The 72,089-nt window shown below is 39.9% G+C and overlaps 1 protein-coding gene across 3 annotated transcripts; it reads right to left on the bottom strand.

The window, feature by feature from the left end:
- Window positions 1-28,461: 28,461 nt before the first annotated feature.
- Window positions 28,462-70,435, bottom strand: gypc (glycophorin C (Gerbich blood group)). Of its 3 annotated transcripts, XM_051708668.1 has the most exons (6): window positions 70,186-70,435; window positions 67,050-67,103; window positions 58,478-58,835; window positions 57,183-57,349; window positions 33,050-33,088; window positions 28,462-29,524 (listed from the first exon to the last, which is right to left on the bottom strand). In XM_051708668.1, exons 4-6 carry the CDS (start codon window positions 57,256-57,258, stop codon window positions 29,328-29,330), a joined length of 312 nt encoding a protein of 103 aa, XP_051564628.1. In that variant the 5' UTR covers window positions 57,259-57,349; window positions 58,478-58,835; window positions 67,050-67,103; window positions 70,186-70,435; the 3' UTR covers window positions 28,462-29,327. The 3 variants fall into 3 exon arrangements, with proteins under 3 accessions (XP_051564628.1, XP_051564629.1, XP_051564627.1); XM_051708669.1 differs by lacking the exon at window positions 67,050-67,103; XM_051708667.1 differs by lacking the exons at window positions 58,478-58,835; window positions 67,050-67,103.
- Between the last annotated feature and the right edge of the window lie 1,654 nt (window positions 70,436-72,089).

Raw genomic sequence — 72,089 nt, 5'->3', positions numbered from 1 at the left:
TTAATTCTCCAAATTCTCACATATGGATGGATGTGTTTTGCCAATATGATTTTACATTATTATTTACAATTTGTATCGCATTTGATATCTTCAAAGAGAAAGTAACATAAATCACATATTTTTCTATTAACCAATCCTGCACTCTTTTACAAAAGGCAGCAATGTTAACATACAAATATGTATTCTCAGTAGAGGAATTACAGAACGCAAAACTCTTGGACATCCGAAGACATAAATTGACTATGGTCTATTAGGATTCAGTTAGAGGTCATGCAGACAATCATCCTGATGAAAAAGATATTAGAGGATTGCTGGGAACATGGAAACAACAAAGTCACAAATTTTGGTTGGACTGCTGGTAGAAAGGCTCAGGAAATGGGTCTGAGAAGTATGGAGATTAGCCCCACCATTTGGTCTGCAATACCCCCAAGGTTGTTTACAATGCCAAATGTAGATCTGCAGCTACAGGAAATAATCAATAATAAACCATGTGAGATTTCAAGGAGGTTGTGGTTAGACAATATATAAACCAGAAATAATTTTCAGTATTACAGATTTATACAGATGGATCAAAGGACCATATTTCTGGTCATATAGCATCAGCAATATCCATCCCAGAAACAAGGGTATCAGTATATCACTATAGACCATTTTGCAATATTCATCTGGTCAGTAGGCTACATAGTATATGACGCATTGTTGGAATAGCTAAAAGAAACGGGTTTATATAACATAATGTAATCTTGTTTTTTTTTGTTTTTTTTTCTTCTTATTTTCCTATTCTCGATGTTCCACACTCCAGTCCAATTGGTGGCGGTAAAATCGTCCAAAAAAAAAAAAAAAAAAAAAAAGAAGAAAAAGAAGACGCAAAACTGCGCGATGCGGCATAGAGATCCTTCAGCGACATTGAGATCAGACTTACTGGAGTTTCTGAAATGTTGCAGTGGCATTGCGGTTATTTCAGCTGGTTGCTCCCACGGGTGCAGCAGCTTTGAAAGCAGGATCGCCTATGCCGACGGTAAGATTTAAAAACACTCTCTACAGCCCAGACGAAAGGTTCATCTGCTGTGGACAACTGAAGGACAACATCAGAGCTACATCTGTAAAAATCACACCCTCCTCAGGGTCATGTTTTGCGTTCTTATTTATTTACATATGACCAAATCAGAGTCAATCATTAATTAAACTAATGCTCAAGCTTCACCAACAGTTTCATCATTCAGAACCATATTAAACTGCGTTGTTTGGTTTTTCTACCCAATTAGAACTGGCATTAATATTTTGAATGCATATGCAGATACTGCAACTCATCATGACAACATATGTGGACAGTGACATCTTAAAACACACCCTTGCATAGAAAATAACAGCATGTTTGTTTGTTTGTTTTTTACTCAAGGTTCAAATCCTTTTTTAACCTGAGGTATGGTTAAAACCAACTCCCGCTTCAAGGAAAACAGCAAAATCATTTCCATTGATGGCAACTTCGCTTCTGAAAAAGGAGCACTTGCACAAAAATAACCGTGAAATAAACCGTGAAATAAGATATGTGTGACTGCACGATCAAATAAAAGACCAGAAATGCAGTTTACAAAGCAGTTTTATGCATTTGATTCTCTCCTCTATAAATGCTGATCTTCAGGGGTGTTTTTCAGTGGATAAAAATCTTAGCAAATAAAGACAAAACCATGCTGTTATGTTCTTCCAATTGAAACCATCTGTTCTTCTGTCATAACAGACTTATGACAATCATAAATGGGCACATCTCTAAGTTAAAAGTCAGCTCTTAATATCTGGCTTGTTAGTTTGTGAGTTAAAAAGCTATTTTGTTTCTCTTATTATTAGGGATGCTGTACATGCCAGAGCCAGACACACACTATGTGGACAAAATGACGAAGGGAAAGCTCCTCTGGATAAAGCCTTCAATGGAAACTGCAGTCTGGAGATGTTCTACTTGAAGCCCAAAGCCAGTGATGGTAACTCTTACCGCCTGCAGTTTGATGTACCTCATGAGGCTGCTGCAGTACTCTGATGCTATTGAGCACCTCCTCTCCAGAAGAATCTCAAGGCATCAGGAAAGTTGTGTTTGGGGAGGAGATTTTGGTCAAAATAGTCTTTTGATTTAACAGTACAAAAGGATTGCAATATTTAATTTCCTAAAATAATTATTAATGGATGCTTATTTGGCACAGTTACAGAAGCTCAAACAATCAGTCAAGCTTTTATATATGCTTTAATTGCAGAAACAAGTTGTATGTTGTTATCCCATTCTAGCATTTCTGAGGGAGATTCTGAGGGAGATGAATCCAGAACGACTGCAAAATTGAATCAAGTAGGAAGACAATCTGTTTGTATGATTGAATTGTATGCCAGTTTTCATGCTAAAAATATCACCAGTGCTAAACTCTGCCTTTGACATTGGGAACACAACTGACCCTGGCACTCACTAGCACCCTTGTTTGGCTCGACAGTGGAAACGCAGCTATTGAATACATCTCTCTTGATATCACCTTTACCTCAAATGTACTAACAGTTCTTAGCATGCTGCTTTTATTGTGTACTCTTACCTGAGATTCTATACGTTAATCAATTCTTGGTTTACTTACCTTTTCCCCCATTCACTAGAGTGGAAGACAAGCAAAGGGTGGCCAATATGACCTGCATCCTCCAATATCTCCCAGAAATCACGATGGATGCTCATGAGTTTGATGCTGGCTACTTTGCTTTCAAATCGGAATGTGCCTTCCACTGGAACAGTGCCACTGAATGTAAACAAATGATAATTAGACAAATCTAATGGGCTGCATGCATGCAGATGTTTTGATTTGTTATACACTCAACTCTTTTTATTTGCTTGGGAAGAAATTTCCCAAAAGGAAAGCTATTGCTTTTAGTTAAGGCTTAATTTGGTTGATATGACTGTCCATATAATTTCTGAACCCTATTAACTCTATCAGAAGAAACCCTATTCACTCTATTTTCCTCTTATTGCGTTGGTTCAGTTGTGACCATCCATAAAAACTGCAAGCAAAGCAATGGGGTTTATACCTGATGATTTGGTAATTATAGATTCACCCTAAATCATGTTATTGTCAGTTAAATCTGTGTACATGTATTTACACGCTAGTGTACATGCAGGAGCCAAAATATTTGGACATTAGTTCCATTTCTAAGAACAACAAAGACAACATATGGATTCAAAGATTAGAATGCCTACTAGAAAATCTGTACAAATGCCTGCGAGTGATTGAGTGTTTTCACAGAGCAGGAATGTCACCTGAGGTCATTCAGTGATGTTGGTGTGGTTATGAAATCAGTAGACAGACTTCTGAAGTAGGTGCCAGTAGCATTTTGTATGGCCATTAGTGATGCTTTGCACTTTTATATTGCACTCATGAGAGAGGATTCAGTTATCTGCTCATCTGACCACCATCATTTCAGCCCTAGAACAGTAAACCATAGGGGTGTAAAGATTCATCAGTCTGGATTGATGCATCAATCCAATAAGCAATGATCCAATGTTATCGATACAACACGTAAATATCGATATAGACATTTTTTTAAGATGTACCTTTATGGGGCCTGGGTAGCTCAGCGAGTATCGATGCTGACTACCACCCCTGAAGTCGTGAGTTTGAATCCAGGGTGTGCTGAGTGACTCCAGTCAGGTCTCCTAAGCAAACAAATTGGCCCGGTTGCTAGGGAGGGTAGAGTCAAATGGGGTAACCTCCTCCTGGTCCTGATTAGTGGTTCTGGCTCTCAATGGGGCACGTGGTAATAGCATGAGCCTCCACATGTGGAGTCTCCAGTGTCATGCACAACGAGTCACTTGATAAGATGCACAGATTGACTGTCTCAGAAGCTGAGGCAACTGAGACTTGTCCTCCGGCACCCGGATTGAGGTGAGTAACAGTGCCACCACGAGGACATACTAAGTAGTGGGAATTGGGCATTCCAAATTGGGAGAAAAGGGGATAAAAAAAAAAAAAAAAGATGTAACTTTTATTATAATACCGTACGCATTTGCACGTCCGTGCGCATTTCCGTCAGGTGATGAAGCAACTTTATTACATTCATTTCACCTTGAGTGCTAAATAGGCTTTTCATTTGGGACACGGATGTGCGCAGAGTCTGCGAAGCCAAATTGCGCTCTGCTATCTGTGCGTGTGCATCCACCGAGCTTCTCGTGAAATGCGAGCTCCAGACCAGGTGACCGGATCAGTGCTGAGCGCATCAACCAGGCGCTCCTTAAAATGTGAGCTCTCGTGAGAAACGCAGAGCGGCTCACATGTGCGATTAATTCGGGCTTCCATCGATATCGTTGCGCATGCGACCCATTTGAACTTTACATGAGAATTTGCTATTTTGAAGCACCATGGAGCAGTTCAACCATCATGTGAAACGTCTTAACAACGCCGAAATTCTGAACAGCACAAAGGACAGAGAAATCACCTACTGCCCAGCACTAACATCAGTTATAAAACTTTACACATCAACACGCTTACTAACATTTATCCCAGTTAACTGTAACAGAATTTTTCCAATACAACTGTGGAAGTTTTAGCCAAGAAAACCACAGATGGCACAGATAGTTGGAAACAAGTCATGGGTATGTAAGTATTTTGAATTGGATTAAACTGAAAAATAATCAGTAATCAAACGAGTGATGATCACTTGTGTGTGACATTATTTTTAATATTATTATCTGTACCTTATTTTGTTGTGGATGTCCCAATGTGAATACTAAATTTGCACTTTTCAGAGAGCTCAATAAAAAAATATTAAAATTATATTTTGGTTGCATTTGAGGTTGCAATTTAATTGATTGTGTAAAATAGGCACATAATATCGGAATATCGATCACAGGGCCCTGAAACATATCCAATCGAAATCGTATCGTGGCACACTTTGAAGTATCGGCAAATATCGGATCACAGGCCAAGAGAGTCGAATTTTGTATTGTGATGAAACGTCCGATTTACACCCATAGTTAACCACATGTTACCTTAACCGACAGAACATGTGGAAGTGAAGCACAGGAGATTATACGTCTGCCCTTTTTCAGTATTTTATTTTAAAGGTATTTCTCAAAAGGTCATGGTAAAACGTGGACACTGCACACCAGGGCTTTAAAAAAATCTAATATGTGACATGAAAATTTGTCTCTTCAGCTCCAAGCAAAGAAATACGCTGAAGGTTATAATGAAGACGTTGGGGACAAAGGCATTTGGCTAAAGTGATAATCACCAGCGTCGCTGAAGGGAAGGACATCTGAATGAGAGACGGATTCCTCGTGATATTTAACACGTTAGTCCACGTCCTAAGGGGAAAGACTATATATATTCTGCTCTTCTGCAGCTGAAGATTTCATTGTACATTTCTAATAAAGGATTAATTGTATATGTAGAAAAACCTGGGTTTTGTGTCGTTGTTCTCGGGAGGAATCTTGTTTCGATCCTTAACCTAAAGGGTTTGTTCACCCAGAAGTTAAAATTCTGGCATCATTTACTCACCCTCATGTTGTTTCAAACCTGTATGACTTTCTTCCATGGAACACAAAAATATGTTAGGCAGAATGTTAGCCTCAGTCATTATTCACTTTCATTGCATCTTTTTTCTCCTGTGTGTGTGTGTGTGTGTGTCAGTGTAATACAGATCAATATTTAAGTCCTTTTTTTACTATTAATCTCCTTCACTTTCTTCTTTTGTTTTTGGTGATTCATATTCTTCGTGCGTCGCCACCTACTGGGCAGGGAGGAAAATTTATAGGAAAAAACAAAAAGGACTTCTCACCCACGCCTATCAAATTGCTTCTGGATGTGGATTTAACTACTGGAGTCGTATGGATTACTTTTATGCTGTCTCTATATGCTTTTTGGAGCTAAAGTTTTGTTCACCATTCACTTGCATTATATGGACCTACAGAGCTGAAATATTCTAAAAATCTTTGTTTGTGTTCAGAAGAAGAAATGGTCATACACATCTGGGATTGTAGAAGGGGAGCAAATGATGAAAGAATTTTCGTTTTTGGGTGAACTATCCCTTAAAGTTAGATACCACCGATTCATATTTAAACTAGAATAAGTCATTTATCTCTGAAATATGGGGAATTCTTCACAATAAAAATGACCATATTGTTATTAAATGAAACATTCACTTTGAAATAATTGCAAGAAGGGGGAAAAAAAAAATGGATGTGGTGTAGGACAGAGGTGGCATCTAACTGGGGAAGGAGAAACTGTCAGTTGAGTGACATGAGCTATCTGCTGATAGGATATTTCATTTCGTTTCATTGCGGCGAGACGGTGACTAATCACTCCAATTAAAAGGCATTTTTTAGAAACAGCATAATGCAAACTGGCCACAGCTCATTAGACATCTGAAACCTGCAGTTTCTCGTCACTCTGAGATGAGATGATATGTGTCTGCGGCGTGTTTGCGCTCCTGCTGCCGGTAAGTGAGCGGCCCACGGATCCAGAAATAGCGCTGCTGTACGCCGCTGCTCATTAATTCCTGAGCGCCTCTCATGTTACCATCATCTGGCCTTCACAGCTGTTTATTCACCAAACTCTCCAATGACGATGATATAAAACTGGCGGGTTAAAAAGCCCTGACCTTCAGATTCTTTCAGCTTTCATCTATATTTTCAAACCTTTGAGCCCTTCTATAAAAGGGAATCGTTCACCAAATATACAGTCATTCAGAGCTAATTAATATTTGGCAAATGTAGTCTGTTTTTCATTTTAAGCACAACATATTTGAATGGAGTAAATGGACAAGACCTAGAAAGTGAGCTGCACTAGATATAGGCTACAACAATACAGTAAGTACAAGTTTATTTCCTTTTAATTTTACTAATACCTTTACTAGTACTAAGATTACTTTAGGTGTCTTTCAGTTCGCTGGCATTTTTGTTTTGTTGTTCATTGTAATATTTGTCAGTTGGCGTTTCGGATGTTGTCAGTTGTTGATCATTGCACGTTATTTTTTTGTTGAGAACCACCAGAGGGCACTTTACCCATCTTAAAGAGTCCTTGTTGTTAGCATGCATTTGTTTTACACAAGCCTCATTAAATGCTACTTTTATTGCTTTTCTCAGATGAGGACTCCGTTGTACCTTGTGTTTTAAAGAGAATTGTTTTATGGCGTCTCATAGGGAAGACTTTTTCCTTCACTTGTTTCTTAGGCGTATCTTTCATTATAAGTAGTTATTTTGACAGCACTGTTTTAAATACATAAATATAGCACAGATCATAGTTGTTATTTTATGTGCTTGTTCTTTTAGGAGATGCAGCAGCGCAGGTCTGAAAAGTGCACAGTATCTACATAGTGCTCTATTTGAATTAAACTTAAGTAATGCATTGTCTAAATGAGTTCAAAGAGGTTGAATTAGGCCAGTTAACCCTTGTGCGACCTTAGGGACATTTTTGATTTTGATATTTCAACCTCAGTTCCTATAATACATCTATAATACACTGTGTACACAAAATAGTTACACTCAGGACCTTCAGGACAAAAATGTCCCCATTTAAACTCATTAAAACTGCAATATTTGACCCCAGTGCCATTAAAGCATAAAATCATGAATTCTATGGTATTATGCTTTCATTCCGGAGCCCTGGCTTCAAAATGTAAATTTTTAATATTTTCCCCCAGATGGCACCATTTTTTTCATGTTTAGCCTATGGAGCAAATACATGCTTCTTTACTATATTCTGTTTCCTGTATTATAGAGCACTGCAGGCCAATTGAATAAATGATGCAGCTAAAAGCGTGTGGGTGTGTTGGTATGGATGTCAGAGTGTGTTTTTTATGTGTATATTGAGAAATTTGTGTGTGTGTATGTGTGTGTGTAAAAACAACAGTGGCATTATGTAAACGAACTGGCATTTAAAGGGTTAAAATTCTGAAAATGAATGAATATTTGGTAGTTATGATCAGGACTGATGTTGGTTAAAAAATTTACAAAGAAAGTGGAAAATAATAATAATATATAATATTTTATTATGGCAGTTTTTTGACGTGGACATTTTTGTCCTCTAAGACCTCTGAATAACTTTTTTTTTTTTTTAATTGATGCAAAAGGCTTAATTCCTGCAAAGTGGTAGATTCTCAGTATTTAGTATTGCAGTGAATGAAGACAGTTTGAGTTGGCGGTTTTTGTTTGTGTTATCAGACAGCTTGTAGGGGTGGTCTGCTAAATGAGGAGGATGGAAAGTTAAACAAAGCTATTGTAGCTATTATCACAGTGCTGACAGACAATGGGCACACAGCAATGGCCCAAAGCAACGTGAATATCTGTCAGTAAAATGAACTTTGAATAACATTCATGACAAAATAAACAGAACCTATGAAATAATAGTGATAATGTGGACCTCTAAGGACATTCTATGTCAAATGCCTTCCAAAGCTGTGTATGATGTTTATGAGGTACAGCACAACTGATATCTATCGTGTTATTGTGTATAGCAACAACAACAACCTATGAAAGGAATATATCTGGTTCAGTACAAGTTAAGCTCAATCAACAGTATTTGTGGCACAATATTGATTACCACAAAAATGTATTTAGACTTGTCCCTCCTTTTCTTTAAAAAAAAAAAAAAAGGTAAAAATGTGGGTTACAGTGAGGTACTTACCAATGGAAGTGAATGGGGCCAAACCGTAAACATTAAAGGACTCCCTGTTTCAAAAGTATAGCCACAAGACATAAACAGTACGCATGTAAACATGATTTTAGTGTGATAAAATCGCTTACTAACCTTTTCTGTGTAAAGTTACAGTGCATTTAGAAAGTATTCAGACCCCTTCATTTTTTCACGTTTTGTTATGTTGCAGCCTTATGCTAAAATGCTTTAAATTTTTGTTTTTCACATAAATCTATGCTCCATACCCCATAATGATAAACAAAAAACAGATTTTTGATAACTTTGCAAATTTATTAAAAAGAAAAACTGAAATATCACATTGACATAAGTATTCAGACCCTTTGTTATGACACTTGAAATTTAGCTCAGGTGCATCCCATTTCTCTGGATCATCTTTGATATGTGTCTACACTTTGATTGGAGTCACTTGTAGCAAATTCAATTGATTAAACATGATTTGGAAAGGCACACACTTGTCTATATAAGGTCTCACAGCTGAAAATGCATATCAGAGCAAAAGCCAAGCCATGAGGTCAAAGGAACTGCCTGCAGAGCTCAGAGACAGGATTGTGTCAAGGCACAGATCTGGGGAAGTCTACAAAAAAATGTCAGCTGCATTGAAGGTTCCCAAGAGCACAGTGGCCTCCATAATTCTTAAATGGAAGAAGTTTGGAACAACCAGGACTCTTCCTAGAGCTGGCCACCTGGCCAAACTGAGCAATCAGGGAAGAAGGGCCTTGGTAAGAGAGGTGACCAAGAACCTGATGGTCACTCTGGTTGAGCTCCAGAGATCATGTGTGGAGATGGGAGAAACTTTCAGAAGGACAACCATCACTGCAACACTCCACTGATCTGGGCTTTATGGCAGAGTGGACAGGTGGAAGCCTCTCCTCAGTGCAAGACACAGGAAGCCTGCTTGGAATTAGCAAAAAAGCACCTAAAGGACTCGCAGACTGTGAGAAACAAGATTCTCTGGTCTGATGAAACGAGGATTTAACTGTCTGGTCTCAATTCCAAGTGTCATGTCTGGAGGAAACCAGGCACCGATCATCATCTGTGCAATACCATTCCAGCGGTGAAGCATGGTGGTGGTAGCATCATGCTGTGGGGGTGTTTTTAGCAGCAGAGACTGGGGAACTGGTCAGGGTTGAAGAAAAGCTGAATGCAGCAAAATTACAAAGATATCCTTAATGACAACTTGGTCCAGAGGACTCAGGACCTCAGACTGGGCCAAAGGTTCACCTTCCAAAAGGACAATGACCCTGAGCACACAGCCAAGACAACGCAAGGGTGGCTTAGGGACAGCTCTGTGAATGTCTTTGAGTGGCCCAGCCAGAGCCCGGACTTGAACCCAATCAAACATCTCTAGAGAGACCTGAAAATGGCTGTCCACCGACAGTCCCCATCCAACCTGACAGAGCTTGAGAGGATCTGCAGAGAAGAATGGCAGAAAATCCCCAAATCCAGGTGTGCAAAGCTTGTTGCATCATACCCAAAAAGACTTGAGGCTGTAATCACTGCCAAAGGTGCTTCAACTAAGTACTGAGTTAAGGGTCTGAATACTTGTGTCAATGTGATATTTCAGTTTTTTTCTTTTTAATAATTTGCAAAGTTATAAAAAATCTGTTTTTGCTTTGTCATGCATTATGGGTATAAAATGCTCTGGCAGAAAACCTGGGGCAACAATTTCACAGTCAGGCCATCAAGAGTGGGTCTCCATTTGACAACTCTGTTTATCTCAAGTGACTTTAATCATATTTCTTGTGTTAAATTAATCGTTAACATGCATGCAAGGGGAGAACATGATTTGCTGGATTAGATCACTCCTGTACTCTGTCGTACAGAGTGACCTTGGGTTATTTTTACAATTTCTGCCACTCACTCAATCTCAAGTGAAACAAGTGGAAAACTTCTGACTGATTTTATACTGTCTGTGTTTTCATTTTCTTATGTAGCCTAAAAAACAAAATTTAAGTTTTTGACTTCATTCAGGTTTTTGAGTACTGACACTTATCTACAAAACAGGTGCAGAATTAGTTGAAAACCAATATGCTGCAGCATATTTATTTATTTATTCAAAAGAACGGACCAGTGGCGTAGCCAAGAATAATACACCCAAAGTATTACATATTCTTTTTCTTCAAATATAGATTTATAAAATAGTTAAATGCATGAATTCTGATTTCTGAAAGTGTGAAAGAACTGTTTGAATATGCTGCCTTTCTGTTGCTAAGGAAACTTTGGAGAAAATAAATTTAGGTGAAAATTTGGCCCAGCCATGTTTACTGAGGCCACTCAAAAGTAATTTCCTGGCTATGCCCTTGGAACGGACCCTTTTCATAGACTGTTTATTTAGTAGCATAAATCAAGCAAATATTTTCATATATTAATTTTTTTCCCCCATGATTTAATGTAAAAGCATATTATTCGTTGTGTTACATACACTCACTTAGCACTTTATTAGAAACATTCTAATAGTTGATGTGAACATTAACTGAAGCTCCTGACCAGTATCTGCATCATTTTATGCATTGCACTGCTGCCAAACGACTGGCTTATTAGATAATCGCATGAATAAGTAGGTGTACAGGGGTTCCTAATAAAGTGCTCAGTTAGTGTATATTACCCTGGCACTAACTAATCACCACTGCTGCAATGGGGTTTCACAGCTGCTGATGGAGTGACAGAAAATTTGGCATCTTTCTCTCTTCTGACTATAAACCATCTCTTCTATCTGGAGAAAATGTGTGTTTGTGTGTGTACAAGTATGTACTTATACGTATGTATAAGTGACTGAAAAACTTTACAGTATGCTAATTCAAATTAGCAACTCATGACAACATACAAACTAGGATCTTAGTAATTGCTTTAATGGTCAGTCTCCTTTGATATGTTATCACCTTCAGATTAGTTAATTAGTTTTTTCATGTTTTAGGCATCTGATAAAGCAAAAGGACTACTTCTGTCAGTGAATATATATATATATATATATATATATATAAATCATTTGTCAAAAACAATTCATGTTGAGATTTCATGTCATATTATCAAGTCAAAAGTAAACTCAAATATTATGCCTGACTGAGATTTGAGAGATGTTCAGAGGTCACTACCAACACTGATATTTAAAATAAGTGCACATATTTTACCTTCTATTAACAAGTACTTGATTTAAAATACACTTTAATGGTCTTTAATCATATTTCCATATGCTAAGCAAACTGAGTGGGGAAAAAAGGGGGAAATTTCAAGAGGGAATCTTTGGAAATCCAGTTAATTTGTTCCCTGGCTAGAATTAAGCTCGGAGCCATCATAAATTACCACTTCATTAAGATTCAGAAGCCAAACAGATTTAAATATTCATGGATTCCCTCCTTTCTCTGATTAGATTTTAATTACATGATATTGTCTTAAACAAATGAGGGATGTCGACATAAAAGAGCTATTTGTTTTGTGGGATAATGAACACCTGAAAGGTAGAACTGCTTCAAAGAGTAGAAGCATTTACCAACCGAGACAAAAAGGCCCCTCAGAGCCCCATGTTTTTTCTTGTTTCTGTCAAAGAAAAAAGACGGAATGAAATAATAAATCCTGGCTCTCGGCTTCTATACCCAAAGCGTTCTGTTTCACACCTGGTCAACAACTTTCTTTTCTAGTTTGTTCTTTAGCTCACTCATTCCTCTTTCCTTTACACATTTGTTGAAAGTTCATAACCTCTATTGCATTTATTCAGAGTAGTGTGAAACATGACATATGTACATCACGCTTCATATTATGAATTGAGTAACACCCATCAGTTTTTAAGTTCTTCTCCCCAATAAGTATTCAGATATGCATGCAAATTTCTCCATTTAAAATTCAAGGCAAGAGAAACAAGATACACCTGTCATAATCAAGGTCAAGGTAGGAGGTAGACACTATGTTTGCTACAATGTTAAGTGCATTTATGCAACAATGTTTTCTGTATCAGGGCCACGTCCTCACAAATACGTTTTTGTCTCCACCAAAAACGGAAATAACTGCATACTTTGAAAAGCGATGACTTTAGGAAACTGAAATGTGGATGTGACCTCAATCAAAGTGATTCTTCACTTTTTTTTTTTTAAAGATAACAATGTCTGGAACACTGTGTCTGATTAAATATAAACAAAGCTCTGTATGATCATTAGTTCATATAGTGAAGCACCTATTCTTGGTGTTATTTCAGCTTGTTTTGTTCTGCTTTAATTTTAAACCAAAGGCATCCAAGACTAATGAAAGCTTAACAACTTCTGATTCTTTTGGTTTAATGCCATGCTTCACAATATCCAAATGTCACAAATAATTGCTGTTTTACAGCAGTATTTTCTTACTACCATGAACAACTTTCTTTCAGCTCTTCATTATAATGGTCTCATTAAATTCTCTTGCAGGCGAGAAACGTGTACAGTGCTACGAAGGCATATCAAAGCCACGGTGTTTGGCAGAGTGAGCACAACAATAGCGCTGTCAAAATACGTGAACAAACACTTTGCCATAAACTGCAAAGAGGGTGAATGAGCATGTAGCTTGTATAGAACAATATTTATAAAGTGCTCACACAGAGCTAAATGCCCAGGTTGCAGGCAGCATCTACCCATTATACCAAGACAAATACAGTAACACTTAAACAATACGATAAACAAACAAATCGCCTGCTCTTTTCCATAAGGAGGCTGTCTTGGCCTACCAGACTCTTAGAATAATAGACTGTGATGAGTGAAGATAAATCAGCTCATTCAGGTAATTGTGCCTTATGGGGATTTGCAGCCTCTGTGTAATGGCCCTCTTAAAACACACCGAAAAACATTACCATGACTCATCAGGTTTGGACCAGCTCGGCACACATCTTCTTTCTCAGAGCTTATCTTCTGCTTAAAAATATAACATGGTTTTACAGCACACAGGAATGCAATGTGTGCTTGAAGACACTAAAGCCTCTGATCCATGCAGAATGAGTCAAAAGTTTTTTTGGCTATATGTAGAGGTTGTACTGGATGTAAGTTTACAGATGTATTTCTGCAATTCTGCAAGGCAGGTTCTGTACAAACACTATGTCTAAATCATGAATCTAATCATTACTTTGATTGACACATATTTGTAGCTTTAATTATGAACGGGAAATAACTGAATGGCTGTTTATGTTATCTTATTTATTCTTATCATTACTTGGAGGTCTATTGAGAGACACTCTCAAACCCGACTGGTCACACTATGAATTCGGCGACAGTAGGTTGAAAGTTCTTTAGCTGAAATCGGTCTGTTTACTGAAATTCAAACTACTGCCCCCAGTGGCCAAAGCTGGAAGTGTTGTTGAACGTATGGGCACATGCAAGCTCCAGTTTCCGGGTGAAATGTCCACAGAGTCACGAAAAAGCGAGTTGTATAGTGATAAAATAAATGTAAATGTTAAAACACTCAACAGGAATGAATATTTTATTAATCATACACCCAAACCCCAATCCTAAACCAACCATAAGTGGATGTAAAAAAATGTAACCTTAGAGGGAAAGTGCAACCTTTAAATTGTGCTCATTGCTGGTTTCCATGGGACCATGGTCTCTAAGGCTGGTTGCACAGAACAGTAAAAGTTTTGAATGGTTGCAAAGATGTCTGATGGGAGATGTCACTTGTCAGAAACTTGGCAGAATGGGGTCGATGTCAGGGTACTGGAACATTCAGTAGTAACATGTTAAGTTCCTGTGTGATCATGTTGCTCCAAGATAAGATGTATGGCCATTCTCTCTTTAAAGGGATAGTTCACCCAAAAATGAAAATTTTATCACTGACTCACCCCCAGGTTGTTTCCGACCCGCATGACATTTATTCTTCCATGAAACACAAAAGATGATAGACAGAATGTTAGCCTCAGTCAGTCACCATTCACTTTCATTGTATGGAGAAAAGATCCAGTGAAAGTAAATTTCATGAAATAACATGGGTGATTAAAATTATGACATCATTTTTATTTTTGAGTGAACCAGCCCTAGAAAGACAGCTTCAGTACTTAGAATTATGTCATAAAAGTTCTGAACTTTGTGTAATGGGATATAGAACCAGAAATGTCTCCCATTTCCGCTTTGTAGTGGAAATCTGCTTTAGAACTTCCATTAGAGGTTCAATGATGCTCAGATCCAGTGATTGGGGAGAGGGTTGCATCTCAGCCTGGTGTCATGAAACCTCAAATACAGAAATATCATTTCTGAGGGAGCAGTGTTTGGAACATAGGATACATCTGATACTGTACAAACCTCATATTACTTTGCTGTTATACAACCACACAGAGCAATCATCAGATGTAATGACTGCCCACACCAGTACAGATCCCCCATCACATTTAACAGCAGACATCCTTTTTCCAGGCGTAAACCTGTCTGGATGCAGGAAACAGTGTGAGAGACTTAGTTACAAGCGATTTTCTTTTTCATAATGTGTTTACGTTATTCCATACATCCTCTGAACTGTCTAATGATCTGAGATGAGCTTGTTTCCTCGTGAGAGTCAACACTTTCCTAGAATGCTGACAGAATATGGAAATTAAATCAGGGTTTTAACACTGTGGCACTGTACCATTTGTTAGAGTGCCATTTAAGGACCATTGGCCATTTTGAAGTAATTCCTGTCTTAATATGTTTTTAAAGGCACTAAAAGACTGCCAGATAAGCACCATCACTAGCAGGGCAACATCACTGGTGTTATTTGCACACAAATATCTGCACACTGAAGATGATAGCAGATTGTTTCCGCTAGCAATGATCTGACATGCAGTTTTCAGTCATGTATTCATGTCATTCCAGGCTTGAAGAATACAAGCCTTCTGTCAGCTGAAAGTAAAAGAAAATGCACAGACCCAATATGTGTAGAAGAATCTTGTTTGAAATTTCTGCACCCCTATAGCATCAACAAATGGAATTGCAAAAATAACAATTGCTTTCAAACAGGTTTCCTAAACACTCTCCTGCCTGTTAAACAAACAGATAGTCCTGCCCCAAACTCATGCCATTGATTAACCAATTGCTATGTCAGTTTGGGCTGCATTCCCCAAAAGCATCATTAGCCAACTATAGTCGCAAGTTCCATCATTACTTAAAAAATAAAACAATGTTTTGATAGTGCCACAAAGTTCAAAATAAATCTATGCCCTCAAAACCATCTGGTGTAAGTAACCTTTAATGTCAAAATGAAATGCTTTGAGTTCATCTCAGTTTTCATTTGATCATCTTGAGTTAAAGAAGCAATAAATAAATAAATAAAAGAGTCAGATAAGCCTCTCTACACCCACATGGGTGAGTAAAGTCCTCTGACACAGGGGGAATCAGAGCACCTTGGCAGTGGATTTAAGCAAGTTCAGTGAATGGAGCCAGGTCACACTTTCCTGTGGAGCTGCAGAGGGCACCAAGGTTGCTCAGAATCACACTCATTTTCAAGATGAACAACCTTGTCCTCATGGTCTAAATATATCTGCTGAATTTCCAGCTGTGCAGACCAGTTCCCTCCCAGCCACCCCATCAAGGACAGATGTCAGCCTTCTGTGCCACAGGCCTGACCCTGCCAGTGACACTCACAGCTGGATGGAGTGAGCAGAACTGGTGCAGACTCTGCATTGCTGTGGCTTAAGAAGCTATGTTGTTTTGAGCATTATGCCATAAAGAAAAGAGTGCTTTATACACTGTAAAATGTAATAAATTGACTTTAAAAAAGTGAGGAAACTAATTGCCCTAAAAAATAAAGTAAATATACTTATTTGGCTCAAGTAAAATGGACTATTCCTAGTTCACTTTACTTGAGCCAAATAAGTGCATTTACTGCCAATTTACTTAGATGTTTTAAGGCAATCGGTTTACATGTCTACTAATAGATTTTACAGTGTTCAGGACAGGGAGTCATTGCAGAAATTCACATACAGTAATTCTAGGCATATAGTGTTCATTATGGCTTTACATGTATTCTGAACAAATGAAAGGATACATTTACCGACCAGATGAACACACCTTAATAGACAGAGTGTTACACTAATAATGGATTCGGACATGCCTTGTCTTCCTACCTTTGTTTACTGCTGCGAAGGCATACATTTTTAGGTTTTCTAAAACAGCCATGGTAAACTAAATTAAAACTCTTTATTTATTACAAGACAATTGTAATTTGTAGATTAGACACAGAGTTGACTTACCAATATCTAGATTTTATATTTGCAATCAAATAAACAAAACTCTACAGCTCTACGAGAGTAAAACAACATCTAACAAAATAAAGAAAATTCGGACAATATTAAAGTGAACATTTTGATCTTCCTCTTTGGAAGTACTTTTCTAGCTTATGACAAAGATGAATTGGGAAAACAAGTGCTTACAACGGGCCACTTAATTGAAGCTGTAGCTTTGATATACAACACATGTGAATTAAACATTCTGACAAGCTTTAAACTCAATCTGGGAGAATCTTGTGTTTTTATTCCCCTAGTCTTATGCCTAGTGTTATTTTAGTAGGTGGGTGGATTGAAAGCATCAAAATATGTTTCAAGAAAGCAATTTGTCTTTGGCAAGAGCCACTGTACTTTGTGTGATGAGAGATTGTAAATTCTCAAGTCATCAGAAATGTCACAGGGGAGCATTCTGCTTCCAAAGTGGAAAATAAATTCAGAGAAACTGATGAACTGAAGACTTATTTGTGTTTGCATGATGTAGCTGCAGTTTTCAGTTTAGAAGACTTTTTTAGTGTACAGCACATCCCCATCTTAAACAAAAATCCATTATTTATCCATGACTCATTCAGCAGAAACATTTGCAAAAGACATTTATATAATATCTAAAATATACACTCACTGGGCACTTTTTTAGGAACACCTGCTTATTCATGCGATTATCTAATCAGCCAATTGTGTGGCAGCAGTACAGTTCATAAAATTATGCAGATATGGGCCAGGAGCTTCAGTTAATGTTCACATCAACCATCAGAATGGGGAAAATAGTGATCTCATTGATTTCGACCGTGGCATGATTGTTGGTGCCAGACGGGCCGGTTTGAATATTTTTGTAAGTGGTGATCTCCTGGGATTTTAGAGTTTCCTTAGAATAGTGCCAAAAAAAAAAAAAAAAAAATTTAGTGTGCAGCAGTTCTGTGGACGGAAACACCTTGTTGAAGAGAGGTCAACGGAGAATGGCCAGACTGGTTCGAGTTGACAGAAAGGCTACAGTAACTCAGATAACCACTCTGTACAATTGCAGTGAACAGAATAGCATCTCTGAATGCACAACACATCGAACCTTGAGGAGGACGGGCTACAACAGCAGAAGACCAAGTTGGGCACTTAATTAGGATCATAGTGTTCATAATATCACTTATTAATGTTAGAGGTTTTCTGCATTTGTAACACATAACCATTATATGCCACTAATCTTAGGAAGAAATAAAGCCTTAAAACACAGATATATAGAGCAGAGGTGATCAGTCCTGCTCCAGGAGACAGCTGTCCTAACACACATCAACCTTATAGTGCAGGTGTTATGGTTCACTTGGAAATGTAAGGCAGGTGTGTTAAAGCATGAGAAGTGTCAGGTCTGCCTATACACCTTTGATTTTCACTTGTGCTGCTGTGAAATACAGTAACCAAAAAATATCCCATGGAACCAGATGTTGAAAGGCCAGCAAATGACATGCAGATTTATATTCCTCAATTTTATTCTTGTCATTCTTAAAACAGGATTTATACAGGACTGCATCAGAAAATATATTTGATTTGCTTTAAGTCTAAATTAACTAATTGGAATAACATAAAATGCTTTAAATCATTTTAAGTTTTAATTATACATTGCTGTTAATATTTTCAGTTTGTTTAAAGGTAAATTGTGTCATTTTGTCATTGTTAAACTACTTTCTCCTGTCCCAGCTTAATTTGCAGAGACATCTTTAAGTTATCCATGCTAATATCCCCCCAAAAGTGTAAACACTGTAGCTCTGTGGTGCTGTCAAAACATTGACACTGCAGCATTGACAGTTTGTTTTTGTTTTTATCAATGGCAGATGAAAGCTGTGTGAACACAATTTTTACTTTTGCAATTCTATTTGGTGGCGCTTAGAATTACACATTTCAGCTTTTTATTCTTGTGAGGGTTAGGGTTAGGGTTAGTTTTTCTCATTTTTTGTCCTCACAGTTCACTGTTTCTTGTCAAAAACTCAGTAAACTTGTTTGAAAAGTGGAATTTAAGTTTTCAGGTACAGTTAAAAAAGGATGAAAGGGATGACTGCATGAAAACTTAAAGTCTGAGAATTGTGAGAGGTGATAACCCTGCTGAAAAGACCAGCATTGTTGGTCACCAGCTTATGTTGTGTTTTGAGTGGTGGTTTCCTAACAAGGAATGGCGCCAAGGCACTGTGTGCAAGCGGTACACCCGGCCAGCTGCCCACACACTTACCTGTTCGTACCTGTCAACACATGGGATGAAACTGGCTCAACCCAGAGATTATAAAATCTCGCAAAGGTATTGGGTGTTGCCCAGCCCGCTGCTCTACAGATGTCTGTTAGAGAGGCTAGTGCCCAGGAGGAAGCCACACTCCTAGTGGAGTGTGCTCATAGTTCCAAAGGGGATGGCACGCCCTGGGCCTGGTATGCCAAAGCGATGGCATCCACGATCCAGTGGGCAATCCTCTGTTTGGAGACAGAGTTCCCTTTCCGCTGTCCCCCAAAACAGACAAAGAGCTGCTCAGAGCATCTAAAGCTCTCCGTGCGGTCCAAGTAGATATGCAAAGCACACATCAGACACAGCAACGACAAGGCTGGATCTTCCTGCTCCCAGGGCAGCGCTTGCAGGCACACCACCTGATCCCTAAAAGGGGTTGTGGGAACCTTGGGCACATAGCCCGGTCGGGGTCTCAAGACCACGTGAGAGTACGCTGGACCAAACTCCAGGCAGGTGTCACTGACAGAGAACGCCTGCAGGTCCCCAACCCTCTTGATAGATGTGAGCACAGTCAGGAGGGCTGTCTTCAACGAGAGAGCCTTTAACTCAACTGACTCTAGAGGCTCAAACGGGGCTCTCCGCAGGCCCAGCAGGACCACGGAGAGATCCCATGAGGGAATGAGGCACTGCCTCTCCTGCAGGAAGGAAAGCACCGACCCGACTGTGCATCTCTGGGGGTCTTCACCTCTGGAAGAACAACAATTCATGAACAAACGCCACTTCAAGGCATATAGCTGCCTCATAGAGGGAGCCCTGACCTGAGTGATAGTGTCTACCACTGCCAGTGGTAGGCCACTTAGGTCTTCCACATCCCGTCCAGGGGCCAGACGTGGAGATTCCAGAGGTCTGGTCGCAGGTGCCAGATGGTGTCCCGTCCCTGAGAGAGGAGGTCCTCCCTAAGGGGAACTCACCAGGGAGGGGCTGTCGCGAGGAGCGTGAGCTCTGAGAACCAAGTCTGGGTGGGCCAGTACGGTGCCACCAGGATGACCTGTTCCTCGTCCTTCCTGACCTTCCACAAAGTCTGTGCAAGCAGGCTCACTGGGAGGAACGCATACTTGCGCAGCCCCTGGGGCCAGCTGTGTGCAAGCACATATGTGCTGAGGGGAGCCTCGGCCAGGGAGTACCAGAATGGGCAGTGGGAGGATTCCCAGGAAGCAAACAGGTCTACTTGTGCTTTACTGAATCGACTCCAAATCAGCTGGACCACCTGGGGGTGGAGTCTCCACTCTCCCCTGAGCATCACCTGCTGTGACAGCGTGTCTGCTGCACGGTTGAGGTCGCCCAGGATGTGAGTGGCCCACAATGACTTCAGTCGCTGCTGACTCCAGAGGAGGAGATGGTGGGGGAGCTGCGACATGCGACGCGAGCGTAAACTGCCTTGGTGGTTTATATACGCTACAATCACCATGTTGTCTGTTGTCTGTCCGGACCAACGTAAACCTCCGCAGGGCCAGCAATACCACCAGCAACTCGAGGCAGTTGAAATGCCAATGTAGTTGCGGCCCTGTCCAGGAGCCCGCGGCTGCATGCCCATTGCACACGGCGCCCCAGCCTAACTTGGAGGCATCTATAGTAACAGTGACATGCCTGGACACTTGCTCTAAGGGAACCCCTGCCCGCAGAAATGCAAGGTCCGTCCAATAAGGCGGCAGATCAGATTGATAGCCACGCGATGCATGCCATGGCACCATGCCCATCTCGGAACCTGAGTCTGAAGCCAGTGCTGAAGCGGTCTCATATGCATCAACCTGAGTGGCGTAACTGTCGCTGAAGACGCCATATGCCACAGGAGCCTCTGTTTCAGTGGGACCGCTGTTCTCCACCTGAACGACTTCAGACAGTTCAGCACTGACTGTGCATGCTCGTTCGTGATGTGCACTATCATAGTGAGTCTAACTCCATCCCGAGAAAAGAGATGCCCACCTCCCTTAGCGGGGCAAAGGCTGCCTCTGTGACTTTCGTAAAGACGCAAGGCGACAGGGACAGACCGAAGGGGAGGACCTTGTACTGATACACCCAGCCCTCAAAAGTGAACCAAAGAAAGGGTCTGTGCCGAGGTAAAACCGAGACATGGAAGTATGCATCCTTCAGGTCTACTGCCGTGAACCAATCTTGATAATGTCAGCATCTTGAACGGGAATCTGTGCAGGGCCCGGTTCAGCACTCGCTGGTCCAAGATTGGCCGCAACCAACTGCCTTTCTTTGGCACGATGAAGTAGGGGCTGTAAAATCCCTTCTTCATCTCAGCTGGAAGGACAGGCTCTATCGCGTCCTTCTGTAGAAGGATCATGATTTACACATGCAGGGCAGCAGAGTTCTCGCCCCTCTCCGAGGTGAAATGGACACCGCTGAACCCGGGTGGGTGCCTGGTGAACTGAATCGCATAGCCGAGTCGGATCGTCCTGGCCAACCAGTGCGACGGGTTGGAGAGGGCTAGCCATGCCTTCAAACTCCGAGCAAGGGGCACCAAGGGGACGATCACCTTTGACGTACCTGCAAGTGGGGCCTCGCAGCGGGGAGGAGCAGGAACTGCCAGGTAGAGGAGCCTCGCGTCACAAACTCGTGGCTGTGCTGAGGGAAACTTCAAAGCACTTACATTGCTCCGCATACCTACTGTAGGACCGGCCAGTGATGGGGGAGGTGGCTGGGCACCCTCGCGGCTCTTCACAACTGCCTGACTGTGGGTGTGTGTGTGCCGCGGCCGGGTGCGCGAAGGCGGGGAGCCCGCGTTCGTAGAGCCCTGGCCGCGAATGTTCGATGTACGGCGATTGTGACAACGACGGCCATAAACACATAGTGTATGACCCAGGGAGTGAGGACGGCGCTCTTTTTTTGAAAATGTGGGTGCCGCAGCCCCCAGGCGAGCAGACAGGGTGCGGGGCCTTGAACCGTGCCGAGGCAGGATATGTTGAATGGCCTCTGTCTGCTTCTTGACCGCTGAGAACTGCTGAGCAAAGTCCTCAACGGTGTCGCCAAACAGGCCAGTCTGGGAGATGGGGCGTCGAGAAAGCGGACCTTGTCGGCATCCTTCATCTCAACCAGATTCAGCCATAGGTGGTGCTCCTCCGGGAAGAATGGAACCGGGGCGGGGCGGGGCGCGGCCGTGAGCAGCGCTCCAGACCCAGGAACTAGTCATCAAGCCGTGAGGGCTCAGGGCAGGGTGGAGGGTTCCACTCCAGCCTGACACTCGTGGCAGCCCGGGCAAGCGTGGCCATCAGCTCCGTGTCGGCCTCAGACTGGGCGAAGACACCCGAAGGTGGGAACCCAGTCGAGTCCTCCACGTCCGACTGTGCCAATGAATGTGCACAGAACAATGGCTAAAGGTTTGCACAGCATACAGAAATGATTTTAGTAATGAGATTTCACAGAATGAGTGCCATTTGAATCAATGAGTCTGCATCATGTGTCATGTACTTGGCGCCATCTCCTGTTGGCCATATGTAACAGTCACCATTCACCATCTCTGCCTAAATATGGATGATTTGTGCACCGATCTGAACCCAATCCAATTGGTTTAGCGTTCAATGATGCTACATAATTTTCAATGATGCTTCTCTTTTAAGATGGCGCCGCGGATGGCCGCCTCAGTGTGTTGCTCTTCAGTTCTTTTGTTGTTTTTGTTTGTTTGTCCTGTGTATATTTTTCCAGTCAGTTTTACCAGGGATGAACTGCTGAACATTCGGCAGCATATACCAGACAACCTTTTCCCAGTTTTTGAATATTCGGACGTTTTGCTGGACATTTTAGTCAGAGGCGCAGCTGTGTTGTTTAAACGCGCTATGAGCAGGTGAGGGAGACGAGCATGCGCGCTGGTCAGGCTCCATTGGCGCGGCTTTCGAACAGCACTGCCGAGTATTCATCTAGCAAATCTCCGCTCTCTTCCTAACAAAACGGATGAACTACATCTCCTCACCCACACAAACAAGGACTTTTCAAACTCTGCTGCCTTGTGCTTCACAGAAACCTGGCTGAGTGAAGCCATTCCAGACAGTGCGTTACATCTGCCGAGCTTTCAGCTGTTCAGAGCGGATCACATCTCGGGGTTAACTGGGAAAACAAGAGGCGGTGGAACATGCTTTTACATCAATGAAAGTTGGTGTACAGATGTAACAACATTAAAGAGGATGTGCTGTCCTAATTTGGAAGCGCTCTTTATTAACTGTAAGCTGTTCTACTCACCGCGGGAGTTTTCCTCGTTTATTCTGGTGAGTGTGTATATCGCGCCAAACGCGTGTGTAAACACAACACTGCAACAGCTGACTGATCAAATCACAGACACAGAACAACAATACCCGGACTCAGTTATTATTATTCTTGTGGATTTTAACAAAGCAAATCTCACACGTGAACTGCCCAAATATAAACAGCACATTACATGCCCCACCAGAGACAGGAACATACTGTATCATTGCTACACAACAATAAAGGATGCATATCGCTCTGTCCTTAGAGCAGATTTGGGACTCTCTGATCACTGTCTGGTTCATCTTCTTCCAACCTACAGGCAGAAATTAAAATCCACCAAGCCAGTAGTAAGGACTGTAAAGAGATGGACCAATGAAGCAGAGCGGGAACTAAAAGCCTGCTTCGATTGCACGGATTGGAGTGTTTTTGAGGCTGCAGACACCAATCTGGACGAGCTCACAGATACTGTTACATCATATATCAGTTTCTGTGAGGATATGTGCATTCCTACTAGGACTTATTTAAAGTTCAACAAAGACAAACCATGGTTTACAGCAGAGCTCAGGCAGCTTCGTCAGGCCAAAGAGGATGCTTACAAGGGTGGGGATAAAGTATTGTACAGTCAGGCCAGGAACACACTGAACAAGGAAATCAGAGTGGCTAAAAGAAGATATTCTGAGAAGCTGAAAAAACAAGACCCTGCATCAGTATGGAGTGGCATGAAACAACTCACAAATGACAGGACTCCTACCCCCAACCCTGTGGTGGACCAACAACTGGCTGATGACCTGAATGTGTTCTACTGCAGATTTGAAAGGCCCAATCTCACACCCTACACCCACACTGACCTTCACACAAACACCAACACCTCCTGCAACCCCCCTCCTCCCCCCTCCTGCTACTCAACCTGCACTTAAGATCTGTGAAGATGATGTGAGCCGGGTCTTTCGGACCTGTGCTAACCAGCTGGCCCTCATCTTCACACAGATCACTGAATAGATCACTGGAGCAGTGTGAAGTCCCATGCTGCTTCAAATGCACAGTCATTATTCCTGTCCCAAAGAAACCAAAAATCACAGGACTTAATGACTATAGACCTGTCGCCCTGACGTCTGTGGTCATGAAATCATTTGAGATAGTGGTGTTGGCCCACCTGAAGAACATCACTGTACCCTTTCTAGATCCCCTTCAATTTGCTTATCGAGCAAACAGGTCTATGGATGATGCAGTCAACATGGGATTGCATCATATCCTGCAACATCTGGACAGACCAGGGACATGTGCAAGGATCCTTTTTGTGGACTTCAGTTTGGCTTTCAACACCATCATCCCAGCTATACTCCAGAATAAATTACACCAACTCTCTGTTCCCATGTCTATCTGTCAGTGGATTACCATCTTTCTGACGGACAGGCAGCAGCTTGTGAGACAGGGGAAACTCACTTCCAGCACCTGTACAATCAGCACAGGTGCCCCCCAGGGATGTGTGCTCTCCCCACTACTCTTCTCTTCTCGACAAAGCTGCCTGAGCTCTGCTGTAAACCACGGTTTGTCTTTGTTGAACTTTAAATAAGTCCTAGTAGGAATGTACGTATCCTCACAGAAACTCAAAAAGGCTGGAAAATCACTCTGGACCCCACTCACCCTGCCCATTACCTTTTTGAACTGTTGCCTTCTGGCTGACGCTTCAGAGCTCTAAGCACCAGAACTGTCAGGCACAGGAACAGTTTTTTTCCCTCAGACTATCCATTTCATGAACAGTTAAATTGCCCCATTGAGCAATAACTATGTGCAATACACAGTTTAGTCTTTTTTATATTTATCCAACACTCTTCTGCCATTTCATTCCTCTGAAACAAAAAACAAAACAAAAAAAAAACATTTGCAATGTACATAACAGATTGTATTTGCACTGTACATAACAGATAACAGATTTGTATTAGATTTGTACTACGTATGTGTGTATGTATGTACAGGTGCATCTCAATAAATTAGAATGTCGTGGAAAAGTTCATTTATTTCAGTAATTCAACTCAAATTGTGAAACTGGTGTATTAAATAAATTCAATGCACACAGACTGAAGTAGTTTAAGTCTTTGGTTCTTTTAATTGTGATGATTTTGACTCACATTTAACAAAAACCCACCAATTCACTATCTCAAAAAATTAGAATATGGTGACATGCCAATCAGCTAATCAACTCAAAACACCTGCAAAGGTTTCCTGAGCCTTCAAAATGGTCTCTCAGTTTGGTTCACTAGGCTACACAATCATGGGGAAGACTGCTGATCTGACAGTTGTCCAGAAGACAATCATTGACACCCTTCACAAGGAGGGTAAGCCACAAACATTCATTGCCAAAGAAACTGGCTGTTCACAGAGTGCTGTATCCAAGCATGTTAACAGAAAGTTGAGTGGAAGGAAAAAGTGTGGAAGAAAAAGATGCACAACCAACTGAGAGAACCGCAGCCTTATGATTGTCAAGCAAAATCGATTCAAGAATTTGGGTGAACTTCACAAGGAATGGACTGAGGCTGGGGTCAAGGCATCAAGAGCCACCACACAGACATGTCAAGGAATTTGGCTACAGTTGTCGTATTCCTCTTGTTAAGCCACTCCTGAACCACAGACAACGTCAGAGGCGTCTTACCTGGGCTAAGGAGAAGAAGAACTGGACTGTTGCCCAGTGGTCCAAAGTCCTCTTTTCAGATGAGAGCAAGTTTTGTATTTCATTTGGAAACCAAGGTCCTAGAGTCTGGAGGAAGGGTGGAGAAGCTCATAGCCCAAGTTGCTTGAAGTCCAGTGTTAAGTTTCCACAGTCTGTGATGATTTGTCATCTGCTGGTGTTGGTCCATTGTGTTTTTTGAAAACCAAAGTCACTGCACCCGTTTACCAAGAAATTTTTGAGCACTTCAGGCTTCCTTCTGCTGACCAGCTTTTTAAAGATGCTGATTTCATTTCCCAGCAGGATTTGGCACCTGCCCACACTGCCAAAAGCACCAAAAGTTGGTTAAATGACCATGGTGTTGGTGTGCTTGACTGGCCAGCAAACTCACCAGACCTGAACCCCATAGAGAATCTATGGGGTATTGTCAAGAGGAAAATGAGAAACAAGAGACCAAAAAATGCAGATGAGCTGAAGGCCACTGTCAAAGAAACCTGGGCTTCCATACCACCTCAGCAGTGCCACAAACTGATCACCTCCATGCCACGCCAAATTGAGGCAGTAATTAAAGCAAAAGGAGCCCCTACCAAGTATTGAGTACATATACAGTAAATGAACATACTTTCCAGAAGGCCAACAATTCACTAAAAATGTTTTTTTTATTGGTCTTATGATGTATTCTAATTTTTTGAGATAGTGAATTGGTGGGTTTTTGTTAAATGTGAGTCAAAATCATCACAATTAAAAGAACCAAAGACTTAAACTACTTCAGTCTGTGTGCACTGAATTTATTTAATACACGAGTTTCACAATTTGAGTTGAATTACTGAAATAAATGAACTTTTCCACGACATTCTAATTTATTGAGATGCACCTGTATGTGTGTGTCTGTGTGTGTATGTATGTATGTGTATAATTATTTTTTATTTTTTTATTATTATCTATGTCTTGCTGCTGTTTTAGTATTGTTTTTGATTTGTTGTACACTGGAAGCTCCTGTCACCAAGACAAATTCCTTGTATGTGTAAGCATACTTGGCAATAAAGCTGATTCTGATTCTGATCTGATTCTGATCCAGGAAAGCTAACGTGTTCTCAGACAGATTGCAAGATGCCAGATGCTGTGTGGATCTATGCATCCGATTACCTTGTGTGTGGGCTGGTTTGAAAGATAATCACCTCTTCTAAGTAATAATGTGATATTTTATATATTCTTATAGTTATAAGCAGGGTTGGGGAGTAACGGAATACATGTAATGTAATTATGTATTTAAAATACAAAATATAAGTAACTGTATTCCACTACAGTTACAATTTAAATAATTGGTAATTAGAATACGGTTACATTCGAAAAGTATTTTGATTACTGAAGAGATTACTTTGCATTTTATTGTCATTTGTTTCATTTAATATTTAGTCCTTTCAGATGGAAAACATATATCCATATAAATCCATATAAACAGCGGTGAAACACTTTCTTAAGATGTGTACAAGCAGACAGAGAAGTAAGTTTGAGGTAAGTTTGGAGCAGAAGAAATAGAAAAAAACCTTGTGTAAACTGTTAGCTTTACACTAAGCTAAAATGCTATTTCAAGCCAATTTACATGCACATGTAACCAGGCATGATCATATTTTTTTATAAAGAAAATTCACATTGGATCATAATTTATTTTTTCTAGTAAGACCTTTGATATTAGGGCAAAAATCATATTCTTGATAATAATCTTTGTATTGTTTTCCTGTAAAAATATCTAAAAATCCTTAAAACAAGATCAGTTTGATTTATCTTGTTTTAGAAACAGCACTGCATAAGATATTTAGGTTTTTCAGAGAATGTATTTTTAACATTTGTATATTGTCTTACTGTACTTTTATAGTCAAAACAAATGAAAAAATCTACCAGTGCTGAAGAAGTAATCCAAAGTATTTAGAATACGTTACTGACCTTGAGTAATCTAACGGAATATGTTATAAATTAAATTTTACAGCGTGTATTCTGTAATCTGTAGTGGAATACATTTAAAAAGTAACCCTCCCAACCCTGGTTATAAGTGAAACGCGGCATATAAGCACACCTGTTCACATGAAACATAAATGTCAAAGACATATACTTAGCTATTCCTTGCAATATTTTATGTCTGTGAGTAAAACAAATAGGCTGGCTGTATTCTACTCTTTGAGAGTTTTCCAACAACATAATACACATGGCTATTTGGTGAATTTGATGTTTTTCCTGATTACAATAAAATGTATAAAACGGAACACAGAACAATATAACATGTATAAATTATCAAAACAGAACACTTCTGATTTATCTGCAAATTTCAAAGCACTCATTCAGTTGTGGTCATAATGCCTACATGCATTGTAAACTACAGATTCTAAGCTTAAAAATGATGCCTGTTTTGTGTTGGTCAAGACTGTAGTTATTCATATTTTGACAAATATTGATTAATTGGGGGAAACTGAGAAAATAAATAACTAAAACAATAACAAGCAACAAAATACATTTTATTTGTGTTGTGTAAATATATCTTAAATTAACAAAGGCATCTGATTACAGAGAAGCTGGTATACACTGTCCTCATATAAAGATTTCCCCACAAACTCCACTGCTGTCTCTGATAACAAGCAAGTCTAATGTCTGCTTTACAAATTCACCTATAGACATTTTTACAAAATCACAAAAACCTCCACCACAATAACAGTAGAACCACAATACACATTTATATAATTGCAGGTAAGACACATTGCCAGAAAAAGGCCAATGGCTTTTCCCCCCACTGTTTTTCCTATTGTCTATGTAAAATATACAGCAATTAAGTGCCACATTATGTTTGTCTTCTGGGTTCCTCTCATCATATCCTGGAGTGTTGCCTAATGAGTTTCATGCTTGGATTCTAGCACTGTGCCATCTATAATATGTAAGAGACTAATTCATTTCACATGCTTGTTGTAAACAGTGTTCTATAAATTCTTCACTAAATGTCTTGAAATATCATCTGCCATTCACATTCAAATCTTGTCTAAAAACATCAGTGGCTTTCCTTCCCTTCACCTGAATACCATCACGTTCTCCTGAGCTAATCTTCGGTTCAAACATTCAGCATCAAATACAAAGAGAAATTCTACCATGCTGTATAAATGCTCAAATAAACAGTTTACCTCTCATTTTCCAAAATAAAGGTATTGAAATACAAAGGGTTTTCATAATACTCTTACTCCTTCTATCTGTTAGCAGGAAATCCGAGTGAGATACGATGCTGTCCAAGCAAACAGGATGCAATTAACAATTCAGGCATCATTTTAGCTAGTAGAAGTTTGATGCATACTCTATAGGCTATATTGTGTCTCATATAAAATATTCTTTCTTGCTCTCATCCATGGCGTCCTGCAGTGCTGGGTCTCTACGAAGAGCAGCGTCCGCTGTTTCTGCAAACTCTGTCCCCTTGGCCTCGTTGGTATTATATGTGCCCTTGTGCTGGTACATGTATCGCAAAATGATGGCAAGGAGGAGGAGTAGGACCAGAACCACCACAGCAATGACAACTAAAGCACAGACAGAGAGTAAAGTTACATTTGAAGATTTAAAGATAACCTGAGGGCAGGAGTTATACAAAGAGACTGAACTCACAGATGTTAGTCTGCTTATTGTTTGGGCATTCACTGCAATATTATTGGTTACATGGGGGTTTAAAGTTTTATTTATATATTTATTTTTGTGATTCCTTCATTGATTGACTCAAATTTTGCTTCAGTGGCCCCCAACGTTATTCAGACCTATTCATATCTATAATATAGAACTGGATTGCTGATGCAACGGTCAGCTTTCAGCAGGAGGTAAAGCCACTGGAAGTGTTAGAACGGCCATATTGGTATTCCCTAATCACCATAGGGCCTCACTGATGGACAGCTGATACCGTGGCATACGACTGTTGTCTTCCACCCTTAGTGACAGTTGTGATCAACTTTTAATTTCCTCACGATGGATAATATTCGTTGCAAGGGAGAAGGCACACGCAAATCGCAATGTCAGAGCATCCACTTACCCCGGTGTGCAAAAACATTCCACAGGTTGTAATGCAAGTAGTGAAAGCTGCAATATCTACTTGTTTAGGGTGACCATGCATCCTTTTCCATGGAATTTTTCAGACCTTAAAAAAGCTGGGATTTAACCCTTGTGCGTCAATAAAAAAAAAGTTACTCAGAGGTCCTTCAAGGACAAAAATATCCACGTCAAAAAACTGCCATAATAATATTATATATTAATATTATTTTCCACAGTTTTTTTATCCAACATCAGTCCTGATCATAACTACCAAATATTCATTCATTTTCAGGATTAAAACCCTTTAAATGCCAGTTTTTTACATAATGCCACTGTTGTTTTTACACACACACACACACACACACACACACACACACACACACACACACACACACACACACACACACATTTTAGCTGCATTATTTATTCAATTGGCCAGCAGTGCTCTATAATACAGCAAACAGAAAATAGGAAAAAAGCATGTATTTGCTCCATAGGATAAACATTAGAAAAATGGTGCCATCTGGTGGAAAATATAAAAAATTTACATTTTGAAGCCAGGGCTCTGGAATGAAAGCATAATATCATAGAATTCATTTCGCCAGGCACCCGCCCGGGTTCAGCGGCGTCCGTTTCACCTCGGTGAGGGGCGAGAACGCCGCTGCCCAGCGTGCGGAAATCACGATCCTTCTGCAGAAGGACGCGATAGAATGATTTATGCTTTAATGGCACTAGGATCAAATATTACAGTTTTAATGGGTTTCAATGGGGACATTTTTGTCCTGAATTTCCTGAGTGTAACTATTTTGTGTACACAGTGTATTATAGATGTATTATAGGAACTGAGGTGGAAATATCAAAATTCCCCCCAAAATACACACCTTTAGCAAAATTTATGCCATTGGCATTAACACAAAAATGAAAAAGACAAAAATGCCCCGAAGGTCGCACAAGGGTTAAATTACCTAAAATGTCTGATATTTGGATTTGTTTCATATTGACATGCTCTCTAGCTATACATACATATCATACATTCTCTGTGTATGTGTTTGCCATTTAAGAAACATAAACTTAAACACAGTGCATCAGTTTTCCTTTAAACCATCTTTGTAAACCATATTTCTGAACTTGTTTGGATAGGTGCCTCGTCCACCATCTGATCTGTTTGTGACAGAAGTTAGTTAGAGCTACTATGTTAAAGTTGAACATGACTGGTTCTGGCTTTCAAATAGAAGGAAAAATTCCAAAAAAAAAAAAAAAACAATGACATAAGTTTGCATTGCAAAGCTTTACAGGCAGATTTCAGATATAAAATTGATGATTAAATGACTAATGTTTACTCACTGAAATGAAAAGAAACTAACTTCATTTGAAGCTCTAAAAATCACATAAAGACCACATAAAAGTAATCCATAAGACTCCAGTGGTTTAAGTCATCTTTGTTTTTTTTTGTTTTTTTGCCATAAATCTCAACTTTCACTTTCACCTTATGAAAGTGAAAGTGGAGATTTAAAGTAAAAAAGACTTAAATACTGATCTGTTTCTCACCCACACCTATCATATCACTTCTGAAGATATACATTTAACCACTGGAGTATTATGGATTACTTTAATGTGGCCTTTATTTGATTTATTTTTTTGGAGCTTCAAAGGTCACCATTCACATGCATTCTAAAGACCGACGGAGCTGAGACATTCGTCAAAAAATATTTTTGGGTGTGTGTTCTGCAGAAGAAAGAAAGTCATACAAATCTAGGATGGCATAAGGGTGAGTAAATGATGATAGAATTTAAATATTTGGGTGATTTCTTTAAGTTTACACAGGTGTCCTTGCAACTACAGGATGTATAGAAGTTCATTACATTAAATATCGATATTTGTCACTGAGTTTGACATTAAAAAAGTGTCCAAATACATTTTGTCTTAATATTGAACAATAGCTTTATAATTTGAAACCTAACAAGCCTCTTTTTGGTGTTGTGCTTGAAAAGTGGGGTTGTGCAATATTTCTTTAAAATAAATGCCACTTTTAAGATTATTATATATTTATGTTATATTTTTAAATGTGAAGTAAGTGTCCGAAAGCCTTTTTGGGACTCTGTATATTCAAGTGAGAATTACATTAAAGTGAGGGGACAGGATAAGATAACAGAATTGTAGATTCAGGTGCAAATTTAGCTAATGGAAATATTGACAATGTAACCTCAGACAGCAAATATAAAACACACCCTGTCTTTAGGGAATAGCAGTAATTAACCAGTACATTAATATGCACAATGAAATATACAAATCTTCTCCTGATATGCAAAAACAGTTGCCGCAACAAGGTTTCAAGGAGCCATGTACGAACCCTGCTGAGGTTTACTGATTCCTATTACTTCTGTGCATGAGTACAAATCCAGATACTGATTATTCATGTGTAAATTAGCCAAAGTGGGAACACTGTGGTACTGGTACTTTCACTCCTTGCTCAGCCAGAAATCTTCTGAGGCCAGAAAACATCTTGTGCAAATATGACTTTTTATTTTTATTTTTCAAATGGCTTGACAACAACACCAAACATCTTTATATTGTTGGAAAGAAAACTTTATATTTTGAACTTCACTTTCAGTTTGGCTCAATCTGTATTTCAAACAGGGAACACACATACTCATAAAACGTATACTTTAATGCACTGTTTATACTTGAATAAAAGGCGACTGTGGCAAGGAACACAAAACTCCATAAGATGTTGGTTAATGGAGAAAAATAACATTGGGAGAAACCAGGCTCACTGTGGGGGCCAGTTCCCCTCTGGCTAAACAGCATGAATATATTGAGAACTCTGGTTCTGTCAGTTTGGCTCAATCTGTATTTCTATATCTAGAGATTCCTACCAGGGAACACACATACTCATAAAATGTACACCTTAAATGCACTGTATATTGCTTGCATCTGCCAAATGCATTAATGTAATTGTAAATATCCAAAGGAGTTTTAGGAATATTGTGGGATATTTGGAAGCGTGAAAGCTGTTACAAACTTACCTCCAACTATGGCCGCGAAGTAGTGATCATCTGATCCCTCTAAAGATAAAAAGAAAATATTTTAATAAAGGAAAAAAAATGTGTATCAACAGAACGGCACATAACCTTTCACCCTGTCCACCTTTATAGATTTAAGATGACTGTATTGGCCATGATGAGCAATAAATGCTTTATAATTGTTACTGGTTGGTTTCAGCTCAGTTATATTTAGGTAAGCATATCTAATAAAATAGGTTATTAAGTATTACTTAAGCAATCACAACATAAGGAAATATAAACAGTAGCATATGTAAGGCAAGTAAAATGAAGAAAAAACTGTCCTTAAACTTGTGCTTGTTCTGCTGTGATTAGGCTCTTTATTATTTGATTGGCCTTGCTTTTAAGCACTATCTTTCAATGTCTTCTAGTTTTGTGTTCTATTGGATGTTTTCTAAATGATTAGAGATATAAATTGTTTCCAGGATTTACATAACACTACAACAGGACTCTTCCACACCTCACTGATCCCTCAGTAAACAGGTTCTGTGTGCTTGTTTCCTATGTTGTTATAACACACGTGAATCTTTCATGACACTTTGTTTTTATAGACAGCTGTCTCCCTGCTGCTTTGCAGTAAGACTCATTTTCTCTGTCACCATGGGGACAAAAAGCTCGTTAAAGAAATTGGTTGAAGATAATCATGAATTATTGCTAAGGCAACATCTGTCGCCTTCACTTGACTTTCACTGAAGGACAGGCACATCAAATATGATGCTTTGAAAATAGAGATGGATCTAGTTAGACCCCCAAACTACTTTTAAATAGAGAGATAAATGCAGATTTGACCAAACCGATGCCCCCAAATAATGAACAATTACATTTACTCATTAGTGTCTAATAACGTGTTCCATTGTGATTAAAAGCTCATTGTGATTCAGTGTTTACAGTGTAATTATATTTAGAGTAATAAAGTAGACATCGGACATTGACATTTGTGCAGTGTGAAGGGCATTAAGGTGTATTTGCAGGTAGATTATACACTCATGCAATCTTTAATATCTCCTCATATGTCTACATAATTCAGCAATTAGGTGTCCTTTAGAAAGGGCGGGGCAATGTGGGGGGAGAAAAAAATTTGTTAAAAATTATAAAGCCAGTGAATTATTTATAAATCAATCAAGTGCTCCCAGCTCTACCCAGCCAAATGTCAGAAAAGGTTTTCTCCCCATGGATATTTGCAGTGTCTCTCCTTCATAACTTTATTAAAACTAGGAAAACTCTGACTGAAATGTATTGCTTTAATAGAACAGAGTCTGGTCTTTGTTCCACAGTGTAACACAGACACTATTCTTTTACAGAGAGCAGTAATCATTATAGCTATACAGCTAAACAGATTTGCGACCTCAAAATTGTCCATGACCCTAAGAGGAGAGAAGTCAGTTTGTAACTAGATTTACAACATAATGAAAATTTAGTAAATCTTTAGGCCCGGGTATATGTTTTTCTGCGTTCCGTATCTGATCGCGCCTGATCGACCACGTTGCCTTTCAAAGTATACTTTTTTGACCGCGAGCGAACACAAACGCGTTTGATGCATGCGCACTATGATTGTTTTGTGAAACTGTTTTAGTACAGTCAACCGCAGGTGCATGCGCTGATTATGTGCACAGACTGTCCGTGTGTTGAGAAAATCTGGGCATCACATGGACAGTCCACGCAGACTGTGCTGATGATGGAATTTGTATCACGCATATTATGCGTGGAGTGGTCAGCAACATGGACAACAGAAGTATTCTTTGGCCTTTAGAAGCTTCTGTATTTTTAACACAATGAGTATGTTTGCATGCACAACAATCACAAAACAGCTCATCCCCCCCCCCCAAAAAAAGACAAATGTAAGAAACCCACCTTTGCATGCAATTTGAAATTATCTGATTATTGACTGCTTGTGAGACATCAAATCATAAACAGGCATGCACACTTGTGCACATTGGATAAGTCGGTTAGAATGCGGTAAAGGTGGTTACATGCAATACGAAATCGGGATAACTGCCAAAAACTTTGTGTGCTGATCGGTTTTTGCTTAACTGTTTATGACTATACACGAATAAAGAACGTTGTTTACATGGTTCACTCGACCTAACTCGTTGTTGGCTTAGTTAGCCATTATTAAGAATAATTGGTGTAAAAACATGAAAGTAAACACACTCATTGAGAGGCATCTTTATTTAAATAGGTTGGAGAATAGTGTGTGTCGTACACCCTGAGTTCTGAGTACTTAGTACTCAGTTATGTTGTGCTGATCAATATGACAGTCATCTTGGACTTACACTGACACCTAGGGTCATGGATGCAGCATCATTCAAATGCAATAGTTTTCAGTTACCTATTACTTAGGATCTTACTAACTTACTTAGGGTTTAAATGTATGACACATGGAGTTTAAAGTGTGGGATGGGGAGACTTGAAATTTTAGGCTAAAAATGAAACCTGATATAAAATAAATACTCTTATCCTACAGCAGAAATGCACAGTATGGTGGATGTTAAGCCTGGTTATAAAAGATCTTTCAAAGTCACACTCAGTGCAGAGCCACAGCACCCCGGGAAGGATTAAATCTCTGCTAAATTTGCCAAGCAAACAGGAGCCTGTCTCGCCTGGAGGCGTCCCCTCGTTAGCCTCGTTAGTGAAATCCACCAGCCACTGTGACATGGAGGAGGACATCTGTGCTGTGTGGCCAGATCTAAAGGCCAAAGGCATCCCACCCTCTGTCCCTCTTTCTCTCTCACACTTCTGTCACACAAACCCAGGGTAGAGCAAACCCAGCAGCAAGACATTTGGTTTCATCACCTTCCCAGGAGTGGAGCTTATCTTGCCCAAAGCTGGCTTTTGAAGCGCACTGGTAATTGTCTCCCGATAGGACGGAGAGCAAAAACCAGGAGCCAAAATGAATTCCAGCCCCTTCTGTTCTTGGGTGGGAAGAGCATTAAGCTGATAATTTTCCAGTTTGATTAATGCAAATTTCTCATTGTCACTCTGCACAGTGCCTAAACTCTAAATCCCTCCAAATTTCAGCAAACTGGATAACTACCAAAGCAATGGCATTTAGCTCTGATCTTTACATTTTATTCAGGAGACAAGCAATGTTCTGGCTCACCTCTGTTTGCCTCACATACATAACTAGGTTATGAGTAGCCCTAAATATTCTCCATTGATCGGATGCAATGTACAGGGAATTGTGTTTTATTGACAAAGTGAAATTTGTATTTCATGATCTTAAATGCTTATGCTTAAAGGGGCACTCAGTAAGTTTTTGTTCATTTCATCTTAGACTTACACTGACACCTAGTGGCATGGATGCAGCATCATTCAAACGCAATAGTTTTCAGGTACAGATGCCAATGTAAAAATTAAGTATTCACAGTCAGCTATTATGAATTTAATCCATGAGTAAAAGTGTCCAATAACAGGACAGTTACTGAGATTAAGCGAGTAGTATTTGGCTGGTAATATGATTCTAACATGGCAGCCCCCATGAGGAGACCCTCTCCATGTAGAATAAAACAGCTTAGTGGTCATGATTTTATACATATGTTTCAAAATTACAATTCATTTCTTAAGAAGTAAGAAAGCTTTTGTAATGAGGAAAAAATTACTGAGTGCACCTTTAAATGTTTGAAATTAACTTTTTAGACAAGTATAAATTGTGCTAACATATGCATTTTTTTCTTTTTTTTTCTAATTTTCTCCCCAATTTGGCATGCCCAATTCCCACTACTTACTAGGTCCTCGTGATGGCACAATTACTCATCTCAATCTGGGTGGCAGAGGACAAGTCCCTGTGCCTCCGCTTCTGAGACAGTCAATCCGTGCATTTTATCACATGGCTCGCTGTGCATGATACCGCGGAGACTCACAGCATGTGGAGGCTCATGCTATTCTCCACGATCCACGCACAAATTTCCATGTGCCCCATTGAAAGCGAGAACCACTAATCATGACCACGAGGAGGTTACCCCATGTGACTCTACCCTCCCTAGCAACGGGCCAATTTGGTTGCTTAAGAGACCTGGCTGAGTCACTCAGCACACCCTGAATTCGTGACTCCAGGGGTGGTAGTCAGCGTCAATACTCGCTGAGCTACCCAGGTCCCCATAGGCATTTTTTTTTTTTTTTTACAAAACTAAAACTTAATTTTGTTTTATGGATGAGTTAAAAAAAGTAGGCAACAAGTGCCAGGCATACATGGAAACGTCTTCAATACTGTTTAAAAACCACTCCAAGTTTCTCCTTATGAAGTTGGTTGAGAGAATGCTAAGAGTGTGCAGAGCTACAATCTAGGCAATATCCACTTTGAAGCTAAAATGTAAGATACTTTTTGATTTGTTGATTGTTTTGGTTACTACATAATTCCCATACCTCTATTTGTGTTATTTCATAGTTTTAACCAGACTGATCACACTGTGAATTCAGCAACAGCTCCTGTTGTCAAAAGTTCTGCAGCTGAAAGTGTTGTTGTGGTAAAATGTCCACAGGGTGGTGCCAAAAGTGAGTTGTATTATTTGTTGCAAATGGCATAAAAAAGCAACAGTAATTTTACTAAAAGTCAACAGAAAAGCAAATTATATCAACCATACACTGTAACCCAAACCCCAACTTTAAACCTAAACGTCAGTGGAGTAAAAATTGTATTTTAGTGCAAAAATAGAACCTCTGAATTGCGTGCACCATTGTTTATGTGAATGCAATATCGTCCTGGTATCCATGGGACCCAAACCTGTGTCTGAGAGAACACAATTACTTCCTAGTTTCCATGGACCAGAAACCGTGTCTTGGAGATTGCTTGCATGCTGGGCTGTCCTTAGGGCAGTGCAACCCCGCGCTTCGGACAGCAAGATGCCCGTGCATTCGACATCGCCCTAGGCCCGCCCTTTACTTGAGACGGCCCTGCTCGCATGACGTTCTGTCAGTAGAGCCACGGGGAAAAGTTAACACATTTGAAGTCATGCTAAAATGTCTGATGGGGATTTTGCTTGTTAGTAATTCAGCAGTATGTGGTCAATTTCAGAGTACATGAACATTTGTAAGCAGCATGTCGATTTCCTGTGTGATCATGTTGTTTTGACTGGTAGTGTACAACTGTCTAAGTGCAGACTAAAGATCGACCGATAATTGGATTTTCCAATATTTTTCCGATATTCAAGCATTTTTCATGAATCAGATCTTTTTTCATGAATTGGAATATTTTTGTAATATTGGATCCACTGATAACTGGTGCCAAGACGGCTATTGCAGAAGTGTGTGTGAGAGGAAACAGTGCTGGGGGTTGTCCACAGGTAATGTAACCTGCTTTTGCAATGTATTGCTTGAATTAATACATCTTATTAAACGTAACAGCCATTCATGCTCTAGTGAGATGTGTTACATAAATGCTTGATGTGTAGTTTAAGCGCTTAGAATCGTAGACGAACCACACACGTAAAGACAAATCCTGCAAAGTCCTAAAGACGTAACATTACTTCACATTACTTAACTCGAAGAGCCTTGTTGGATGAGAGCATGTTGGAAATATGACGGTTCAATTTAATTCTTTGTTGGCTTTGTTAATTAGTTGCCGTTCAGGTTGATGTTCATGTTCCACTGGAATGACTGGCCGTATGCCAGAATGGCCACCGTATGCCGGCGCAGTTTTTAACAAGATCCACTTGTTTAATATTCCCTAAATTATATTAACTATTACATTTTATTTCGCTATGAATCATAATCTAAATGATTACAGCTGTAAAAGTTTCACATAAACACATAGACATTCATGGGGCAAAATACTCGTGCTACAAAAAAGGTGTAAAACAAAAAATTTATGCTCTGTCAGCAAGTGTTTCGTGAGGCAGCTGCTATAATCTAGAGACTGATGTAATTGCAGCGATGCATTTAATGTTTTTCACTTTTCTGAGAATGAGAATGTATACTTATTCCAGCTAACTATTTGCCTTTAGCCTATTAAACAACACCTAAACCTTTAAACTGTAGTTTACATTCATGCAATGATTCCCTTTTATGATTCCCCGTTTATTTATGTTCTCCGTTTGAAATCAGAGGTTTTTCAATTATTTTGCCTATTATTATTGTTGTTGTAATTATTATAATATTTATATAAAAACATGGGATGTTATTATTATTGTAATATAAAAAAATTTCTCTGTTGAATATTCTCTCTGTAAAATAAAGATGAAATAAAAAACAATGAATAAAAAAAATCGGTTCTGCATATCGGTTATCGGATATGTAAACATACAATTAATCGTTATTGTACCAGTTTAAAAAAATAAAATAAATCAATATCTCTACTGCAGTTCGAAGTAATTACTTTCAACTATAATTTGCCTCCAAAACTTTGTATGTCTTTCTATACAGTTGACTCTGCCGTTCCATTCGATTTCATTACGGTAAAAAGTACCACAAAAGGCCCATTGCTCCCCTTTACATGCACTCACCAAACTCTACTGTCAAAACAGCAGAGACGGAGGTCCTTGTCTGATCTGTGAGGTGAGGAAGTGTCAGGGGAGGCCTTCATGTTTCATGTAGAGATAAGCTCAAGAATTAACAGCTTCTCTGATGTCTGTCAGGAAAGCACTCAACTGTGGCCAACTGCCTGTGCCAAACTGAGAGTGAAAACAGCCACTAAACACCTGGCTAAACTCTCTTATGGACACCCCTTCCCTTTCGCTCTTTTTCACTTCCTCCTCTCAGCTGTTGTTTATTATTCATCAACCAGTTAAGAGAAAATGGAAAGATAAAGGGGCACTAGAAAACTGGAAGTCAGGCAGTCTTTGTTGCTTGTTTTTTAATTTTTTGAGTATTTTGTAGTATGTAAAAAAATAAAAAATAAAAAATAAATTAAGAAAATAAAAATATATATATATATATATATATATATATATATATATATATATATATATATATATATATATATATATATATATATAATGTAATGGAAACCTGTTCCCACTGTGCATGTGGGAATTTTTTTTATTGTTTTATTACATTTCTTTTATAATATGTGGTGTGTTTTATGATTGTGGTCATTGTATGTTTTTGTATTTATAGTGTCTTCTCAAAAACTCTACTGTAAACCAAATTTCCTGAAAGGTATAATAAACTTGAACTTGAACTGTTGATTCAGCTTCAGTAGTTGGCTCCAGCATGTTTGCCTTCCCTTGTGGCGCAACTGGAAGTGTGTTGCGTCAGCAGCGTAGGAGTCCTTGGTTCAGATCCCACTTTGAAACTAGAATGTAATTGCATTTGCATGATCAGTGACAAGCACGAAGAGGTTGCATTTTTACTCTACTGATGGTTAAGTTTAGGTTTGATGGTACAGTTAGCAATATATGCATTTCTCTTCACTGTATCACATCTTGTACAGCTGAAAACAACTTGTGGTAACACTTTCTATGAAGCCCATATTTATAATGCATTGTAAAGGCACACAAGCCCATATACCCAACAGCACTTACCACTTTGGCCACTGCAGGCAGTGTTTCGAATTTTGGTAAGCACAGATTTTAGCTAAAGAAAAGTCAACCTACTGTTTCCTATTTCACTATGTGGTCAAAAAATTGTGAAGAGACTGCCAAAGCAGATTCTCCTTTAAAGGGATATTCATGAGATGTTAGGCAAAATGTTCGTCTCGGTAACCATTTACTTTCATTGTATAGAAAAAATGCTATATAAGTGAATAGTAAGTGAGGCAAACATTCTGCCTAACATCTCTTCTTGTGTTCCTCAGAAGAAATAGGAAGTCAGGGTTAGAAACAACATTAAGGTGAGTAAAAATTTTCATTTTTGGGTGAATTATCCCTTTAACTAGCCCATTGCCTATGTGCACATTGAAAAATAGATGATACACTGGAGTTGAAGAGCAGCCTCAGTTTCTAATTACACTTCAACAAACAAAAAATGTTCAGGCATAGTTGATAAAGCATTGTAATTTGATACATTTATCATTGGTTCTCCAGTCAAAGAGGAAGGCTATAGTCAATACATTGATAGACAATTGCCTTATATACAGTAGCATCCTGTTAAAATGACTGTTAGGTTTCACACTATTTTACGTTTGTTGTGCCCTTTAGAAAAGACAAGAATGAGAATTCATCCCAGCAGTCCTTTAGGTAACAATCAGCCAAAGTGATATATTCAAACAGAGGGATGTTTAAAATACAACTGACTGACCTGCTCTCTTCACATTAATGTGTCTTATATTTAAAGCACATAAATGACTTATAACCCCTTATCAGGCTTGGAAGAAAATATTGATGAGCAAGTTATTTACTAGGTTTGCAATGCACAATCCCACATCAAGAAAGGCCTCAAAACAGCCTTGAGTGAAAGCATGTACAGTAAGACCTTCGTAAATCTCTAATTTACTGGTCAGGAGCTCTTCTGCAATTCTTTTACACCACCAAGGCTATTCAGACCTTTAAATCCTCCTCTTAAACAGGTTTTACGATAGCCATTTCTTTCAGACTTGAGAGAAATAGTCACTGTATTGTAGGTTATGTGATTACCTTGCAAGATCAGATCAGAAAATTGATGCTTGAGAAGGCTTGTGTCAAGGCTAAAGGCCATTTATCAGCTTTTCCATATGATGAAGAATTCTCCCATACAATCAGAAAATGATGATGTACCTGTTTTATACAAAAATAAGCTTTAAACCATAGGCTTACAAGCTGGACAGTGGACTAACAGTTGCCTTATTTCAACGAAATTAACTAAACTAGGTTAGTTAACATATGATGATTAATTAGTCTAATTTATCACAGTTAATCACACATATCAATATTCTCTGAAATGAGTCCCTAAATAAAGATAAATTAATGTATAATAATAAAAATAATTTTAAATATAATAAATATAATAATTGAGATAATTTAAAGCTATTACATTATTGTGGCTGATGAGTAAAGCATTAATTAGACCATAAAAGAGTGGTTTTAGAAATCAATATATTTTTTGTTTTATTTCCGTATCATTGAACATGAGCCTATCACTGGCCTACAGTCCACAGCGATCCATTTTGTATTTGAGTTCATCAATCAGTCTGAGGTATACTTACAGTAAGAGATATTCTCACAGGATGTGTTCTTGCATTGCATTAAACGGACACTTTTGGCGCATCTCACAGTGGTTGCGTATTTGGTTTTCAGTATCTCTAGCCATAAACGTCGAGTTTATAGGAAGATGTGTCAAGTTAAATGTAGTTTGAAACTTAAAAAATGTGTCACGAGACCTCTGCACTGTCTTTGATCAGCTGTCGGTTTGTTGTCTGTACAGCTAAATTGAATTGCTCTGTTTGTATAAAAACAGCTTATTATGATGCCGTGATTAATTGCATTAAGCTATTTTTTATAAAATTAATTGCACTGAATTAATGTGTTAAATGAACATCCTTATTAAAACACATTTCTAAACAAGAGGAAGGGTACAAAATAGTACATAAATGTAATATTTTCATTTTGAGTGAGAAGGAAAATACATGGCCCAAAGTATACACTCCACCCATATGTGCATGTGGAATATTTATTTCAAAACCTTAGGCATTGAAATGGAGTTGGTCCACCCTTCCTGCTATAACAGCTTCCAATATTATGGCAAGGTTTTTCACTAAATGTTGGAATATAATTGCTCCCATTAAGACCCAAGAGCATCATGTCAGGCACTGATGTTTGATGGTGGGGCCTGGTTTGCAGTCAGTATACCAATTCATCCCAGAGTTCATTGGAGCTCAAGACTCAGGGATTTGTGCAGACCAGTCAAGTTATTCCACACCAGACTAAGTAAACCATTTGACTGGTGGCATCCTATGAGAGTGCAACATTGAAAGTCATTGACCTTATTGGTACACTCGATTTTACAATAAATGTTTGTCTAATGAAACTGGATGGCTGCATGCTTTATTTTATGTACCTGTTAGTAATGGGTGTACCTGAAATAGCCATGCCTTTAATTAGAAGTGGGTGTCCACACTCTTTTGGCCATGTAGTGTAGGTAAGGTAAGAGTCAGTCAGCCTGGGCTGAACTAAAGTTGGTGCTTTAGCATACAGTGAAAAGCTATCGCATCTATTTACATCATACAGCACAAATGCGTTTCTGGCAAAAGTATTGTAGCCCCTCAGCTCACCAAGACAGCAAGGTGCAAGTATGTACTACACAAGTCCTGAATAGTGATTATAACCCTAAATTCTTAGCCGTACTGGCTGATATAGAGAAGACAGAATGAGGAAACAGCACACTAGTCTCCGTCCATTCTTTAAAGAAAAATTAGCAGAGCATGGAAGACAGGGAAGGAAACAATACTAATGGAGTGAGATTTCAGCATGTTTTGAAGGAGAAGAGAGGGTGGGAATTTCACTCGAGCTGAAAGCTTGTTCTATTACATTGAGAGGAGGGAAGAGAGAGGGATTTTTGTGATTGAGGCCAGAGAGAGGATTCACCCCAGCAGCTGTGCAGCTAAAAACACAAGCAGCTCGTTCTTCTGCACCATTACACAAACACAACCACACACACTTTTTGCGATGCCATCATTCATTTTAAGCGTTTCCTTTTGCTTGGCTGCAGTGCAAAGAAAGTTTGTATCCAGCCTCGCAAAAGAACAACTGTAAAGGGATAGTTCACCCCAAAATGATTTACTCATGCAATCCCATATGTGTATGACTTTCTTTCTTCAGCAGAACACAAATTAAGATTTTTTATATTTAAGTCCTTTTTTTACTATAAATCTCCATTTTCACTTTCACATCTGGAAGTCACACGTGACACCTGTTTAGTTTCAATTTCACATCTGAACATGATCTCAAAGTGAAAGTGGAGATTTGCAGGAAAAAAGGTCTTAAATATCTAGCTGTTTCTTACCCACACTTATCATATCGCATTTGATATTCCACTGAAGTCATATGGATTACTTTTATGCTGCTTTTATCTGATTTTTGGACCTTCTGATTTCTGGACACCATTCACTTGCATTGAAAGGACCAACAGAGCTGAAATATTCTTCTAAAATTCTTTGTTTGTGTTCTGTTTAAGAAAGAAAGTCATCCACATCTGGGATTGCATGAGGGTGAGTAAATAATGAGAGAATTTTCATTTTTTGAGTGAACTTTAAGACCTAGCACAATCCTCAGTCAAACAGTAGTATCAGTTGTGGACAGTGTTCAGAAGTAATCCTACTATGGCTAATGTTTGCCTTTCAGCCAATCAGTTAGAACTACTTAGCGAAGGACATCACATAATTAATATTCATTAGAAAAGCTAATAAGTTTTATATTGTGCCCCTCCCCACACTTTTTAGATACTTTTTTATTATAGTGTCATATCTCTGATTTTGAAAAGGTGGTTACAGTTTTTGAGTTTAGCATTGTAATGTAGCAAGTGTTTCTGTATTTTTATTTAGGTCATAACAGGTCACTTAGCTTGGTCAGCTCCTCTGGACTCTTATGTGAGCTGATGCGATTTGATCTTGCAAAACTGTACGCACATTAAATAGTGAATCCAAGAGACATTCCTTTGAGCGGTGACACAATAAATTTGAATGGCCTCTGCTGCCTAGACAGCTTCATTCATCATCTGGATATGTCTCACAATACCATGTGCCATAATCAAAGCACCATAATTATGATCATGATATTCATTTCTATAGCTGGCACTTGCCCTCGACAAGGTCAGTCTATCATCTTTGGGACCAGGACATCTAATCTGTGTGAGCGGTGAAAGTGTGAGGAATGGACTGAGAATCGCTGAAAAATATGTAAGAGAAGGAAATTGCAAATGACCTCCAGGTCACTTGGCCACAGATACTGTTATTCAGTGGCCCAGAAATCAGATTGTAGCGCTGAGGGGGAGGAAAAATCAAATTGAGAAAGAGGACTGGAGGCAACAGAAAGCACATCTATAAAGATAAAGGTATGTGGAAATATCCACAGGGACCCAAACCTGAATATACAGAAGGGTTTTTAAAGTTTTGAGATTTTCCATTGAAAGTTTTTAAGTACAAACATGACATTATAGTTGTATTCATCTGCTTGACCTGCAGGTAACGTATTAGAGTTAAAACAAGATTTTATTAGGATTAGGGTATTTTGGATGGTGAAGACTGTTCCTGTGTCAAAATATGTATAATTTCCTGGTACATAGTATAACAAATAAAATAAAATAAAATAAATAAAAAATAAATGTGTATCAAATGCAATCAGCTAATTTGTACCGCACAAAGAAGGGGTGACAAAAATGGGGATGGACAAGTTATTCAAATATGAATCAAATGATTCTTTTACACTTAAAAAAAAACAAAAAAACAATTATCACAATTAATACAGTAATATACAACTTTAAACAACAGCTTAAAATTATATTAGACTACCTCAAATGTTTTCGTATTATCTCTCCTGTCTGACAGTTTGTAATTGGTCCATGGTAGCCATTGAAAACTGCTCATTATCAAGATGACTTAAGATGGCGCCGAGTATGGCTGCTGCGTTGCGAGCTCCGAAACAACATTGTAGTTTTTTGTTTGTTTTGTTTACAATTCTTATGTTTTTTGTCTTGGATGTTGTCTGCCTTATTGTCTACGACAGACAAACACTTTTGGACATTGGTTCTGCAATTACACACCGTAAACCGGACTTCAAATTCCTCAATGCCGACCTGCTGTTTACAAACATGCCAGCGGAGCCCTTTGTCTGGGCTGCCCGGCCGTGGAAACGCAGAAGGAAAAGGGGCAGGAGAGCCAGTGTTCTCATCAGACAGGCCAAGCAAATCGACCCCCGCTACCTAGTATTCTATTGGCAAATGTTTAGTCTCTGGACAACAAGCTCTGCGAGCTGAGAGCACGGATCTGTTTAAAATGAGAGACGAGGGACTGCTGCGTTATCTGCCTTACAGAAACTTGGATGTCTGCGGAGATTCCAGACTCAGTCAGCGAACCCGTGGGGTTCTCAGTGCACCGAGCGGACAGAGCGAAAGACCTCTCAGGTAAAAGCATAGGTGGTGGTGTATGTTTTATGGGAGATGTTCCAGTCCGCCTCTGATGACGACATCAAGGTTGACGCTAATAGCGTAACGTGTTTCATCAGAAAGTGCATAGAGGATGTTGTTCCGTCCAAAACAATACTGATCTACCCGAACCAGAAACCTTGGATTAATAGCGATGTTCGTGTGGCACTTTATGCGCGGACCTCCGTTTTTAATTCCGGGAACACGGAGGAGCATAAACAAGCCAGTTCCCCATCTGTCACTCACTCGACGTTGTGTCGATGTAGTGACACTAGGGGTCACTCTTGGGAGCCCGAGACACCTCTGGTCTTTGATAAAAGGCCAATGAAAATTGGCGAGTGGTATGTGCATGCCACTCCCCCGGACATACGGGTATAAAAGGAGCTGGCGTACAACAACTCATTAAGATTTTTACTTCGGAGCCGTACGGTCGATGTCTACTGATCTGACTGTTCATTCACCTCTGCTGGATCTGACAGTGCATTTCAGCGTCTTCTCCCTCCTCTGCACTGGTGCACTGCAGAGAACGCCCCTGGGCACTTCAGCAGAGTATATGTTCCTGAAAGAGTATATTTCTCTAAATGAGCGGCACACACGGAATGTCTTTTTGAAGACACATCTTTTTAAAAATGCCTTTCCGTTTGTGTGTTATTCCTGGTTGCGGTCGTTACCTCTCAACTTCAGATGGTCACGATCGCTGTCTTTCATGTCTAGGCGCGACCCACACAGAGGCAGCGTTCGTGGATGGTTCATGTTCTCACTGCAACAACATGACCATGGCAACGTTACGGTCACCAGTGGCTCCCCGCCTCGATCCTTCTACCTACGGGTTTGAGGCCAGCGTGGATAGCACTGGGGGCGATTTGGGGACCCCAATGGGACTGCCTCCACCGGGTATCACCCCGCGGACCTCCCATTCCCCAGCACGCTCGTCTGGGCTTCCAGATGAGTCCACCGGCTCGACTCACGGCGAGTTCGACCTCTTGATCGGAGCCCGCGAAGCTGATGAGCTCTCGAGCGCAGCATCGGAGAGCGGCCTTGTCCAGTCAGATGCAGAAGCCTCAGCTGGGCTCCCCTCTTCGGGGCCGATTGCCCAGTCACAGGCTGATGCGGTGATGACGGACATGCTTTCCCAGGCGGCCGCGAGTATCGGGCTAGAGTGGAACCCTCCACTCTCCCCTGAACCCTCGCGGCTTGATGATTGGTTCCTGGGCTCGCGACACCGCTCAAAGCAGCCCCGCCCCGCTCCAGTGCCATTCTACCCGGAAGTGCACGAGGAGCTGACAAAATCATGGGAGGCACCTTTTACTGCCCGGTCCTGATTTCTCCGTTCCCCCGCCCTCACTACCCTTGATGGCGGGGTGGCCAGGGGCTATACGGCGATTCCCCCAGTGCACCTATGCCCACAGAGCATCGCCACCTGGTGCGGACGCCCAAAGCTCCCGTCCAAGCCCTGAAGGTTCACTTTGTCCCTGACGGCCAAAGCCTACAGTACTGCTGGACAAGCAGCCTCTGCCCTGCACGCCATGGCTCTCCTGCAGGTCCACCAAGCCAAGGCGCTAAAAGAACTGCATGAGGGTAGTTCCGCCCCAGGTCTGATGCAGGAACTGCGCTCGGCGACCAACCTCGCTCTCCAGGCGACGAAGGTCACGGCGCTGTCTCTCGGGTGGACGATGTCCACATTAGTGGTCCAGGAGCTCCACCTTTGGCTCAACCTGGTCGAGATGGGTGAGGCAGACAAGACACGGTTCCTTGCTTCCCCTATCTCCCAGGCTGGCCTATTAGGCAACACCATCGAGGAATTTGCCCAGCAGTTCTCGACGGTGAAGCAGCAGACGAGGGCTATCCAGCATATTCTGCCCAGGCGTAGCTCAAGATCCCGCACCCTGTCTGCTCGTCGCCAAGGGCGTCCCCCTGCGGTGACTGCACCGGCTCCTCCGCAGCCCACCCCTTTGGCCTGGCCCTGGCGTGAAGCCCACTGCAGGAAGCAGATGCCACCTGTCTCACGGCCGCCCGCCAAGAACCCATGAAGGTCTTCAAAGCGCCCCTGAGACGGGCGACCCAGGGTCGACGAAACCCACTGCATTGGAGCTGGTAGTAAGACTACTCCATCCCCCGGTGGAGGGCCGGGTGGAGAATCTTTTGTTGCCTTTTCATTTGATCCTTCTTCATAGTTCGACTCGGCTACGTGATTATGTTCACGAGGCGTCCGCCCAGGTTCAGCGATATCCACTTCACCTTAGTGAAGTACGAAAACGCTGCTACCTTGCGCGCAGAGATCGCCACCCTCCTACGGAAGAGTACAATAGAAACTGTCCCTCCGGCCGAGATGAAGAAGGGGTTTTACAGCCCCTCCTTCATCGTACCGAAAAAAGGCGGTGGGTTGCGGCCAATCTTGGACCTGCGAGTACTGAACCGGGCTTTACACAGACTCCCGTTCAAGATGCTGACACAAAAACGCATTCTGGCGAGCATCCGGAATCAAGATTGGTTCGTGGCGGTAGACCTGAAGCATGCGTACTTTCACGTCTCGATTCTACCTTGACACAGTCCCTTCCTCCGGTGTGCATTCGAGGGTCAGGCGTATCAGTACAAGGTCCCCCCTGTCCTTGTCCCCTCGCATCTTCACGAAGGTTCACAGAGGCAGCTCTTGCCCCGTTAAGGGAGATGGGCATTCGCATTCTCAACTATCTCGATGATTGGCTAATCCTAACTCACTCTCGGGACATGTTGTGCACACAGGGACTTGGTGCTCTCGCACCTCAGCCGATTAGGGCTTCGGGTCAACTGGGAAAAGAGCAAGCTCCCTGTTCAGAACATCTCTTTTCTCAGATTGGAGTTGGACTAAGTCTCATTGACAGCATGCCTCAAGAACGAGCATGCACAGTTGGTACTGACCTGTTTGAAGGCGTTCAAACAGAAAACAGCGGTTCCACTGAAACTCTTTCAGAGGCTCCTGGGGCATATGGCATCCTCAGCAGTGGCCACCCCGCTCGGGTTGATGCATATGAGACCGCTTCAGCACTGGCTTCAGACTCGAGTCCCGAGATGGGCATGGTGTGGCGGGACACATTGCGTGGACATCACGCCGGTCTTTCACTGTCTCTTTGGCCCTTGGACTGACCTCACATTTCTACGGGCAGGTGTTCCCCCAGAGCAGGTCTCCAGGCGTGTCGTGGTCATGACAGATGCCTCCAAAATGGGCTGGGGCACTGTTTGCAATGGGCATGCAGCCGCCGCTTTATGGACGGGCCCACGGCTGCGTTGGCACATCAACTGCCTCGAGTTGCTGACAATTCTGCTCACCCTGCGGAGGTTCCGGCCATTGATCCAGGGCAAGCACGTGTTAGTTCGGACAGACAACACAGCAACAGTAGCATATGTCAACTGCCAAGGCGATCTGCGCTCTCGTTGTATGTCACAACTCACCCGCCGTCTCCTCATCTGGAGTCAGCAGCACCTCAAGTCACTGCAGGCCACTCACATCCCGGGCAACTTCAACACTGCAGTGGACGCACTGTCACAGCAGGTTACCCTCAGGGGAGAGTGGAGACTCCACCCTCAGGTGGTCCAGCTGATCTGGAGTCGATTTGGACAGGCACAGGTAGACCTGTTCGCCTCCCAAGAATCCTCCCACTGCCCGCTCTGGTACACCCTGACCGAGGCACCTCTCAGCATAGACGCGCTGGCACACAGCTGGCTCCCTGGCTTGCGCAAATATGCATTTACCCCAGTGAGCCTACTTGCACAGACTCTGTGCAAGGTCAGGGAGGACAAGGAGCAGGTTGTCCTGGTAGCACCCTACTGGCCCACCCAGATGTGGTTCTCAGACCTCACGCTCCTCGCGACAGCCCCCCCTGACGAATTCCCCAGAGGAAGGACCTTCTGTCTCAGGGATGGGGCACCATCTGGCACCCACAACCAGACCTCTGGAATCTCCATGTCTGGAGCATTCTACCAGGGGTGTAGCGGCCTCCTGGGCCCTGGCCAGGGGTACATCTCTAACAGACATTTGCAGAGCAGTGGGCTGGGCAACACCCAACACCTTTGCGAGGTTCTACAACTTCCGTGTGGAACCGGTTTCATCCCGGGTAGTGGCACGCAATACAAGCGGATAAGCCTGGGATAGCTGGCCGGGTTTATCGCTTGCACATAGCACCTTTCACCTCCTCTGAGCTGAAGACATGCGCCATTAATTCCCAGTAGTGTTCACAAACTATGTTCCCTGGTTGACTTCCTCCGAGCCCTGTGGCAGTCGAGTTTTCGGAGAGACTCGCTGCTGGCTCAGTACACATGCTAACTAAGAGCCCTGTTCTGGGGTAGGTGCTCCGCATGTGGTGGTTCCCTGTAAGGTAACCCCATGTGATGTATATCTTCCCCTAATTAGTTTACCTGTTGGCAAACTGCGTCTTCCTTGGGCAGAGCCCCCTCTGCCACAGTCTCCATGTTTGTAGTAACTCCTCCCCCGTTGGGTAGGATCTACCATGAGACTTCTCCACATGGTCGGCAAGACCATGTGACGTATTTTCCACTTAAATACCCCCCCCCCAGCCTCTGGGCGAGGTTTGGTCTCCGTGGTGTCCTCCCCTTGGGAGGGACACCCCCCGACTAGACCTGCTTGGCCAGTCGGATATTCCCCCTTTTTTTAGGGAGTGGAAAAAAAAGAAGGGGAAAAGAGGCCATGACTGGGCTAGCCTGTCTCTATCTTTTGGGTAGTTGACTTGTCCCCAAAGGGCTGTTCGACACTCATAACTATGTTGGGGGAGGTTACGTGTCGGCCTGGTGCGCTGGCTATGAGGCACACAGTTGTCTGCACATCACACACCGCCAGTTCACGTAACACAGTTCAGTCAGTTGCAGCATTTTGTATAGGGACCCCTAGTGTCACTACATTGACACAACATCGAGTGAGTGACAGATAGGGAACATCATGGTTACTTGCGTAACCTCCGTTCCCTGATGGAGGGAACAAGATGTTTTGTCCCTCCTGCCACAACGCTGAACTACCCGCTGAAATTGCCGGATGTTGTCTCGGCTCCTCAGCATAAAACCTGAATGAGTGGTTGCACGCCAGCTCCTTTTATACCTGTATGTCCGGGAGAGTGGTTTGCAAATACCACTTGCCAATTTTCATTGGCCTTTTATCAAAGACCAGAGGTGTCTCGGGCTCCCAAGAGTGACCCCTAGTGTCACTACATCGACACAACGTCTCGTTCCCTCCATCAGGGAACAGAGGTTACGCAAGTAACCATGACATTATGCCCTCCGAAAAACTATCAGAGCAGCAAAACGCCAGTACAGGAACAAGATTGAAGGACAGTTTAACACCACCAACTCTAGAAGCATGTGGCAGGGAATTAATATCTTCACGGACTTTAAAGGGAATAAAAACTCCGCCGTGTACACCGCTGCCTCTCTCCCGGATGAGCTAAATACTTTTTATGCACGGTTTGAGGGAAATAACACCGCCCTCGCAGAGAAAGCTCTCGCGGCTGAAGCTACAGAGGTTTGTTCACTCTCTGTCTCTGTAGTGGATTTAACCCGATCCCTCCGACGGGTGAATATCCATAAAGCCGCGGGTCCAGATGGCATTCCGGGCCGTGTCATCAGAGCGTGTGCGAACCAACTGGCTGGACATTTTCAACCTTTCCCTCTCCTTGTCTGTAGTCCCCACATGCTTTAAAACGTCCACCATTGTGCCTGTACCAAAGCAATCCAAAATCACTTGCTTAAATGACTGGCGTCCTGTTGCTCTGACCCCCATCATCAGCAAATGCTTTGAGAGACTAATCAGAGATTACATATGCTCTGTGCTGCCTCCATCACTGGACCCATTGCAGTTTGCTTACCACAACAACCGCTCCACTGATGATGCCATTGCATCTACAATACACACTGCTCTCTCCCACCTGGAAAAAAGAACACTTATGTGAGAATGCTGTTTGTAGGCTACAGCTCAGCATTCAACACCATAATGCCCTCCAAGCTTGATGTGAAACTCCGGGCTCTGGGCTTAAACAGCTCGCTGTGCAGCTGGATCCTGGACTTCCTGTCATGCCGACAACAGGTGGTTAGAATGGGCAGTAACATCTCCTCATCACTGACCCTCAACACTGGAGCCCCACAGGGCTGTTTTCTCAGCCCACTCCTGTACTCCCTGTACACACATGACTGTGTGGCAACACACAGCTCCAATGCCATCATTAAGTTTGCTGATGATACGACGGTGGTAGGTCTGATCACTGACAATGATGAAACTCCGGTGTGAGGAGCACAACCTCTCCCTCAATGTCAGTAAGACAAAGGAGCTTGTGGTGGACTTCAGGAGAAGAGAAAGAGAACACAGCCCCATCACCATCAATGGAGCACCAGTGGAGAGAGTCAGCAGCTTCAAGTTCCTGGGTGTCCACATCATTGAGGAACTCACATGGTCCGTCCACACTGAGGCCGTTGTGAAGAAGGCTCATCAGCACCTCTTCTTCCTGAGACGGTTGAGGAAGTTTGGAATGAACCGCCACATCCTCACACGGTTCTACACCAGCACTGTAGAGAGTATCCTGACTGACTGCATCTCCACCTGGTACGGCAATAGCACCGCCCACAACCGCAAAGCCCTGCAAAGGGTGGTGTGAACTGCCAGACACATCATCGGAGGTGAGCTTCCCTCCCTCCAGGACATATATTCCAGGCAGCGTGTGAAAAAAGCTCGGAGGATCATCTGTGACTCCATCCACCCGAGCCATGGGCTGCTCTCACTGCTACCATTAGGTAGGCGGTATCGCAGCATCAGAACTCGCACCAGCTGACTTCATGACAGCTTCTTCCCCCAAGCAATCAGACTTTTGAACTCTTGATCTCTCACAATCATTATACATCAGCACTGCACTTTATTAATCTTATTATCTCACATTGGACTGTCATAAATTATATTCTCTCTTAACAACACACTGGCAACTGACTATCAACCGACAGCCTGAATGTCAATACAGTACAATGCAACCTACTCTACATTTTATATATATACTATATATACTATTTTAAATTTTTTTTGTATAATGTGCATTCTATATTGTGTGTATTGTATAATGTACATTGTATGTTATTGTTTGTATATTGTGTTGTGTGTAATTATGTGTATATTAGATTTTAAATTGTGTTGTGTAAATTTGATGTTTATTGCAGATTGGTATATGTCTCAACACTGTCACAACTGCTATGTTGCTCGGAACTGCACCCAAGAATTTCACACACTATTGCACTTGTGTATATGGTTGTGTGACAATAAAAGTGATTTGATTTGATTTGCTGTAACTCTACTTTAGTAGAAAGAAAGTTGAAAAAACAAATGGCAGAGAACTGTCTATGTGTTTTCTTCAACAATCAAATTGCCTTGTCCAATTATGACAACAATTCCTCCCACACGAAAACTTGTTTCACAGTCTCAGTTTCCTGGGAATGAAATCTATCACTTGATTCTACTAGTTCCAACACATCTTAAAAGTTTATGTCAGATTTGAATGTATTTATGGAACTCGGCTGGTGTGAGACGAGCATATACGTCACTGTGTCCATCCCCAAGAAAATCTGTAAACAGAAACTGAACAATTCTATCCACAGCTTCCTAAAATCCTTCTGCTGCTGCTATGTGGCTCATTGTGACCACAGCAGTGAGTTCAAGCTCACTTGTTTGTGGGGTTTGTCATGAGACTCCGAGTAGGGCTATGGCATGCACTCTCCACTCTTCACATGTACACACACACACAGTCCTGTAGGAGTCTCAGTTAAAAAGCTATTCACTATTCCCCTCCCTCAGCTTTCTGTAGCTGATTTCCCCAAACAATCTGCCGTTACGCTGCATCTCTCTCTCTTTCCTTCATGGCCTGAGGTCACATCTGCCCGGGATTTGAGTCTCAAGTGGTAACTGCTCCTATCTCACCCAACCATATGTCATGCATCTTGCTTAGAAAGAATACCTCTCCCTCTCTTCACTCCACCACTCTCTCACATTCCCTTATTCAAGCTGAGAGTTTGTGGTTCTCTGAGAGAGAAAAGCTTTTTAATCAGTTTACAAATGAGCATGTGCTCTCATGAGCCAGTCAAGTGACTGAACGCCTACCATGGTTGATTATAGGCAGTTGGTTGAGAATAGTGTCTGGTTTTGTCAGTAATAATATAGAGACTGTTGTGCATCGCAAAACATTCCTGTGAATGAACATATGCAGAGGGGCTACATTATCATATACAAGCAATAGATAAATGTTGCTGTTAAAATGTCTTTACGTTTCAAAATCATAAAAACAATAACTAAAATAAAGATCAAATCTACACAAGTCTAACTGAAATTAATCCTTATAAATTTTGTAAACCAATATCATCCTAGTCTATCACTAGTTCAATAGCCTCTGCTGGTCCATTACAAATACAATGGGAGGGGCTCTGCTACAGAGACAGATGTATAGTTTGCCCTTCATTTAAAAGTTCCCAATTAAAAACAATGTCATGGTGTGATTGTCAATGCAAGGTAGATGCACATGTAGCTGTTTTGGTTCGTTTTGTACTGGTATGGGAAACAGACCAAGAGGCTTTCTGTTTCCTGTTTTATCTCTGCTGTATGCTTGGGGACTTGGAAGTGAAGATTTTCAGAACAGAAGACAAATCAACATTTTGGCTTGCTGTTTTATTCCTCCAAGGAGCACACATACAATCACTCACTCAGCCTTTGTCCTGTTGCTGGAAAACATCTACAACCCCTCTGATTCCAACTTTTTTTCATCCTGCTCCAAGAACAAAGGGACAGCCTTGTCCTATTTCCCTTATTTATTTTTTCTCCCTCTTCTCAGAGCTTGTCTTCTTTACTGAATCTGATAAGGTACTGTATATACAGGTATATCTATTTATCCATCCATCCAACAACCCCCCCCACCCCTCCCAAAAAAAAAAAAAAAACCGCAGTAAGCCATCAATTAGCATCAAGATCACATTACCCCCTTTCTTCTTCATGGTTGCAGTCAGTCATCATATGCCCCATTTTAATGCTTATTTAAACATCACTTTGCAAACCCACAGGTGACAACCCGCTGGATCCTTTGAATATTGATCCTAAACCTCTGACCTAAAATACAACCTTGCGAATGGTTTAACACATGATTTAATACAATTAGCACACAACACCTTTACTTAGACTTTTATATCATGGATTTATGTGGCTTTAACATTTAGGAGAGGAATACAGTGGAGCCAATAACAGCACTGTAAAAATTCATACACCAACATACAATTCTGAAAGGGATATATGGTTTTCACTGACAATCAATCACAGAAATCCCATGGTTCCTATGTATCAGATAAGGTGTAGAGTACGTAGAGCATACATATCGACACATCGAGTTCTGAATTGCATCTCTAGGAACCATTATAAGCTTTACGCCTAACAAACACTGTTTTCTATGAAACAGGCATGCACCTGATATGCCTGTGATACTTAATCTAGAAATTGTTCATGTAGAGTAGACTAAAATCACTCTGATATTAATGTACTTAATATTCCATATACTCACGCTTAGCTCCTATAAGATATTGTTAAATGCCCAAATAAAAAAAATTGAAAAACATATCAACTTAGTTGCTGTTGCAAAAGAGCTACGAAAGTGTCTAAACAACAAATAGCATGTTTAAATATTAGTGCTATTGTAGCTAATGTTTGGAGATCTGGGTTTGTCTGTAGTGAAACTGCACTGTATGCCATAATTCTGAAAATAAATAAATAAATAAATACAAATAATTATAATAAATAAACTAAACAACATCTTCTAACTAACTAACTATCTAACAACATTCACATAGAGAACAACATTTGTATAGCTCATGACATATGCTGCCTTTTTGTATTCCAGTTTGCATGTCTGAGCTCAGCCCACTGAGCCCAGTGTAGCATCATTTAATAGTAGTGACTAATGCAAGTTGAAAAAATATATAAATATTTGTTGAAATGCATCATAGTTCCTGCTTCTATACTCTTTAAGTACACAGTGGGCTAATAGCAATTTCTCTTGATAATCAAGAGCCTTGCTGAATTTTGTCTAACTGTAAGTGCTTGTTTTGTTGTATGTAATGTTTTCACAGCTGATTGATTGTTCTTGATCTAGCAAACATATTCAATAACCCTCTTTCAGAGCAGTACAACACCACCAGCATTCATGATCAAAGAGATCTCTGGAATGCCAGAACTGAAAATAAATTATAAATCTATAACAACACAAAACCCTTTGGGGAGCAAGCAATGGTCAATATATTAGTTTGATGTTTACTTGCTCTACTTTTTGTTAAACAGCACATGCTATGACAGTTAAATATTGTACAGGACTGGGTAAGAATACATAATAGAGACTCTTTATTTTAACAGAGAGTTAAAATATTATGTATGAATAGTTGGCACATAAAATGTCCATAAACTTTATTTAAATAAATATCAAGACTTGAAGTTTAAGTTTTACATTTATGAATGCATTAGGGAAAGTGTAGGTGCTGCAACAATTCCTTTTCAGTTTTCAGCATTTTTAATCACATTCTTTGCATTCACTAGTTCTTTTTAAAATGGTCTTGCAATATTCTACTGAATATAGTCTCTCAATTAATATAAGGTCATAAAATTTGCATGCATAGCAGTTAAAATGCAGTTAGTTTCAGATAAATAGTTGTAGATGGAGTACTGCATGTCAACGTTTTAAAAGTATTTAATGTCAGCTACCCATATACTATGTACTTCATACATAGTTTACTTTTATATGCCTGCATATGCCCTAGACTACAGTACTGAATGCTCTGTAGTGTTGACTTGCTGTGTGTATGATGAGAAAGCATTGTTTGATTTTGATAATAGATAAAATTATTTTGAGGCGATTGTTTGATTTTGCCTGAAGAGTCAGGGGTTTTATGAATGTAGTTTGAAGATTTGGTTTAGTGTTTAAAGTTGTGAGAAAATGGGTGAAGGTTTCAAGAAATGTGTTTTAGCAATTCAGAAAAACTGTAATACTGTTACACTGTAAAACTGGTGTCCCAGTTTGTGCTGACACTTATTCTGTATAGTTCACACAAACTACAGAATACTTACGATTATGTATGGGTGATGTGACAGACTTGCTTTCAGCAGAGGTTACGGTAAGTGCTTGTGCTGTGGAGTTGTCCATTATAAACCTGTGAAGGAATATTTGGCAGGGAGATTGAGAGGAACAGCTGTAGGTTGAGTAGAGTGTTCTCAGGGATGATGAGATGAAATGTCTGTAGATAGAGAGTGAGAGAGAGAGAGAGAGAGAGAGAGATTTGCTTTACTCCAGTGTGCTCTGAGGTAGGAAATAGTAGGAGAGTTTTATTACTACCTTATGGCTCAAGATAAATGAGCATGTAAGATTACATCATCCAAATCCCAATAAGGGGTGAGATAAAAAAAAATAAAAACATGTCTCCATATTTCTAGCATTTACTTCTGCCAGGGGTGGAGAGGGACTAAAAAGTGGCCCTGGACTTTCTGGCCCAGAGCGGCCGACAAAACCCGGCCCTCAACATACCACACCATGACACACCAGCTCATTGATTTCATTTTCTGGCTCAATTTAAAATTTTTGTGTTGAAAAAAATAAATTTCTATTGACTTCTAGTCATAACAACGGGCCCCACCAGCGCAAAAACTGTCATAACTTTAAAACTTATAATACCACTGTAAATGTGACGAGTGGATTTTTTAGAGAAAGCACTAAAAATAAGCACTTTATAGCTCAGACAAATAACATGTCCAAAAACCTTTTTCCCAACATACAAATGTTAAATTGAAATGTATATAAAAGTACAAGGGAAAGTGTGTATTTTAGGTGCTGTGACAAGTTAGCATTTCTTCTAACTTTTTTCTAGAAGTGCAAATAAACTATTGTCTTAGTTAATATGAGGTTGTGGAAACAACAAGTATAATAATAATATATTATATATGTACATATGCTTATAAAGTTCTTTTAATTAGACACATCATCTAAAAAACAGTGCTCCTGCACAAGACACAAAAACAAAGGGAAACAAAGACGTTTGTCTAGCGTGCGTTTACATTGAAAAACAAATGGATGGTTGCAAAAGCATTCGGTGTGAACAGCCCCTTACGTTTGGTGTGTATATATATATATATATATATATATATATATATATATATATATATATATATATGTACAAGATCATAAATTGTTGTTTAAATAGTTAGATGAAGAAAGTGTCACAGCAGGACACAGATGACAATGCTTAAAATTTGTAAATGTTTATTTAAAAAAAGAAAAATCAATGAAACAAAGTTGGCCAGGATATGTACATATATATAAATATAAACACATTTAAATTATAAGTAAAAAAATATATAAATAAACATACCTCTTAAAGTGTAGATCTTTGCAGATATTTTGCAGATGAATTGCTCATATTTTCACTCTATGTGAGTTTGTTGCCTCTTTATATATGCAGTGTTTTAATTCCTTCCCCAGATTTTTCTTGGCAAAAAATGAAAAGCCCAGTGCTTTGACAAGTGCTGTTTCTGCTATACTTTAAACAAAGTAAGCCTCAAATAGAGGTTGACTGATATATCGGTTTTGCCAATTAATCGGCATCGATAACAGATTTCCGGAACTATTGGTTTTTGGCAAAAATCCACACTGATAGTTTTTCCTCTTTGCGTCTGGCGATGGAGTGGCTGGGAAGGGTCCGCTGTCATTAAACAGTATAAGAACGGCCTCTAGAGGTGAAATAAAAACTATCAATTCACTGATGCCTTGTGGTGTTTGTTTTGACACGTGAGACTACACTCTGCATGGAGCGGAACACTTCAGATGCAGATTTAAAACATCATCAACAAAAAGGTATGTATACAGTACACTACAGTACATATTGTCATATCATTATAAATGCTGAATTAGTAGAGAACAGCAGTATGTTTGCCGACAAGGCTAAGAGGACGCTAACATTAAAGCTAACCTGAAGCAGTTAGAACACTGTGACAAAAATACACGCAAGTCCTACCTAAATGTTTAAATGCCTCGATTGTTACCATCTATTACCATCTATTTGCATTAGTTTATATCCAGCTGGTCACGTTTATGCATTCGCCAGCTAAGTTGCATATTTAAAGCTAGTGATGTGAAAAAGCAAATTAATATCTTCATGCAGCCGAGAGAAACGTATAAATAAATCAGAAACAGATCTGATTTCAATTACATTTTTTTATCCTCACTGTAATATGATGACTTCAGACCAATCACATTCTTGCACTAAAAAAGGCTAGACACAGCACAACAAATACAGTTTAACAGAAAGCAGGTGTCTCAATATGCTTTTAAAGTTCTTTTTAATTAGACATATCTAAAAAAACAATGCTCCTGCACAAGACGCTGACTAAACAAAAAGAAAGGGAAACAAAGATTTCGTCTAGCGTGCATTTACATAGAAAATTAAATGGATGGTTGCAAAAGCGTTCGGTGTGAACTGCCTCTTAAAGTTGGTGGAGGTCTTTGGCCATTGCGTCTTGCTCTCTTATTAGCATTTCTAAGATTAAGCAATGAGTTTTTAAATGCTTTGTCAAGAAAGATGTTTAACTTGGAAATATGTCTCGAGATTCTTGTGTTCGGTTCCAGTCTGTTGTGTTCCTTGGGTCCCCTGGCCTGGAAATATGTCTTGAGATTCTTGTGTTCGGTTCCATTCTGTTGTGTTCCTTGGGTCCCCTGGCTTGGGTCCCCTGGCCTGGGCTCATAGACTGAGCCACTTCACCACCGAGTTCAGCCGAATACCACTGCTATTTGTGAATATTGCTACTCTACATACAACTGTACTGAATAAAAAACAATGTGGTATTTCGCTGTTATAATGAAGCTTGAGTCTGGAGTAGTAGCAGTGCAAGTGTAACACCATGTGAAATGACTATTGAAGCGTTTTCCCCCCTCATTTTACATTTGACTTAACATTTGAGAATATGGGCCGACTAAAACTTTTTATTTATTTATTTTATGCACATTAATTGACAATGAAATGCTATTTTTTAACAGCCAGGATAGGAATGTTCTATGCAATAATATAATGGTGCTGAATGGTTTATATATTTAATACACCTTCTTGTGGACTAAGGAAACAATGTCAATTTAATCAGCTGACTTTAAAATTTGAATATTAGTTCATTTATATTAATATTTATTTCATTTAAAAAAGTACAATACATTTTCATGGTTCAGTCAGTACTGTTTATTTTTGTAATAAAGTTCAGCACTATTTTACTTTTGAGTGTTATTTTTTCATTCAGTATCAACTATCAGTTGATTAATCGGTTACCGGCAGGTACTGCCCAACTTAGTTACTGGTATCCGTAAAATCCACTATCGGTTGACCTTTAGACTCAAATAGCCACAGAGTAATATTTTTCATGACTTATTTTCTGCATTTTTATCAGGTGTTAGCATAATTCAGCAAGCCACACTTCAGCTCCCACTTATGCTTGAATATATTATGCAAATGTCTATGTACTGCTTAAAGCTTTACTGTTAGCCGAATTTATTTACGCTGCTGTTATTGAATTTGTTGTATCTTGCAATTATTTGTTATTTTGTGATTATTAATGGGGTATGCGTGGGCATGATGGAGCCCAGAGCAGCTGCCTATATCGTCTGTAGGACAGACCAGTACTTGCGCAGCAGCAGGCTGGCCCAAATAACCCAGCAGCCCACCAGAAAAAACACCCTATGCTCCCGATGACCAATCCACCCCTGACTTCTGCATTAAAGACTATGTGAAATCAAAACCAAAGTTTTGTGGCTTTTAGTTTTAATTTAGCACATATATAAGGAATACAATTTTAAGTCTCTCTCCGGGAAAATGGACCCAAAAAATTATCACTTATACTGCACTCATTTTTACCTATCAAATGCACCCCACTTTTTAGACACTGTGCCAAGTTAAAAATAACTTCAGGTTTAAAAAACGCATGTCGAAACACCTGCGTTCTATTTCATTCATTGCGCTGCATCTAGATTGTTTTTAGCGCAGGTGTCACAAATATTTCACATACTGTACAAGTTGCAAAGAGGTAACTGTTTAATATTATTCTATATTGTTTTCCACCAAGCAAAGTTTCAGCACTTGATAAACGGCAATACAATGTTATTTTTCCTTCTGCTAGGGGCACCGTGCCTTGTATGTTTACTGTTACTGTTATGAATGGTGCCTATGATGTTTACAAAAATACAGCCTTTTGCAACATGGTGAACAATACAATGCAGCATCAGAATAAAAAGATCCAGGTGAAAGTAAAGTAAATAAGACAGAAATATATTACTAATGTATACAACAAATCCTCAAAGTAATAATAACAATACTGAATCATATTACAATGACAAACTGGACAACAATAAATAATAATTGTTGGGTTATAATATTAATATATAACAACTGAATTCCAAAATGTTACTTGGTGAAGTAGTTTTGCACACCCTGTTCACTAAAATAGAATATATATATATATTTTTATATATGTAGGTAGATATAGTTTTTTTTTTTTTTATCACTGTATTGTAGAAAAACTGCAAAAAAACATGCATTCATTATCTTTAAGTAGATTTTTATTTTAATAAATATTTTGAATGTACTTGGCTACAACGACTAATAGGATGAATTTTTCAGTCATTTTATAAGCTAAATTTGGTTGGTCGATTACTTTGGGCCTCAAAAACCATAAACCCACCCCTGAATATTTTATTTATTTAGCTCTCTGCAGTTTCGCCACAAACATCATTTTTTAAATGAACATAAAAACAAAACATAAAATACACAAATAATAGTGATCACCAATAATTTGATCTCAACCCATTTTACGTTATTCCTTGTCCCTTTCATTTCATACTCACACTCAATTCACTTGTCATCCAGACCATAGTCTTTATGTTGCTGGATCAATATTTGTTTTTGTTATATATATTTCTCAATATTTTTCATAGTTACTTTATGAGTTTCATCAGAACTCAAAATCAAAATTCATCATCTTCATCATCATTAGGATCATTGTTGTTAATAGTAGTAATTTGTTTTGTTCGTTTTTCTGTGGACATCTGGAACTGTAAACATTCAATCATTTGTTGTGTGAACTTCATCCATTTCAAGTACAGATAGTTCACTACATTTCTACCTGGAACTACAGTATGTGGACAGTTTGTTTCTGACGGGGCACTTATAAGCAGCGCTTTCTAGGTGTTAGCTGGCTGCTTACCACTATTTCCTATGGTAATGCTGACATTTTTCATTTAAAGTCGGCATGAAACGGAAGTTACGACCGACTTTACTTCGGTATTGTGATGTATTTCCGAGTGAAACAGCATATTGAACATGAAACAAATGTGGGGCGGGGATTTGAGTTTATCCATTGGTTGTTGATTGGATTGTTAAAATACTGGCATTGCATAGCGGAACGTAGGCAGATCTAAATATGAGTTTGCAGTGGACACACACACCCCTACCACAATGCTGCTCGAGTCAGAGCCAGTTATTGGTGAAATTGAACAGCGATCTCAACATATTTATTATCAAACTGACAACATAAATGCACAAGCACATCGCGGTCTTTGCTTACGAAGAGGCTGTAGCTGTTGAAAAACGAGTGCGTAAAAGATAACCATAATTAATGTTTTGAATCACAATATACTAAATATAAAGAAAACAAAAACACTTACTCATGCTGTGCATCCCAAGATAACTGCATTCAAAAATATAAATCAACTCCAGAGGCATCCGCAGCATTGTATTCTTTAGTGATCACCTCAGCAATTCAGGCGTGAAATGTCTCGAAAACAACTGCAAATTCACCGTTATTCCTCCTCATTCGAAATGTAAATTCAAACCAGCTGACCCATAACCAAGGATGTTTGGGTTAAGGAATGATAGTTTTGAAGGAAAACAGATTTGAAACACCTTGTCATCTTCACCAAAATGCGACTGATGCTTCGTTAAACTTAGGGTTGTACGGTTCGCCACCCACGGTTCGGTAAGCATTGGCACCGCGGTTCACCTCAAGTTTAATTACACATCTGGAGCACAAGGTTTGGTGAAGAAAACAAAGTGTCAAATAGACACGCACAATTACAACCACCGCTAATGCACCTGAATAGATCTGTAAATATATATGCTCTGCCTGTGTTTCACGAGGGTCAACTTGATGACATCACTGTTCTGCATGTGTTAGGTTTAGCTGAAAATGGCAAGCGCCAAGTGGAGAAAACGAGCCGCTGATAGAGAAACCCCCTGCGTTATTCAAGTAACCTGTCTGGGAACATTTCCTTTTTGCAGTCAATTACAACAGCGATGGTCAAAAAAGTTTACAAAACAGGCACTGTTTGCAGACATTGCTCGACGCAAGTGCCGTATACTGATAATACATCGATATATGATTAATCATGTACACCGATATCACCCGGAGAAAGCTGGTGCGCGGCGCACACAGAGCCGCAAGTGAGCTGAGACTGCACACAGACACACTCCCTTCCATTTTTAAGCAGGCACTCAGTGTTAATTCAGACATACATGAAACAATAACTAAAACACGTGTGGTGTTAATTGCCATGAAGTTATGTTGCCATATTTCATTGATGAAAATATGGTATTTCAGCGTATGATTAAAACACTCGAGCCGCGACATTCCGGGCCCTTCTCTTATCCATATTAATAGCAAGGTTCCTTCTATAGTGATGTACAACTTCCGAATGTTGAATATATGTTGAGTTGAGTTTGAAATGCACTTTATGTTGATGCATGTAGCGTAATATTGCAGGTATTAATTTAAAATATTGATTTAGTAATTTAGAGAAAAGTTTTTTATTTATTTATTTTTTTTTTATAGTTCAGGTCCCTAAAGAAAATGAACCATGGTTTTAATATAGTAATATTGTAGTAATCTTGACTGAAGAAACCTTGACTGCTGTCACCAGGGTTTTACTATATATTATAACCATGACAGAAACCATGTTGATTTTGTGGTTACTATGATTTTACTACAAATACCATGATTAAAATATGGTTACTGTAGTAAAACCATGATTTTTATTAAGGGCAGACCTGTTGAAGTGTTTTTTTTTAAAAAAATTATCAAATACAGTATTCTTACTTTGGACTTGGAAGTAATATATTTTTTTTCCTGAACATAGCAAATACCGAACTGTATCGAAACAGTGACCCTAAAACCGTGATACAAACCGAACTGTGAGAAATTTGAACCGTTACACCCCTAGTTCAACTCAACACAAGGTTGTGGTATTTATAAGAAAGGGGCAGGGTTTAAGCAGACTAAATGATAGGAGAAGTCCTGCATATGTCACCAGAGAGAAGTCTGTCGTTTCACTGGAGAGTTATTACATTTTGATTAAAGATTATGAGGTAAAAAAAAACAAAACAAACAAAAAAAAAAAACATATGCATGGATGAATAGTTCACAATAAGATCAATAACATGCATTTAGAAAATACATTGGGTGAATTTTCATTTCATGCCGACTAAAATTATTGGTTGTTTTGTTGGATTGGACTGAGTTAGGACTGAAGTCAGAGTGTTCATAATATACATTTTGACGACGTTATGTGCAGTATTTGAATTAATTTGGTTATTTGAATGTGTTAAATGCTAACATTAGCATTTTTAGCATTACCGATTTGACATCAGGAGAGATAGAGAGAGACAAAACACACCTTATAAATCATTAAAAAAAAGTATCTTGTATGTCTTACCAGGTATGTTTGGTTTTTCTTTTGTGTATGTATATGTTTGAAAAGATATTTCATTAATTCAAAGCATCTTGGTGGAAGATTAACACTTGTCTTTCAGTATTGATTTTTTCACATTAAAGGTGTTTTTCCCTTTAAATTTTGTGTTTTTAATGTCATATATGTATGCTGGTGGATTTGCATTTTCAAATAAGCAGATCTAAAAAAAATAAAAATAAATCTTGGTCTTTATTTCACTGGTGCGAAAGGTTAAGGATCACCTTAGTGCATGTGTATTTAATGATTTGTTAATGCAGCATAATGTCATGAATTTACTTAGAGGGGCAAATAATTACTAATACATAATTAGCTACCCATGAACCCATGACTTGTTAATGCATCAACATGTCATGACTTCACTTGGTGGGGCACATCATTATTAACTAATTGTTAACTACTCATTAACTATCATCAACTGATGACTTGTTAATGCAGCATCATGTCATGACTTTACTTGCTGGGGCACATCATTGTAAACTTACTATCAACTACACATGTACTGCACTAGTATTCATCCCAGTTAAATCACATATTGTTTAGCATCATTTGGTTTGTCACGAGGTAAAAGCTGAGTTGTGGACATGGCCTGCATATGGATGACAATTGAACTGAGTGGTAGGACCCATAGTGGTAGGGTATGTATGAAGGGAACGGAATGAAGAATCACTTCAGCCTCATGCCATTCCAGATGTGTATAACTTTCTTCTGTAGAACCCAAACAAAGATTTTTAGAAGAATATCTCAGCTCTGCAGGTCCATAAAACGGTGAATGGTGACCAAATCTTTGAAGCTCCAAAAAGCATATAAATGCAGCAGAAAAATAATCAATATGACTCTAGTGGTTTAATCTATGTCTTCTGAAGTTGTCCAGTCGGTTTTTGGTGACATCATACCAAAATATAACTCCTTTTTCACTATACATTTCTTTGGCCATCATTGTTTCACTTCCTTGCACCATCTAGCATTAGAAAGTGTAATCTAGCTTGAAATCATAGTTGTCACTAGAGACTGCATTGGCAAGATGTACAGTGAAATATTAGATACATTTTGGTTTATTCTCCCCCAAAACCTTCTGGATCACTTCAGAAGACATGGATCAAATCACTGGAGTCATACAGATTACTTTTATGCTGTTTTATATGCTTTTTGGAACTTAAAAAATTTGGTTTCCATTCACTTGCATCATGCATTGTGTGGACCTACAAAGCTGAGATATTCTTCTAAAAATCTTTGTTTGTGTTCTGTAGATGAAACAATGTCAAACACATCTGGAATAGTATGAGGGTGAGTAAATGATGGGAGAACTGTTCCTTAATTTTGTTAATATTTGATAAGGATGATCCATGTAAATTATCCAGAATAATACTTCGTCATCCAGTTATGACTGTGGCGAAACTGAAGACATTAAAAGTTACAAAAATTTTAATTATGACCATATTAAATTATGCACATTTAATTCAAGGTTGAAGTACTTCACATTCTTTCGCATAAAGCCTGTTTGATTTAGTTTATTTCCTAATGCATTAACTATCAAACATGTACTAACATGTAATTAAGGTGGCTGTTATTAAAGCATAAATTCATATGATTCATGTTGTAGTTATAGTTAACTCTTCATTAGTTCCTGATTAGTCCATTCCTTAACTCATCATTAATTCATGTGAAAGTAACTATTAATTCAGGTATTAATTCATGATAATTCATGCACTATTCTTATAAAATGTTATCAACATTCTCAGTTATAAACATCTCAAAGATATCTGCTGAATGTCTTATTGACATCTGAGACATACTTATTGACATATGTCTTATAGATGTATTGCAGATGAGCAAACAACATTAAAAATATATCTTCCAGATGTAAACACACATCAAATAGACATATGGGTGATGTACGTGTGCTATCAGGGGATTTAGGTGTCTGGATCACAGTCAGTAATGCTGTTCAGTCCTGCCAAATTGTGTCAGATTACGGTGGTCTGCAGCATCCTCCGCTATATACAGTGCTCAGAATTGGCCCTCAACTTTGGAGATGTGCATGCAAATTACATTCAGCAGCAATTTTGCTGGGTGCGTTTGCGCCGTTGCCTGATCTGCACAATTCCTTTAGTGAATTGGGCACTAAACCAGCATAGACAGCACATGCAAATAACCAGCGCTTTTACCTGGAGCAGTTCATTCTTAGTGAATTCTATCCAAAGTGTTGGATAGAAGGATAGCTGAAATGAAAGAAAACTTTGCTCGTCAAGCCAATTCACACAGACTTTTAATATATGATCAGTGACTGAAGATTTATGATAAAATATAAGGTGACCTTTATCAAACTAAGATATACTTGAATAAACCACGCACATAAAAAAACCCTCTATCAGCAGATGTGTAGCCTGGCGGGTAGTGCCCCTACCTTGACACATAGCAGGCAGTGTGAATTTAAGTGTGCTTCATGTCATTTCCTTATACCCCAATCACCCCCCCCACCCCCCCACCGCCAAAAATAAAATATTAGTTTTCAGAAGTTCCCACTCAATGGCAGCTAGATGCACACATCTCTAGACAGCATTGTGCATGTTGAACTGAGGCTTATGTTGTTCCATGGAAGTCTATTAATCATTCTTGTGCTGATATCATATGCAGCAGAGTACTGGGAGCTGAAACCTTAAGCCTTGAGGTGCAATACTCCTCAAATTTCAGGGGCTCTGCTGTGTGCACTTGTGTGGCATATCACTTCAGTGCTGAGATGTTGTTGTTTCCAAACATTTTCACTGACAATAAAAGCATTTCCAGTTGACTGAGGCAGTGGTATCTTTTCACTGTGCTGTGTTGAATGGTACTATGCTCTTCAGTATGGTCAAATCTTCAATACTCTGACAAGTGTCATATGAAATGTACATACTTGTATTTCTTTTTTTTTTTCTTTTTCTTTTTTTTTCTTCCTTTAAACCTGTCAGCAATGGGTGAGCTGAAGGTGTTTACAAATATTTGGCCATGTAGTTTATTTTGAACTGTGTGGCATGAACTGCTCTCATCATGTCACTGGACGATGTGTTTGAGATCATTAAAGTGCTGTGTGACACATTCTATTAAACTCTCCAGATCTTATTTAGCCTCTGTTGACCTTTCTGACATTTAATAAACACAGGAAGAGGGACCTAAAGCAGGAAAAGGCCCTGGGCCTTATCACTCATAGTGAAACAAAGAATAGTGTATTTCCTTCTCTCACCAACACATAGTGTGCACACCCTGTGCTTCCTTCCTGAGTCCAGCAATGGATTTCTATTTACATAGAAGTCACACTCAGAGGGATAGTTTGCCCCAAAATGAAAATTCTGCCATCATTTACTTTCATGTAACACAAAAGGAGATGATAGGCAGAATGACAGCCTCAGTCACCTTTTAAGAAAGTAAATGATGACTGAGGCTGCCATTCTTCCTAACATCATCTTTTGTGTTTCATGAAACAGCATGAGTAAATGATGACATGAATTATCATTGATGGGGGAACTAACCCTTTAGAAAGTGTGAATATCTTTGCATTAGCCTATGTCACAAAATATTAAACCAAATGCCATTTAAGGATAGCAAAAACACATAATACATTTTAAAGTGTGACTTAAGTGTAAAAATGTGTCCAAATATGTTTTGGGTTCACTGTGTCACCAATTACTAACATGCTTATGTTTTAAAGTTTTGCTTTAGTTTTTATTTCAATATGTGCATGATAAAATGGAATATAGAGTTTGAAACTGTTAGTAAAGGTAGGATGCTGTCATTCTTTAAAAGCTGGGCTTGACAAGGCAACTAATTTATATACTTGTTTGACTCCATAACGTTGTGACAATATTTATGCCTGTGGCTTTGGGTGGAGCTCTTATAAAAGTTTTATGTCAGATGAAAAATATCCTACTTTCACAGCCAAATTTAAGGTAATAACTTTTCTCATCATAACTCACAACAAGGTACTTTCTAGCATGCTTCCATTTAAATTCTGAATTGTATAAATATAACAGTGATGATTTCAGAATGTGCTCAGAAGTAAGCTATGTGTACTTGTATAACTGACAGAGAGTTCACTGTCACTGGTTTTAACTCATAATATTTACACTTGCAGCTTGCATTCAAGCATCAGGCAATAGGACATACTAGTTCCTGCATGAGTAACAAAGTAATGGAGATGTAACCATTTCAAGATTATTTGCCCATTTATTAGTACTGTAGGTTTTTTTTTTTTTTTTTACAAAATAGATACACAATTATAATGTGATCTCATATACTGCAGGCCCACGAAGTGCACATAATTAGACACACATGCCATATGAGACACAGTTGGATGAATTTATGATTCTTTTCTGTTCTCTTTGCATATAGTTACATGCATATAGCCTAACTGATGCACATTGGGGGTCAAAAGTTGTAGACCATATTGAAAATCTGAGATTTTTTAAACCCTGGAAATAAACATAAATTTGGAAATGTACAAAAGGTCAGATTTCCTTTTTTTCCCCCAATGAAACACAAGAGATGCTTCTGGAACATTCTCAGATCATGCTGGAATAACATGGATCATCAGGTTTAACTCAAACTAGTGGAGTACCAGCTTGAGAAAATGCTGTAATCAAGGCAAAAGGGGGGCATACCAAATACTAAGAAATTCTGGAATTCATGTACATTTTTTAATTAAATATCGAAATTGTTAAATCGAATGATTGTTATGCTGATAATGAAAAATTTTGTATTATGTAGGAAAAGAAAACAAAAGAGAATCATTTCACTTTTGGAACCCACTCTATGGTATATACAGTAAGTCATAGAGTCAACTATTAATGAACTAGTAAAATTAACTTAAATATTGTTAGTTATAATCCTCTGTGAGTTTCAAGTATAATGAAGTATGCATGTTTATTAAACTGCATGTGTGCAGCTTAAATTAGCATGGCACATGCCACTCCCAACTGGTTGGGTTTATTTGCTGGGCTGGCATGTTGCATCTCTGTCACTCAACACATTTAAACTACACATAACCCACTGAAAGACTAGTCACAAGTCACAAAGCCACAATTTTAGAAATCAAAAAATGCTAAAACTTTGTTCTGACCGTGAGGGGAAAGTTGGCTAGTTGTATTTGTTAACAGAGAAGGAAAAACTGAAATAGTACTTGTCAGCATCCCAAAAATTCTTCACTCATCTTATTGTTTTCAACAGTACCACACTTTAAATATAACATTCAGTTGTATGTTCCACAGTGCCACAAGTTTCATGGCAGCATGCTTTATTACAAATGCACAGAACTGAAGTTGAACTCACCAACTTTGCCTTAACAGTCCTGCAACATGTTTTCCCTTAGCGTGCAAGCTGTTCTGTTGTATCCTCTCAGTATTTTTTTTAGGAACAAAAATACTTCCTCTGCTCAGGAGTTGTTCTTTCACTTTATAATGGCAGAGGGAATACTATCATGAATTATAGCAGAAGTCTGTTTTTATAAGATCCGTTAAGTTTGAATGTATTGCATGTGAACTTCCCTTTCACCACTCTCCACCCTTTACATACTACCCTACTAATGATCTGCGGTTCGACCAATAGCTCAGCAGGCCCCCCCTGCTGCATAAACAGCTGAATGGCCCCTCCTCTGGAATAACACACAGCTATTGAGTGAGTTCAGGAAAGGTTGAATACAGTTAGGCTTTATTTTTTCAAGGGTGAAAAGTTGGGTGCAATTATTTATATATATATATATATATATATATATATATATATATATATATATATATATATATATATAGATAGATAGATAGATAGATAGATAGATATATATAGATAGATATATATGTAAAGGAATAGTTCTGTCACCCTCACGTCATTCCCAACTTTCTTTCTTTAATTCATGGAACATGAACTTGTGCAGTCTTCGAAGCCATTAGATAGTGATTGTGTCTGGACCAGTCCAACATCTATCTACTGGCCACAGAGAAGCACTGAACACATGACCCTGAACATAGGTCTCATAATGCATGAATAAGTGATTGTGACACTGCTCATGATCTCATTGTTCTTACGAATAGCTATTTGAATTTAAGTCAGCTTTTAAATAATTTAATATAAATAAGAGTACATGCCATTAGACAGAAATTATTATAATTCCTACCCACAATAATTGTAGAGAATTGTTCTGTATGTCACATAAATGGATGAAAATGGCATAGAACACATGCAAAAGCTTAAATAAGGGAAAGGGTTTTACAGACAGTACAGGCTGAATAAATATGTTACAGCCAGTACACACTAAAGAAATACTTTGAAATAGATACATGACTGTAGACAAATATCTTGTTCCCTATCTGTCACTCACTCGACGTTGTGTCGATGTAGTGACACTAGGGGTCACTCTTGGGAGCCCGAGACACCTCTGGTCTTTGATAAAAGGCCACTGGTATTTGCATGCCACTCCCCCGGACATACAGGTATAAAAGGAGCTGGTATGCAACCACTCATTCAGATTTTCTCTTCGGAGCCGAACGGTCATGCTCACTGAGCTGAATTCCCACGACTGTTCATTAACCTCTGCTGGATCTGACAGCGCATTTTAGCGGCTTCTCCCCCCTCTGCACTGGTGCACTGCAGAGAACACCCCTGGGCGCTTCGGTAGAAATAAAAGAGTATATTTCTCTAAAAGAGTATATTTCTCTAAAAGAGGGACACACGGAACGTCTTTTTAAAGATGCCTTTCTTTTGTTTGTTATTCCTGGTTGTGCTCATTATCTCTCGCCTTCTGACGGTCACGATCACTGTCTTTCGTGTCTGAGCACTGCTTACACAGAGACAGCGTTTGTGGATGGGTCATGTACTCATTGCAAGAACATGTCCATGGCAACAATGCGGTCACGGCTTACCTTCGTAAGAAAGCAAGCCACCCCAGAGGCCCCCCGCCTCAGTCCTTCTACCCACGGGTATGAGGCCAGCGCGGCTAGCACTGGGGCGATTTGGGGACCCCAATGGGGCCACCTCCTCCGGGTATACCCCACAGACCTCCCATTCCCCAGCACGCTTGTCTGTCCCGATCGGGCTTCCGGATGAGTCTGCTGGCTCGTCTCACGGCGAGTTCAACCTCTTATTCGGAGCCCGCGAAAGTGATGAGCTCTCGAGCGCAGCATCACCCTTCGGGTGCGGTCGCCCAGTCACAGGCTGATGCAGAGTTGACGACATGCTTTCCC

Source organism: Myxocyprinus asiaticus, chromosome 10 (genome assembly GCF_019703515.2).
Source record: "Myxocyprinus asiaticus isolate MX2 ecotype Aquarium Trade chromosome 10, UBuf_Myxa_2, whole genome shotgun sequence".
In the NCBI taxonomy this organism is placed as follows: domain Eukaryota; kingdom Metazoa; phylum Chordata; class Actinopteri; order Cypriniformes; family Catostomidae; genus Myxocyprinus; species Myxocyprinus asiaticus.
This window is presented reverse-complemented; position numbering and strand designations above follow the sequence as displayed.

Bases quoted from the DNA above. Each gene is read 5' to 3' on its own strand.
- gypc (XM_051708668.1), bottom strand. From the start codon at position 57,258: ATGGACAACTCCACAGCACAAGCACTTACCGTAACCTCTGCTGAAAGC. The intron at 33,089-57,182 runs GTAAGTATTCTG...TTTTATCTTTAG, and splicing joins CACATCACCCATACATAATC to AGGGATCAGATGATCACTAC. The intron at 29,525-33,049 runs GTAAGTTTGTAA...TCTGTGCTTTAG, and splicing joins CTTCGCGGCCATAGTTGGAG to TTGTCATTGCTGTGGTGGTT.